The 72,089-nt window shown below is 39.0% G+C and overlaps 2 protein-coding genes across 5 annotated transcripts; one reads left to right on the top strand and one right to left on the bottom strand.

The window, feature by feature from the left end:
* Positions 1-11,024: 11,024 nt before the first annotated feature.
* Positions 11,025-45,544, bottom strand: LOC133818950 (ATP-dependent DNA helicase 2 subunit KU70). 4 transcript variants are annotated; one of them, XM_062252074.1, is made up of 20 exons: positions 45,359-45,544; positions 45,180-45,257; positions 44,044-44,160; positions 42,960-43,074; positions 41,439-41,544; positions 41,179-41,296; positions 40,987-41,070; positions 40,837-40,895; positions 35,624-35,757; positions 35,472-35,515; positions 34,666-34,742; positions 33,993-34,140; positions 27,451-27,512; positions 23,269-23,329; positions 22,627-22,686; positions 21,993-22,085; positions 21,800-21,920; positions 11,980-12,082; positions 11,657-11,843; positions 11,025-11,386 (listed from the first exon to the last, which is right to left on the bottom strand). In XM_062252074.1, exons 1-20 carry the CDS (start codon positions 45,428-45,430, stop codon positions 11,273-11,275), a joined length of 1,953 nt encoding a protein of 650 aa, XP_062108058.1. In that variant the 5' UTR covers positions 45,431-45,544; the 3' UTR covers positions 11,025-11,272. The 4 variants fall into 4 exon arrangements, with proteins under 4 accessions (XP_062108058.1, XP_062108060.1, XP_062108059.1 ...); XM_062252076.1 differs by lacking the exon at positions 44,044-44,160; XM_062252075.1 differs by lacking the exon at positions 22,627-22,686 and having other exon boundaries at positions 45,359-45,543.
* LOC133818951 (uncharacterized) lies at positions 16,871-18,838 on the top strand. The gene is made up of 2 exons (XM_062252079.1): positions 16,871-17,834; positions 18,032-18,838. The coding sequence occupies exons 1-2, from the start codon at positions 17,306-17,308 to the stop codon at positions 18,073-18,075; spliced, it is 573 nt and encodes a 190-aa protein (XP_062108063.1). The 5' UTR covers positions 16,871-17,305; the 3' UTR covers positions 18,076-18,838.
* Positions 45,545-72,089: the final 26,545 nt, after the last annotated feature.

Here is a 72,089-nt window from a genome sequence, read left to right on the forward strand (position 1 = left end):
GTGGTGGCAATTCTGGCAGGTCTACTGGAAATACATTAGGAAACTCACACACCAACCTAGTCTCACCTGGTCCAAATGAAACGACCCTAGAGGTATCCACTATGTTTGCTAGGAATCTTATGAAACCTTCTTGCAATAGGTTTCTAGCTTTCAATGCAGAGATCATAGGTACTCGTGGTCCACTCACTGTCCTTACAAACACAAATGGTTCCTCTCCTTCCACCTCAAAAGTTACCATCCTTCGCTTGCAATCTATCGTCACCCCATACTTTTCCAGCCAACCCATCCCCAAAGTCCTATCAAAATCATCCATCACTAGTTCAATCAGATCCACAGACAGCTCCCCACTGTCTATCTCTACTAGTAATGCTCTAACCCATCTCCTAGAGACTACCAGTTCCCCAATTGGCAACAAAGTTCTAAATCTTCTAGCATATAGATCACAAGGTCTACAGAGATGGTATATCACTCTAGCAAATACAAATGACTGAGTAGCTCTTGAATCAATCAATGCAGTAAATGAAGAACCAGCACTAGAAATCTTACCTGTCATGATCGAGGGACTAGCCTTAGCCTCGGTCTGGGTCAAGGTAGACACTCTGGCTGGAGTGAGGCTGTTGCTCCTCTTTGGTTCCTCTTTCTTGACTTGAGGACAGTCTTTCCAAAAGTAGCTGACACTCCCATAGATGAAACATGCTTTTACTCTGCACTCCTCTAGATGTCGTCGCCTACACCGTGGGCACTCTGGGATGCTTCTCTAGTTCTCCCCCCCGCCCTAACGACCACTAGAGGCACTATGTGCCCTTCTATCTGGACCAGGAGGAACAAAAGAATCTGGGGCCTTTCTCTTCTGCTTACTGGGGCCACTACCTCAACCAGACCTAGTGAAGGGAGGCACCACCCTCCGAGCATCACACCTTGCGGCACCTTCCTTCCATATCTGATCTTCAACACCCTCAGCAGTAAGGGCTTTTTCCACTACCTGGGCATAAGTGGTAGTCTTTGGATCTAGTGTTATCTTGACATCCCGGGCTATCATTACGTTCAACCCTTGTACAAAAGCGGTCTCTCCGTGCCATATTAGTAGGCACCAGATCCGGTGCGAACTTAGCCAACTAGTCGAACTTCAAAACATATTCGATTACAGTCATTCTGTTCTGAGTTAGGTTGGTGAATTCATCTACCTTTGCAGCTCAAACTGCAACACTGTAGTACTTCTCATTAAAAACATCCCTGAATTCGTCCCAACTCATAATAGTCACATCTCTCCTCTGAGACACAACTTCCCACCAAATCCGGGTGTCATCTCTCAGCATATAACTGGCAAAAGACACTCTCTCATTTCCTTCCACCCTCATGAAATCCAATATGGAAGCAGTTATGTTCATCCATTGCTCTGCCCGCAGTGGGTTTGGATCACCCTCAAAGGTGAGAGGGTGTTGCTTTCTGAACCTCTCATGCAGAGGCTCCCACCTATTCTCCATCATAGGCTGGGCTAGCACTAGTGCCACAACCTGTGGGGCCTGTAATCCAACATCCCGATAAGGAGCCTTTTGTCTCAACTCTTGTAGTTCATCTTTAGTTCTCTGAAGTATGGCTTGCATTTCTAAAAACATATGTTGTCAGTTCTATGGGATAGGGGGAGGGTCTTGACCCTGATTGTTATCTTCAACCATATTGTTGGGGAATATAGTTGATTGCCGAGGCATAACTTCAATATGCCTACAATTAATGACGTAGCACATCAGGCACGATAACAATATCCAAAGAAACCACCTTCCAATTCAACCATTCAAACGCAAATATCAAACCAACATAATGCACACATAGCATAATCATATAACAGTCAAAGGGGCCATGCCTTGGCATTATATATACTCATCATGCTCTACATATATCAATCAGGCAAACATGGCAATTCAGATAAGCAATTAAACAGACAGTTCACTTAATACCGACCAACCCTGAGTCGAGCTTATCTCTGGCAGCGAGTGTACATGTTCGGTCAATCTCTAGTAACCATAAACCTTGGCATGCTCTGATACCAAGTTGTAACGCCCTACTATCCTAGAGTCGTTACCATGTGATTTTAAAACGTGCAATTAACTCGCTAATTGAGGTATTAGACCGAAAAGTGTGATTTAGTTAAAGTACAAACTCATTTAAATGAGAATTCAATATAAAAGGTTGGACATTCATTTATATCATAAAAATGTTACATTAGGATCCCAAAATATTGTTTAAAACTTATTTACAACTCAAAAGTTATGTAACGACCCAAATTCACTAATAAGGCTTAAGGGCATTGATTAGTATGCCAGGAGGGCATAACTGGATTATATGTGATTTAATGATTAAAATCATGTTATATGATTATTTGAATATCTGTGATGCATGACTATGTGTATTAGTATGCATGTAGGTCCTGATTAGGTTAGAATGGCATATTCGTAATTTTAGCCCGTTAGGGCATAAATGTAAATAATTGTGATAAATTGTTGAGACCACATTATTATGTGGATATATTTGTAATATGTGACCCGAGGCGATCCTAGTGAGCGGTTTAGCGAAAAAGTCACGGCGGGGATTTATACCCAGCTCGGGGCGAGTCTGGGGTATTTATGGGAATTTAGGAAATATATTGGAGTCTATTTTGATATTGAGGATTATAATTGGTGATTAGTTAGGTGTCGGGAAGTAAGCGGTAAGTATTAGAGACATTCGAGGAATTAGCGGGAATTGGGTGTAATGACTAAAATGCCCTTAAGATGTGTAAAAGCTTAGTTATAAGTGGGAGGGCAATATGGTCTTTTGGTGTTTAGAATCAAATAAATGTTGTTTTGGCTTTATTGCCTTAGTGGATAGTGTAGAAAGTGTTGGAAGTCTGAAGAAAAGAAAAAGAAAGAAGGAAAAGGAAAGGAGGGAAAAAGCAGGGGTTTTCTCTCTTGCACGATTTGGGCTTCTCTTCACCAAATCTCTGGAAATTTGGAGCTAAAGTTTAGGGAAGGCTTAGGCTAGGACTCAACACTAGGATCCTTGATTTTTCTTAGGGAATTGGCAGAGATTACTCATCATTTGAGGTAAGGTCTTGAGGTTGTAACTCAGTTTCTGGTTCTTAGTATTAATATGGATTTTGAGCTAAGTTTTGGTAGGAATTCTAGAGAATTGAGGCTGAAGCTTTGAGGAGTGAAAGCTAAGGAAGAGTGGAGGATAGCCTAGGGTTGAACCTCTCTACTGAAGGTAAGAAGTTCTAAATTTGGACACTTGAATTATGTGGTTTCAGTTGTTTTTCTTGTTGAGTTTCTGAGCTCTAAGTTCAGCCATGGTGAATTTTGTGTTTTGGGGTGCATGTGATTGAATTGCTTGTGGTTAGGTTGTTTGGGATGAGTTGATGATTTTGGGAGGCTTGTTTTGAAGTTTGGTTGAGGTTTGGTTGAGTTTTAGAAAGGTTTGGCTCGAGGAAATTCGAAGAGGAGAAAATTGGGTAGTGCCTGGCTGTGACTAGCGCTGTAGCGCTAGCCTTAGGGCGCTACAGCGCTAGGCTTGGGCGTCTGGGAGCCCACTTTAGGGCGTTGTAGCGCTACCCTGTTCCCAGAAAGGGGTTTTTGGGTTATTGCTTAGGGTTTTTGCCCGGGGGCTCGGGGTTTGATTCCACCACCCCGTTTGGTGGAATTAGGGCTTCCCGAGGGCTCGGGGTTGGTCCCGAGGCTAGGTTTTTGAATTGAGGTTTGGAGTTGGTTCTAACTTGTGACCGTGACTAGGTGTACGCTAGGGCTCAGATGGGATCGTGCTTGAGGATCGAATTGAACAAAGTTATCGAAATCTAAAGGTAAGAAAACTGCACCCGGTTATGTGTTTGTTATGGGACTAAGAGCTCCTTATATCTGTATGATCTCATAGATGGTATTATGCCATGGGACATGTGATAAACGGCCTAAGGGTGCCGTAAGTAATACTTGCGCACAGGGCGCAGCTCAGCCACTGGTAGCTGAGGACAACTTAATATTCACTGAGCTCGGTTTAAGTAGGCCGGAGTTAGTGGGATAAATAGAGGGTGTGGCCTAAGGGTGTTAACCCTGGTTATCATATGTGAATTGATTGTTGATAGGAAATGACGTAATTGGTATGCTGAATACTTGAATAACATGAATGTTTGGACTGTTGAGTACATGTTTATACTGTATAAGTTATCTGGTTGCTTGCTTGGTGATTATGCTCTGTTATTGTGTTTTCTTGCTGGGTCTTGGCTCACGGGTGCTACGTGGTGCAGGTAAAGGCAAGGGCAAGTTGGATCAGTCCTGAGATAGAGGGCTTCGGAGCTGAATGTACATAATTAGCTGATCGGCCGCCACGGTCGAGGAGTGGAACAGGACAAGAAAAGCTTAATTGTCTATTTTGCCTTAGAGTGGCTAGTAACTGTATTTTAATCTCAAAATTTTGTAAACTGCCTTAAAACTTTACTACTTCTGGGATCCCATGTAAAAGAAAATGTTTGATTATAAGAAATGTAACTTTTGAGACCAAAATATTTTAACCCTAGTTCAACTGTAGTTTCAGTAACACACTTCTAATTAAATGACTTGACTAGCAAGTCTTGTACCTTTATAAACACACAGTGTAACGGTCCTGGCTATCCAGGGCATTACAAGTTATTATACAGTCGACTTAGGTGACAAAACCATATATTTATAACGTGTTCCTCAAAACTACCCTAACCATGGCAGCCAGGTAGGTCGAACATGAATGCGTCGCTCCATGTCCTCCAACTCATGCTTGGTCAGCCTTTCCCTTGCCCTTACCTGCAGCATAGAGAACCCGTGAGCAAAGGCCCAACAAGAAAACTCCACAAACATAGCACATAACAATTCATTTTAGTAAATGCATAACTAAATGCAAACATAATAGACAATTCACAACAATGGCCTTGGCCGATCAGGGTGCATTACCAGGCACCGAGTTCATGGTCCCAACCGAGCGGGTGAACACAACACCCTAGATGGTCATGCCATGGTGGCCTGCATTCAGCATGCTTAATGCCGATTCCAGCCTTTGCTAATCCCGGCCATTACCGATCCCGACCCTTGCCGTTCAGTCTCAACATACATACATGACATAATAATTACAGACATTCACATATAACACTAAGTACAGATAATTGGGCCATGCCCGGCTCTATGAGCACAAATAGTTTTCTTACCTGAGTCCCGAGCTGACATTGCAAGGCAATCCCGAGCACAATCACCAATCCCTTGCGTTAGTGGTAAAACCTAGTCACAATGTAATAATAAATAACCATCACAATCTAAACTGATAAAAAGCTTTCAGAATAATATACTAGCCTCCAGAACCTCGAATTCTGCTAAACTGGGAAGTAGGATCCTTCTCGAGCCCCTAAGTTTGAGTTCCCAAGCCCAAAAATCCTAGTTGACCAATATTTTCTATGACCCTCCTCAGAGGCTCTGCTACTCTCTACAAGTCAAAGAGCTCAAGGCTCTCACCTGGGGGACATGGACCGCAGTGCGCCCCAAACTGCGCCGCGGCGCCTGGGTGATTTTAGAGACCTTTCAGGGCCCTTTCACGTACAAGGGTCGCAACGCTTGAAGAACAGCGCTGCAGCTCGAGCTCGATGTTGGTTTTTATAGATCAAATCAGAGATTATACGCAGCGGAACAACAATAAAAATTGTTAATTTAACCCCACAAGATTTCTAGATTTACTTCTTCACATACATATATATATTGAATTAAAGATATGAACAGAAAATTACCTCAAGTCCTTCCTTGCTGCTATCTTTTTGTATGGCAAAAATCCTTGAGATCTAACACCAAGGTCTTCCAAAATGTTCTCACAAAGTCAAGAACTTTCTTTATGAGTTTCTTGGAGAAAACTAGAGAGAGAGAGAGGTTAGAGAGAGACTGGAGAAAGTGATCAAGTCTTCCAAAACTCTCTGATGACCCTTTGATAGTGTAGGCACCGTCATTAGGTCTAACCAATAGGATTAGAGATAATTAACAAGTCATTTGGAGCTTATTTATGTAACTTGTACAAACACGAAAGGTGGTGTATCGTCTGCCAGGCGGTACATCGCCTACTAGCAGGTGATGTATCGCCTACTGGGGCTTTTGAAGCCCTCGCATTTTGGTGATGCTACACCACTTAGGGGGCGATGCATCGCCACCCCCTCTGACTTTTGACACTTCCAGTGGTCCTAAAATTGCTCCAAATGCTATCAAATTTTTTACGGATCCTTAGCTACCTCTATGTATCACTTTGGACCCAAAAACACATTTTTAAAGAGCCTACAATTGAAACTCAAATTTCACATCTACACTATGTGAAATTTACTAAGTGTTTATACCTAGCTTGTATTTTAACACTTATCATTTGTATTTAACCAATCATAACATTTAGTTCATGGATGCTTGTGATTGACTAAAAGCCACATTTTCTTGAATGAATGTGAGAATGGTATAGAAACACCAGCTTGTGAATGACTAAATGCATGATTTTGGTAATATTTTCCTTGTTGGTTTTTTTTTTTTTTGTATATTTAGTTTTACTTATGTATATTTGGGATTGTTGTTTAGTTGGTTCATAATTGAGTAGTGTTGACCCCAAACTTCTGTCAACTCAATAAAATTAGAAAAAAGAGTTGATAAAAGGAAATAAATCACACAACAGATTTTTACGTGGTTCGGCTGTTAATGAGGTCTAGTCCACAAGTCACTTGTATTATAGAAAGCTTACCGAAATCACAAGCTCTTTAGGGTTTATAGCTTGGGCAGATGATGGTCTTGCTCCAAGGCAATTAGGACTCTAAAAACTAGGGTTTCAGATCCTTACAAATGACCCCCTCATGATCTATTTATAGGCAATATGAGGGGAGCTAGATGGGTTGTCAACCTTTATTACATTTCATTATATTCCCACATTCTTTGGGGAATATTCATTACATGATAGCCATATTACACGTGTTGCCTGGCCATAGACCTAATAGTGCGGTTTCCTAGCCTATAAAGTAGGTGGTTCTGAAATCCTAACTGAAATGGCGCTCGAGACCACTCCGTGGAAAAGTGGTCCCACGAATCTCTGAGAATCTCACGAGGCCGTTATGGAGACTTCTCAGCCCTCCAAGGAGTTGCCATAGAAGGGTCTGACCTCGATACTCCCCCGAGGAGTCATGCGTTAAGAACTCAGGGAGGGTCCTGAGGCCTCTCCTTGGGAACTTGGAAAATAGTATATTGTTCATATGTCACCAAATAGTCTCCCTTTGAGAACTTCTCGAAAAGCATATCTCGCACATTGCCATGTGTCGTTAGGTGTTGATGTGGACAATAGGCCCAAAAAGGCCTGGAACAAGTATATATATTTTTTATTTTAGGTATATGTTGAGTATATTTGTAGTATTTTAAGTATATGTTTTATTATTTTGAGATAATCTTGGGTTCGCTTGTTATCTTGTCAATAAGACCTTCATAGTTGCAGTCATTTATAATCAATATTCCACTAACTTGAAAACCAACATAATTCAATGTTTCATCCCAGTGATTGTTGCTTTCAATGAGAATTGCTATTAATTCCATAACCGTAATAAAAAAAGAAATGTATATCACAAAATATTCAGTTTAAACGGTGTCATGTACATTGATGTTATCTTCATTTTCAACAGTCAATATTTGTGTATGCAATTAAACAACAACCTTATGGTAACGCAAAATAAATTGTTTATAAACAAACAAGTTTAAACATAATTTCCTAAACTTTGATGCCATTTTTTAATCTAAATCTCTTGTTGAACACAAGACCTATCAGATAATACCCCAAAGCATTCAATTATATTTAGAAAGAAACTAGACTAAATTAATTGAGCATCAACTTGCAGTATGTGGTTTGTTTTTTACAATAATCATATAGAAAAATAAACTCCAGATCAACGGTTATTAAAAAAATCAACCTAAAGATATACTCTTTTTCAGGGTTAGTACTTTTTCTGGTTTTTTTGCCCAATTTAATTTGTTGTGTTTACTTTTTTTTTTTATATTGGAATTTATATGCTAGCTTTTTCTCAATTTCTGCTGATCATGATATCTGAATTTTTCATGTTGAACTTTAATTATTTTTACAAAGCCTGATGGGCATTGGTGATGGAGGTAGGAGATTGCTTTTTGGCCGCTGATTGCCGAGGTTTCATCCATGGAAGATATCGGTTCCGAAGAGGAAAGAGTGAAAAAGAAAGAATTTCCGTATTACCGTTTTTTTTTTTTTAAATGTATAAATGTTGATTTTTGGCTTTTTTTTTATCTATTTACGAATACTTCCCTATAAATTATCTAATCTTTACATGTACTAATATAGACATTAAAATGGGCTAGACTGATAGTTCAGCGACTACATAGTGACATGTAGTCACTATTGATATAGTTATAGAACCTTATCACACTATTCCGACCACAAAATACATCTCAAATTCTTTTTATATTAAAAAGAAAAAAACCTCTAACTCCTAAAAGAATTCATTGACCCCAAAAAGAATTTCCCCTTAGGATGCACAATATGCTATGCGAGTAAGCAAGAGTAAATAGACTTGTTGGTGCCTAAGAAAAAAAATCTGAAATTCCACACAAGGAGATTAATTTGAATATTTCAATAAAGTCATAATTAGAAGGATAAGTAAAAGTACTTCAATTAGGCCTTGAAGCCAAGTTTAGATCAACAATTGGCAACCGGTAAAAAAAAATCTAGCAAGCTATCGTTTAGTCAATTTCATGTTGGTTATTAAAGAAAATATCCTTTAGCTACGAACCACATTAAACAGTCTATATCATCATATAGGTTTTATAACATCTTTGGTTTATATGATGTCCGAAAACCACAATAGTATTAGTATAGAGTATTACATAGTTGAAAAGTCTAAAAACTTCAACGGCATTAAAAAAATAATTAAAAAATAAATAAAAATCATAGTCTAGACATGGATCTTGGCCCTTGAAACTACACGATATCATTTATATAATTTAAATGTTGTACTGACTGATTGGGTTGCTATTAACATTAGTTTCAATTTCATAAAAAATAACTAAATAAATAAACTTTAAAGCAAAGAAAAGATTTTTGCCAGCTATTCAGGATTACAGCTGCTAGGAGTGAGACTATGAGAGTAGGCGGCTGACTAACAAAATGCCCTTACAGCAATGTAAGCGAAAAGAAATATAATAAATGCATACACAATGGAAAATGAATTTATGATAATATTAAATCGAAACATTTTATGATTCTAAAGATTCTGTGCCATACCCATTTATGTCATATCAATATTATCCAATTACATGCCTAAATTTTATGTAGTTGGATGCTCAACTAGCCTTTATAAATACTATAAATAAGAACATTTTTAATAGTGTCAAATTAGTGATGCATTGCTAAAATATAATTCACTTTATAAAAAATTTGTTCTAATGGCGTGCCAAATTTAGCACATACTAGAAGTTTGGCCAAATTTAGCACACAATATAGCATGGTGCATATTTTACATCACCATAAATATTACATTTTTTTATTTACTTTTATATCATTTATATTATTTTAGTATTATTTTTATCTATTTGCATTAAATGTTATATTTTTTACCTTATTATTTTATTATTATTTTATACTATCAACAATAAAATATAAAGAAAAATAATTAATTTTTTATATATTTTCAATAAATATCAAATTAGCATTAATTAAATATTAAATTTTACAACAGTTTTTATAATTGCATATTGAAGCATAATACTAAAAAGTGTGCTAAATATATAGTATATTAATTTTTGGTGCCAAATATAGCACACTATTTACACCTCTCATTGTAGATGATCTGAAAATTCAAATTAGAATGCAAAGTAGACCACAGTTTGAGTTTTATGGTTGGGCTTGTCCCTTGTACGGAATAAATGTAGTGGAATTTGGGATATACGTAAAACACTCTTTTTGGCAAGTACCGTGCATGATTTCATTTTGCAAGTCAACATTATTGGTTATCTATTTAGTAAGTAAACAAAACATTCCCAATTGAAACTAATTGATCTCGTCACAAAAATGAAGGCCTGCGAAGAAGAACAATAATGGGATAAAAACAATAAACAAATTTTAGTTTGGCTTGATAGAAGGTTTGCTTGTCACTACACTTACCTCTAATGTGTGTAGTTTAATAATAACCAATGATAATTTAAAGCTTCTCTAAAGTGAATTTATAGAAACTTGAAAAGGGTTGTTCAATCTTTTACTCTTGCCAATTAAAATTTAGATAGTACATTTTGAATCACTGAGCTACACTTCATATACCAACAGTAGTCTTCTAAAGACCAGATCCACTGCACTTGAAACAACCAATAATTTCATTTTCAAGGCTGAATTGCTAAAAATTTCCGCAAAAATCCATGTAGAACCCAAAAATAAAGATGCTTTGATTCACATATAGACCTTTTGAAGGTAGAGCTGAGCATAAAATCCAAAATGCTGAAAAAATCATATACACCAACCTTCCGAATACCGAAAAACCAAAACCAACTAAAACGAACACTGAAAAAACCGCCAACGGCGCAAACCACCACTGTTCGGTCGGTTTGAAAATTGTGTGGACCAACCGGCGAAACCGAAACCGACCGAACAATATAATATATAATAATATAATATTATATAATTATTAATTATTAAACTTATTAAATAAAAATAAAAAAAATATGAAATTACATTCTATATATTTATGTTTTAAAAATGCACAAAAATGGATTCCAACAATCCAAAATTTTTAATTTTTTAACTAAATTTTTAAAAAAAAAAATTAATAAATTCGATTTGGTCGGTTTAACCGATCAAACCGCGATCCAAAACGGTCGGTTTTTTCTTTTAACTGGTTTGGTCGGTCGGTTTTTGGATTGCACCAATCCGGACCGAAAACCGAATTCTGAATTTTATGTTATGAAAAAACCGCCAAAACCGACCAATGCTCACCCCTATTTGAAAGAAAGCAAGAAAGTGAATGAAAACTGAAAAGATAAGTTTGTCCAATTATCTTTCAGTTCATCTCACAAATATAGAGGAATTTATATTTGCATCTAGTTCGCTATATTGTTCTATTAAAGGGGAAGATCATAAACAAGTCTATACATGAACACTTCTCCAATGCAAGTGTCAACAAACAGTCAAATACACATACAAAGAGACCCCTGGTAAACAGCTTGTGTCACAGATCATTACTGGTATATATGAGAAAACATATTAACTTTGCCTATTTCCCCATATGAGTCAATATCCTACTGATCAGAGCCTCCTTCTTTCCAGCAACAGGAATGTTGTTTGCTGTCAGATAGTACTTTAACTCTGCTGCAGTCAAATCCTTCAACTGCAAAACGAAAAATTATGAATATTTACACTCTGAAATCTGTAATGTGAATTAAAATGAACTGTTAACTTTTATACATTTTCTACGTACTTAACAATTTTAATATAAGTCATCATCATTGTATATTCTACGCAAACTTTAAATATGATCCAAGTTCTTTCTTTTCTTATATTCTTAGAAAATAAAATATTTGCCAGACAACTGATCACATTCTCTTTGCAAGATAGAAGCATAGAGTACTGAAGCAAAACAACAAAGCAAGTCTCTAACCTTTCCATTGTCTGCTAGATCCCCCCAATCATATTTTGCATACTCTTGAACTGCAATTTCGGAAGTAGCTTTTCTCTTTTTGGAGGCTTCACTCTCCTTTTTGTCTCCAGCATTTTCGGTTTCCTCATCATAAGTGTCCCCATATATGGAAAGCTTAAATTCTTCCAAAGCATTAACCACGCCTGGTCTGTGAGGCAATGTACAAAAAATATTGAGTTGATTACAAACCACTACCCAGATACAGAGAGAAGACCAAACCATTTATTATCTTGGTGTGCTCATTTTATCTTGCAATAAATTGTAGTAGTAGCCAAACGTATTACCTAGACATGCCTTCCTCATCTGGCACTGTTTCATCCTTGATGTCTGGCATCTCATCTTCGTCCAAAGCTAGAGTCTGCAAAACCGCATAATGTCTCTGCAAAGCTGCAACAAAAACAGTACGTGGATACTGAAGCATCTTATGATTGTTTTTCAAAAAAAAAAATAGAAAACTAAGAACAACACACTGTAAGCAACATGGTGATCTACTTTCTCATAAGAAGTCAGAGGCAACCATAGTACACTCAGCCATTCCATAAGGGTAATTGTAGAAATAGTGATAGCATATGTGTAAATACCTAGGTGTGTTGTACAGTTAAATATAGGTCGTAATATTTATTTCTTTCCTTTTTTTAGCTATCTTGTACATTGTAATCTACCTGTATATTGGCATTTTTATTCTTCAATAAAATTATATTAGAAGAATTAATCCCAAAAACCTACATGGTATCAGAGCATTTGTAGTTCAAACTTGGGAAATCTTCCCAATTTTTTTTTGTCATTTCTTAAACAAAAAAGAAAATTAGGGTTTAGTTCTTTGAGGCTCAAACTTAGAAATCATTTTTAGAGTTGTCTTCTAATCTCACCTCCTACCCAGAAAGCTTGACCCACCTTCGATTGGCAAAACCCCAAAGTTCGGGGTCTAGAAGAGTGGCGTGAGTCACACGCACCGCGACACTCCTTGGCGTCTTCTCCCACGCACGTGCGCGCGTAGGCACGTGACAGCGCCACTGGCTACCTTTCTGCGGCGTCTTCCTCCTCGACACTTCCTGCTTCGGTTGTGACTCTTCATCTCGGGTTCTCCCACCACTCATCAAAGAGTTTCATTTTTGTGCTAAGTTTTTTTCCATCTATCTTGAGTTCATCAACATCTTTTTCTTTTTCCACTGCCCATTCATACACCCTTCTCTGCTGCCCATTCATCATGAAAATTCAATCTCCAAATTTCATGGCTCTCACTCTCAGCCAACCAATCTCATAAATTTGTTTCAACTTCATGGGAGCCCTCTACCAACCAACTATCACAATGTCAGCCACATCTCAAAAGAACAACATTTGCCACCTCTCAAAACACCTCCGAACCCTCTTCAACATTTTATGCAGCAACCACGACCACATACAATTGAGGCAAATATCAGTATAATGTGTCATCAAGGTTCTTCGTCTTACACATTCACTGCATCCGCCAACAAAGGTCTTTGGATAGTGGATTCAGGGGCTTCTGACCACATGACGGGTGATTTACAAGTCTTCATTACCTTCAAACAATGTGCTCATTGCCCCACAGCCAAAATTGTTGATGGATCCCTCTCAAAAGTGATAGGGATTGGTTCTGTAAAATTATCAGATGATCTTCTCCTTTCATCTGTTTTGTTTGTCCCTAAACTAAGTTGCAATCTTCTTTCAATAAGGAAACTCACAAAAGACTTGAATTGTGCGACTAAATTCTATTCAAATCTTTGTAAATTTCAAGTTGTGGACTCGGCGAAGGTGATTGGTAGTGCTGAAATACATGATGGACTCTATATTCTCAAGTATTCTCCTAAAAGTAAACAAGTTCACGAATCAAGTTGTGGTAACCATTTCAATTCTGTTTCTCATTCTGTTTCTCATTCTGTGTCTGTTTTGAATGACAATCTTATCATGTTGTGGCATTTTCGCCTTGAACATCCAAATTTTGTTTATCTTGAAAAACTCTTTCCTCAATTATTTATCCACAAACGACCAAAATTCTTTCATTGTGAAGCCTGTCAACTTGCTAAACACACTCGAAACTCTTATCCCAATTTTTCTTACAAACCTTCAAAACATTTTACAATGATACACATTGATATTTGGGGACCCTCACAGGTAACAAATATCAACGGATCTAGATGGTCTGTATCCTTTATCGATGATCACACTAGGACAACATGGACTTTTCTCATGAAAGAAAAATCAAAAACTGCTTCTATCTTTAAAAATTTCCATTCCATGATTCAAAATCAATTCAACCAAAAAAATCCAAATTCTGAAAACTGACAATATTTTAACTCCATTCTTGGTCCATATTTGTTAGAGCAAGGGATTATTCATATTAGTTCATGTGTTAATACTCCACAACAAAATGGGGCAGCTAAGAGAAAAAACAGACATATTCTTGAAGTTTCTAGATCCATCATGTTTTCAAATTATGTTCCTAAATAGTTTTGGGGGAAGTCGTACTCACAACCACCTATCTCATAAATCGTATGCCTAGCCGAATATTACAATTTAAAACCCCAAGAAATTTGTCACTCGCAACATTCCCTCATATCTCAACTTTCTCCTCAAATCTTCCACTCAAAATCTTCGACTGTACTGCTTTTGTTCATATTTATGATCACAAAAGAATTAAGCTTGATCCAAAGTCTCACAAATGTCTCTTCATCGACTATTCCAGCACTCAAGGGATTTTGAACACCAATCTTTCTTTCCCAAACCTGGTATTCAGGGGGAGCATTCAAAGGAATATCAGTTTTGGGAAACTCTTCAAGATCATCAGGCTGCATTTCTTCAACCCAACGTCTTGACACATGAACATCATCAAACTACTCAACCCTTACCTGTGTTGTCACAGTCAACTGGTTCTCCCTTGCCTTTTGCTCAACCCTTACATGTGTTGTCACAGTCAATTGGTTCTCTCTTGCCTTCTTTTTAGCCTATCCAACCAAATCTCACCCCAAAAAACACATCTAGCCCGTCCTCCTCACTTCCTATAGTCAGTCCGACCTCATTTTCCTCCGATGAAAATCCAAACACTCTCTCAAACATACTGCCACTTCAAACTCAAGCACAATTTGATATAGGTGACAAAGAACTTCGTGTTTATAGCAGGAGAAAAGCTAGGAATATAGAAGTCAACATACAAGACAAAGACTGTTCAAACACTCATCCAAGCTCTTGCGACTTTGAAAATCATTAAGGTAAGGATTCTATAACTCGTGAGTTAGTTTCTCCTACTATTGATGACATTGACCTGCCTATTGCTCTTCGAAAAGGTGTTAGAACTTGTACTAATCACCCAATAGAGAAATATGTTGCTGATGGGAAACTAACACCTATGTACCGAGCCTTTGTCTCTTCCCTTGATCTTATTCAAATTCCTACAAACATTTATGAGGCCTTGAAAGATCCTAAATGGAAGATTGCAGTCAATAAAGAAATCAATGCTCTTGAGAAAAATGGTACTTGGGCTCTCACTGAGTTACCTCAAGGAAAGCGGACAACTGTTTGTAAATGGATTTTCACCGTCAAGTATAACTTAAATGGGAGTATCAACAGATTCAAGGCTCGATTGGTCGTGAAAGGGTTCACTCAATCATATGGTGTTGACTATCAGGAGACCTTTGCTCCCGTCGCCAAGCTTAATACAATAAGAGTTTTGTTATCACTTGCGATAAATTGTGATTAGACCTTATATCAGTTACATGTAAAAAATGTCTTCTTGAATGGGGAATTATTCTACCAGGGATGAAAAAATACTCCAGTGGTCGAGTAGTGTGCAAACTTCTCAAATCACTTTATGGCTTGAAACAGTCACCTTAGGCATGGTTTGATAGATTTGCAAAGTCAGTTATTAAACATAGATATACTCAAAGCCAGGCTGATCATACCTTGCTTGTTAAGTTCTCTTCAAGAGGGAAGCTGGAAATTCTCATTGTCTATGTGGATGACATAATCCTAACTAGAGACGATTCATGCAAAATTTCAAATCTCAAAAGACTTTTTGCCTCAAAGTTTGAAATCAAAGATTTAGGACCCCTCAAATACTTTCTTGGAATGGAAGTAGCGCAATCCAAAGATGGAATTATTAAATCTCAATGAAAGTATATCCTGCACCTTTTAAAAGAAACTAGAATGATTAGGAGTAAGCTTCTTGACACTCCAATGGATCCAAACTTGAAAGCAATTCGAAGTGAGGATACAACTCTAGTATAGGAGGGGGAGTTATCAAAGATTAGTGGGGAAACGAATCTATCTCTCTCATACTAGACTTGATATCGTTTTCTCTGTCAGCGTGGTAAGCCAACATATGCACAATCCTTTCAAGGAGCACTTGGAAGCAATTCATCGTATTCTACGATATTTGAAAATGACACCAGGTCTCAGTTTGCACTTCATGAAACACAACAATCGAGACTTAGAAGTCTACACAGATTCTAGCCAGCCAAAGGGCTGACTGACATCTGATCAATCAGTGGTTGGTTATTGCACCTATGTATGGGGTAATTTAGTCACTTGAGGCAGCAAAAAGCAGTCTGTGGTCTCAAGTAGTAGTGCAGAGTTAGAATATCGTGCTTTGGCCTTAAGTACATGTGAAGGAATGTGGCTCAAAAGGTTGATGAATTGTAGAAAATATTGTTTTTTATTTTCTGTTATTATTTTAATTAATTCGGTATCCCTCAAGAATGGGAAACCAATTTGTACACAATATATTTTTTCCTTTTTTTGGAGGATTTTAGGTTGATTTAGTACCATTGTAATTGCCCTAGAATATTTGGTATTTAATACCAAATTAGTCTATAGTTTGTAAGTGCTTATTTAAATGGCAGTGCTCTCAAAGAAATAAAATATCAGAATATATTTTCCACATGGTATCAAAGCCAATACCCTCACCCTAAGGAATCACAATTTTTTTGTCTCCCTCAGAATCGTAGCCTACCCTCAGAAATTGCAGCCTTTTTTTTCGCTTCAATATCGCTACCTTCTCTTCTTCCTCATGGCCACCTTACCTGATCCCACCATCTCTGATGATACCACAGCCAACTCCACCATCAACAAGGGCTCTTCTAATGCCTTTCCTTCTTCATTTGATCACCAAAACTCTCTCCAAATTACCATCCACAAATTGAATGGTCAGAATTTCTTGCAATGGTCCCAATCCGTGAAGATGTACCTGCGTGGTCGCGGACGCTTGGGGTATTTGACTGGTTCTACTGCTGCTCCTGAACCTGCTGATCCATCTTATGACGAATGGGAGTTCGAGAATTCTCTTATCATGGCGTGGCTGATCAACTCAATAGAGGTGGATATTGGTAAGACTTATTTGTTTCTTTCCACTGCTCAAGAAATATGGGAAACTATCCAGGAAGCTTTCTCATATTTGGAGAATTCTGCTCAAGTTTTTGAACTCAAATCTCGGCTTCGGGACCAGTGACAAAACTCTCTTACGGTAACTCAATATTATGGTGTTCTTTATAATCTTTGGCAAGAAATTGATATATTTTATGTTCCTGAATGGAAATGTTTAGCTGATGCCTCATTTTATCAAAAAATGCTTGATCGAGAGAAACTTTTTGATTCTCCATGGACTTAACCGAGACCTCGATGAGGTACATGGTCGTCTCTTTGGAAAAAAATCCTCTTCCCACCAGCAAAAGAGTCATGATGGGTTTCCCTCTTGCTGCTGAAACTGAGCAATCTGCTCTCGCTGCCCGACGTCCTAATAATGGTGATGATTCTCGAGGGACTCGTCGTGATCGTCCCTGGTGTACTCACTGCAGTAAGGTTGGTCATACCAAGGAGACATGTTGGAAGATTCATGGGAAACCTGCTGATTGGAAACCTCGATCCTCTATTCGTAACAATTCTGACAGCCAGGCCTTGACAGCAGCACCAACCAAGGCTTTCCCATTTTCTCCAGCCCAAATCACTCAACTCCATCAGCTATTGAGCACGACAACCAATGCTTCCGCATCTGATCCTTCGTCTACTTCCACTCAAGGTACCTCTGCTGCCTTCAATGCTCAAAAATCTGCCTGGATAGTAGACTCTGGGGCTTCGGACCACATGACTGGTCAGTCCAGTCACTTTACCACTTATACTCCTTGCCCAGGTACTCAAAAAATTAAAATAGCTGATGGTTCTCTTTCTTCTGTGGCTGGTAAAGGATCTATTACATTATCATCTTCCATTATACTCCATGATGTTCTTCATGTTCCCAATCTTTCTTGTAATCTTCTTTCTGTTAGTAAAATAACCCATGATCAGCAATGTTTTGCTTCGTTCTCACCACTTGGTTGTAATTTTCAGGATATGTCCTCGGGGAAGATGATTGGGAATGCAAAGGCATGTAGCGGGCTATATTACTTTGATCCGTTTCCTCCTGCTCAAGTTGATAACGCTTTTATTTCTGGTTGTATTTCTACCAATAATAATGATATAATTCGGTGGCATTATAGGCAAGGTCACCCTAGTTTTTCATATTTAAAATATTTATTTCCTAAGTTATTTCAAAATAAAGACTTGAGCTTACTTAAATGTGAAATTTGTCAATTCGCCAAACATACACGTGCTGTTTTTCGCTCTATCCCCTACAATTCAACTCAGCCTTTTAATCTTATTCATAGTAATATATGGGGACCATCTAAAATAACCAATACTACAAATACAAAATGGTTTATCACTTCTATTGATGATCACACACGTGTTAGTTGGGTGTTTTTGCTTAAATCCAAATCTGATGCTGCCATGATTTTTAAAAATTTCCACTCTATGGTCAAAAATCAATTCAATGCAAATCTCCAAGTCTTACACGCTGACAATGGAACTGAATATTTCAACTCAATCTTAGGTGATTATCTTCTTTCTCATGGCATTGTGCATAAAAGTTCATGTGCAGGCACACCCCAACAAAATGGGATTGCTGAACGAAAAAATACACCTATTGGAAATTGCTAGAGCAATTATGTTCACAACCTCAGTTCCAAAACATTTTTGGGATGAGGCTATCCTCACTTCTGCCTATCTTATCAATAGAATGCCCTCTTGAGTGTTGAACTTTCGCACTCCTCTATCTATGCTTCTCAAGGTATATCCAAATACACTGCTGGTTTCTAATCTTCCCTTGAAAACATTTGGGTGTGTTACTTATGTTCATGTTCTCGGTCCAAACCGATCTAAGTTTGATCCTAGAGCCCTTAAATGCGTCTTTTTGGGTTATTCTTCTACAAAAAAGGGATACAAGTGCTATCATCCCCCAACTCATCGTCTCTATGTCTCCATAGATTTACATTTCATGAAGAAAAACCCTTTTATCCCAACCTTTCACTTCAGGGAGGGACAGTGAGTGATGTTTCTAGTTGGGATACCTGTCTTCCCAAGGCTTTTCATGAAATTTCAGAGTTTCCAAACTCATCTGAGCAACAACAATCTCAGCCACCTAAGACTAAGGAGCTCTTAGTCTACTCTCGGCGACCAAAACATCATCAAGTAATACAGTCCACTAATGCTCCAACATCTCATGAATCTGATCCACAGACTACTCCTGATGTAAGTAATCCTTCTCTTGAACCTATTTTACTTGATAATATTCCTAATGTTGAGTCTTCCAGTGTGATTGAACCTGAGTCTGAGTTACCTATTGCCAAAAGAAAGGGAGTTCGGAGTTGTACTCAACACCCAATGTCCAGATATGTTTGCTATAGTAAACTCACTCCTCACTATAGAGCCTTCCTATCAAAAGTTGAGCAAGTGGTAGTTCCCAAGGATATTGCTGAGGCACTTGCACAAAAAGAATGGAAGCAAGGAGTGTATGACGAAATTGGGGAGTTAGAAGCCAACAACACATGGACAATTGTCAATCGGCCTAGAGATAAACATGTGGTAGGGTGTAAATGGGTGTTTACAGTTAAGCACAAGGCTAATGGAACAATTGACCAGTACAAGGCAAGACTAGTTGCAAAGGGGTTCACTCAAACACATGGTGTAGATTACAACAAGACATTTGCTCCTGTTGCAAAGCTAAATACTGTGAGGGTCCTTTTATCTATTGCTGCCAATCTAGATTGGCCCTTACAGCAGCTAGACATCAAAAATGTCTTTCTCAATGGATATTTGGAGGAAGAAGTTTATATGAGAATTCCTCCAGGCTTCAAAGACAGATATGGAAAAGAGAATGTATGTCATCTGAAAAAATCTCTCTATGGTCTAAAACAGTCTCCAAGGGCGTGGTTCGAAAGATTTAATCAGGTGATAAAAAGGCATGGTTACAAACAAGCTCAATCTGATCACACACTGTTTTTCAAACACTCACAAGAGGGTAAGGTGACTATCCTCATTGTTTATGTCGATGATATGATAATAACAGGTGATGATTATGAAGAGCAAGACAAGCTTAAAGGTGTACTAGCCCAGGAGTTTGAAGTGAAAGACCTTGGACCTATGAAATACTTTCTAGGTATGGAGGTGGCAAGGACTAAACAAGGAATTTCAGTATCACAGAGAAAATACATTCTGGATCTTCTCAAAGAAACTGGAATGAGTGGTTGTAAACCTGTAGCAACTCCAGTTGAACCAAAAGGCAAGTACAAAAAGAATACGAAAGAGAAGACGGTAGACAAGGGAATGTATCAATGATTAGTGGGTAAACTAATCTACTTGTCTCATACCCGACCCGACATTGCTTTCGCCGTGAGCCTGGTTAGTCAATACATGCACAATCTTCTTGAAGAACATTTAGAAGCTGTGTACAGAATCTTACGTTACCTAAAGAAAACACCTGGGACCGGCTTATTGTTCAAGAAAAATGAAAAATGAGGTGTTGAGGCATTCACCGATGCTGATAGGGCAGGATCAGTTGAGGATAGAAGATCAACCACTGGTTATTGTACCAAAGTTTGGGGGAACTTAGTTACTTGGAGAAGTAAAAAACAGTCAGTAGTAGCTCGAAGTAGTGCAGAAGCGGAACTTAGAGCTCTTGCTCAAGGAGTATGCGAGCTAATCTGGATTAAAAGTATATTTGAAGAGCTGAAAATTCAAAGAACGAAGCCTTTAAAGTTATATAGTGACAGCAAATCAGCAATCAGCATTGCACATAACCCAGTTCATCATGATAGGACGAAGCATGTGGAAGTGGATAGACACTTCATTAAAGAAAAAATTGAAGAAAAAGAGTTATGTGTTGTGTATGTTCCCAGCAAACAATAGCAGGCTAATATTCTGACTAAAGGCTTATCGAAAGACAGTTTTAATGAGATTGTTTTCAAGCTAGGCATGTGGAATCTCTATGCACCAGCTTGAGGGAGGGTGTAGAAAATATTGTTTTTTATTTTCTGTTATTATTTTAATTAATTCGGCATCCCTCAAGAATGGGAAACTAATCTGTACACAATATATTTTTTCTTTTTTGGAGGATTTTAGGTTGATTTAGTGCCAATGTAATTACCCTAGAATATTTTGTATTTAATACCAAATTAGTCTATAGCTTGTAAAGTGCCTATTTAAATGGCAGTGCTCTCAAAGAAATAAAATATCATAATATATTTTCCACATGAATGAGTTGAGAATTGACTCTCTGGAGTCATTTAAGATGTACAGTGATAGTCAAGCTGCAATCAACATTGCTAAGAATCTGGTTCACCATGATAGAACTAAACATGTTGAAATAGATCGACACTTCATTTTTGAGAAAGTAAATTTAAAGGTCACTGAGCTCAACTACATTCCCACAAAGAATCAGATTGTCGACATCCTAACAAAGGCCCTACCAAGAACGAGTTTTGAAGAATTTAACTCCAAGTTGGGTTTGTATAACATATACAACTCAGCTTGAGGGGGAGTGTATAAATACTGATAGCATGTGTAAATACCTAGGGTGTGTTGTACAGCTAAGCATAGATTGTAATATTTATTTCTTTCCTTTTTTAGCTATCTTGTACATTGTAATCTGCCTATAAATTGACCTTTCTATTCTTCAATAAAATTAGATTAGAAAAATTAATCCCAAAAACCTACAGTAATAATGCAGTCACAGAAAGTGTTCCGTATTAGAAAAGAGGAGTTATGAAAAAGGAAATATACCAGGGTTAGCAAATTGGCATACTGAAAAATCTTTCAAATCTATACGTTTCATTAAAGAAGCAGCCTTTCTGACTTGCTCGTCAGTTGCACATGGTGCAGCAACACCTGAAGTTGAATGAAGCTGCAGAGCCATAGTGTCTGTCAGAAATGAAATTAACAGTAAATTTCAAATAAAAACAAACATCTTCCTTGCCTCTTCATTGTCTCTGATATCATCAGAATATGGGAGATATATCATGTGCATGCCTGGGGGCTCAACTTGACCGCCAGCCTTAGTTATTTCTTCCTGAATGTTGTAAGGAATAATGTAATGTACAAAACGGTTGACAAAAAAAATTAAGGTATGAGTGAATTACGGCTAAAATACTCAATGTTTTCAAAATGTTGCACTTTTATACCTAATTTTTATTTTTTGTGGTAAATATACTTAATGTCTTCAAAATGTTGCACTTTTATACCTAAATATTTTTTTTTTGCGGTAAATATACCCAATGTTTTCAAAATGTGGCACTTTTATACTTATTTTTTATTATTATTTTGAGAAATAATAAGAAAGTGAAAGAAAAATATAGGTTTTAATTATTTTTTAAATTTGACATTAGTTTTCCTTTCTTATTTTTTCTCAAAATAACTATTTTAAATTAAAAACTAATAGATATTTTATTAAAATTAATTTAAAATAATTGAAAACTGATCTGTTACATGCTAGTGTTTAAAATTAGTACTCTGCCTACATGTTGAGCACATTCATGTGGTTTTCACAACCAACTTAAAATTGGTTTTCAGAGCAAAAAAAAAATATGTGGAAATAATATTTAATAACTTACATAGCTGAATTTAATACTTGGAACATTAAGAAGCGAAATATATTGAAGCAACTTACACACCTATGGGGAGGGGCGGGGGGGAGAGACAAAAACCAGAGAAGTTAGAGAACAAAGTTTTTATAGAAGGTAAAAGCAACTAGACAGACTCGGAAGACAAAGTTATATTAATGAACCTACTTTTCTGAACTACGTGCTTCTACTATCGTCACATGACTTAGAAGGTGGAAAAGAACCAGTCAATTACAATGTTAAATGATAAGTGTACTTTTAACAAGTCCTTCAACTTTAAAGGTACAGCAAGACCAATTAAGGCAATTAAACCAAAGGTTCCGCCATTTTGGATTTCTATCAGAAGGCAAACAAGATGGAAAAAAGCAAAGACCGAAGACTAAAAAAAATATTTAATTACATAGTATAAATACAATTCTCATCAGGACAACATGGGTCTCATAAATTAATCTCACTATTTATGCACTGTTACATAACCGATTGGAACATGTATCTTACCGAAGCAGCCAACAGAGGCTAGATGCAATTAGTTGGGATTCAAAAGGTGTGTGAGTGTGTGGGAGGAGAGGGGTTCAAATCCTAAGATGTGTGAGTGTGTGTTTCTCTTTTTCTTTTTGTAAAAAAATATCATACCTGAGCAACAAGAGCAACTAATTGAGGACGAGTTGGAAGGCCATAAAATGCAACAGCAAAACTGAAAGAAAAAGAACGAAAACTTTAGTTAAAAAAGTGTTGAGATTTAGGATGTCTAAGGTTGACTATTAACCAAGATATGGGTGATAAAATCTGGTACACCTGTGCAGATTAGAAAGAATTTGGCTTCAGTTTCCATTTCTTTATCTTTGTCTGTTTTTTTTTTTTTTTTTTGGAGTATCCTTTTCTGTTTTTTATGTCCTCTTATGTTCTAAGCCTTTGATCATGGTCAATAAGACTCATTGAAGTGTTTTATATTTTTCTTCTCCGAGTTTATGTCCATGGTATCAGCGCAGGAATACTTTTGAGGGGAAAACTCCATAAGCAACTACAACCAGGCCCTAACTGGGAGAGCAATGGCAATGACACAGAGGCTTCTACAGAAGCCACAGTGCCTAGCCTTAAAATCACTCCATCCCACTGCACATTATTCAACTGAATCCTCCACTCTCCATATCACTTCTCACAAACTGAATGGAAAGAAAAAAAAATTCCCAATGATCTTGATCTATTCAAATAATTATTAGAGAAAGAGGGATGTTCAACTACCTAGGTGAGTTCATAAAACAGAATGATCTAAATGATCCTTTATTTTTGGAACAAACAAAATGCTATGGTCATGTCATGATTGATTAGCGGTCAACTCCGTGGAAGGTCACATAGGGAGTTCATATCAAATTCATATATCTGCCAAAACCCATTGAAACACAGTAAAGATAAAAAACTTTGATCTGGAAAACTCAGCACAACAGTATGAGTTACAGCACTAGGCTCAAAATTTAAAGCAAGAAAATTTGGATGTCACCACTTACTTTTCAAAACTTATAAATTTGGCAGAATTTAGATTTGTTTGACATTTGTGATTGGTGTGAAAACTGTGATGGTATTGGTATATTTGATAAAGTTATTGAAAAACAGGGAACTTATGAAATCTTGGCTGGATTAAATAAATATTTTGATGAAGTTAGAAGATATTTTAGATGAAGACAAGAGCATAGTAGAAAGAGAGTCATGCTTGGCCAAAACCAAGAGTATACTCCATCTATCCCTCAGCCATCCACGCCTCAACCAGAAAAATCAGCCCTTATTGCTTGTAAACAAGATAATTTTCATGAAGCAGAAAAACAAAAAGAGTTCAGGGATCAAGAGAGAGAAAACATGGGGTGTGATCATTGTAAAAGAACAAACCACACCGCGATGGTAACAGCCAAGGGGGAATCATTACAGCAACCAGACTTCATGTTTACTCATGTCGGAGTTCAACTCAAAAAGTAGATGCTCCCATCCTAATTCAACAAAGTCATGAATTATTCGTTTGAAAATAATGATCTTGATTGGCTAATAGCCTTGTGCAAGTGTGTCAGATCTTGTACTAATACCCGATTTGCAAATTTGTATGTTATGATCATTTGCCTTCTTCTTTGCAAGCTCTTGTCACTAATCTCACAAATAATGAGATTCCAAAAACAATGATGATGCTATGCAAATTCCCAATGGAAAACAATTGTTGAGGAAGAAATCAGAGCATTGGAGAAAACTAAGGCCTAAGAATTTATTAAGAAACCAAAAAGGCATATTCCACTCACTTGGATGTAAATGGGTGCTCACTGCAAAATACACATCCGATGGGACAATTGAAGATTACAAAGCAAGATTAATATCAACAGGGTTTACTTGGACATGGGATAGACTACCCGAAGACAATTGCACCAGTTGCCAAGCTGAACACTATCCATATCCTCCTTTCCTTAGCAGCAAACTTAGATTGGCAACTACAACAACTAGATGTCAAGAATACATTCCTTAATAGCAAACATGCTAAAGAATTGTATATGGAACTTCCACATAGGTTTGATGAGAAATTTGATCAAATATGCAAGTTGAAGTAATCCTTTTATAGGCTAAAACAGTCTCCTAGAGCTTAGTCTAACATATTTACAAAGACGATTGTGAACCATGGATACTTACAAGCTCATTTAGATCATATGTTATTCTAAAAACACACAAATGGTAAGATGACTATTCTAATTGCGTGTGATATTATTTTTGTAGGAAATGACAAGGTTAAAAGGGAAACTCACCGCCGACTTTGAAATCAAAGACTTGGGTCCTTTTTGAGACTTTCTTGGTATGGAAGTGGCTAGAAAGAAAACAGGGATAATTATTTCATAGAAAAAGTATACCTTGGATCTCTTAAATGAAACAAGATTGTTGAAGTGTAGACCAGGTAACACACTAATGGATCCAAATATGAAGCTAGGCAATAAAGACAGTGATACTACTACAATTAAGGAAGATATCATCGTGTTGTTAATATGCTGATTTATCTTTCTCATGCCAAACTAGTCATTGTCATTAGTTAATGTAATAAGTCAATTCATGCATGCACCATATAAAGAACATATGGAAGTAGCTTCTCAAATTTTGAAGTACCTTAAAGGGGAAGTCCTATACCCTTAACAATGGGTTATATTGTCATCCCTAGTCTTGGCTAAGGACTATATTTCAAAAAGAAGAATCTAGAAGTGTGAGGAATAAATTGATGCAAATTGAGCAAAATCAATTGATGACAAGTTAACTTTTAGATATTGTACTTTTGTTTGGGGTAATTTGGTAACTTGGAGAAGTAAGAAGCAAATTATTGTTGTTAGGAGCAATGATGAGGTCGAACTCTGATCATTAGCAGATGGAGTTAGTGAGTTAATCTGGTTAAAGTTACTTCTCTAGAAGAACTTTAAATTCCAAGAGAGTCTGATGAACCTCTATCGTGACAAGGCAACTATTAGTAAATTTCATAACCCTGGGCATCACGACCGAACCAAACATATCGAAGTTGAACAACACTTTATCAAAGAAAAAATTAATGAAGATCCAAATATTTTTGACATCTTATGTGACATCTTTTAAGCAAAATGCAAATATTTTACCCTATGTTTGGTAGGAGAGAATTTTGGAAGGATGGAAAGGGGTGAGTGGAGAGCCAAAATCATTTATTTGGCAAGGGAAAAAGTGGGAGGGAGAGGAGAGATGGAGGGAAGAAGTCTCCCTCCAAATCCTTCAAAATCAATCCTTCCAAAAATGAAGGATCTAGAATAAGACAAACACTTTTTGAAAAAATTACAAACTTGCCCTTCAATTAAATTAAATATATATTCTATAATAGATATTTCGGTAATTTTACATTTAAATTTTAAATACATCCTTATCCCTCCCCTCAATACAGAACAATATTGGGGAAAGTAATTATCCTCTCCATCCTTTTTAAACTTTCTATCTTTCCAACACTCCTTCCTTGTCAAACAGTGTTAATGAAGAACTTAGTAAGACCTTTGTTTAAAAAGAATAATAAGAAAATTGAGAATGTTTGACTTTAGTCACTCAACTTGAGAGAGTCGTAAGATTTAGTATATCTATAATTAATTATTAACCGAGATATTTGGTACAACAGTGTTTACCAGCTGTCAAGAATTGAAAGAATCCGATTTTAGCTTTTTTTTTTTTTTTTCAGGATCCCACTTCTTAATATGTTATCATAAAATAACTAGGGATATGATAGTTTTTGGTATAAATAAACTTTCTTCCACTTTCCTCTCCTACCAAACAAATGGTGAAAATCTTAACACTATCTCTCTATCTTCATTCCCTAAGAAATATGCCTCTTAATATTATCTCTATCTAACCAAACATAGACTAACGGATTAGGGACTGCTTATTAAAGGGTGTTTTCAACTCTTTTTTTTCCATTACAGATGTCATTGTGCGGCTAATTTGATGAAAAAGTTAAATTTTAAAAATTTGTTTAAATAAAAAATATATATAATTTTAGAGATTTTTTATATTTTTACATGTACAAGGATCAGTTTTGAAAAATACCAACATTTCTACGAAATTTACAAAAGATAATGCATTTTCATTTCTTATTTAACTATGAAAAAAAAACAGTTATACCAAGTAAAGAAAGAAGTGTTAAGAGTACAAAAAGTAAATTGCTTTATATGATCAAAAAGCCTGTATCATGATTTCAATGTTAATAAATAAAACCATTTAAGAATATCCTAACCATAAAACACATTATTGCAAATATTAGTCAAGCTTTCTAAAAGCTATGTTACCAGCACTAACCGCTTAAGCCGCAACATGGATCTGTGCAATGCAATAAAAATGCACGTGCTACCAATTACGTCCTGCAAAGAAGGCACAAGTTAAGTACTTCAAATAGAAGTTACAAGTTGAAATGTATGGCTTTTTTCTTCTCATCAAATTCAACACTTTCACAAATGACATTTAAATTGCCAAACCCTCAAGTATAGGCATCTACTCTCAACCCAAGGAATCTACATCTTCAGTAGTCAATTTCTTACTGTTCCACACTCATAATTGCTAAAGTCGTGATCAAGCTTTGCTTCACTCACTCAAAATCCTTAATTTAGAGTTTTATTTGCCTAATACTAGTCCTACGCTTGATACATAACTTTTTTCTCTCTTCTTTATTGTTATGTATACAGGTCAAATACAAGGAATATTTCATCTATATCCGATTGATACTTCTTGTTAATGAAACATTTATTTCTTTCTTAGTTAACCTGCTCACTCTAAGAGCATGTTAGCCAACAAACCACATGAGAGGCTACAGAAAATTCTAGCCGCAGAAAACTGAATGAAAAATAATAAATAAATAAACAAATAATAATTCAAGTAGTCTCAAATGGTTGGCAGTGGCACCTTACTAAGAAATTGAGCCATCTCAATACTGAACCATAAAGGGGAGATCATAGTAGGGTTTTGGAGTTCAAAAGTTTAATGTAAATGTTTCCAAAATACTTCTCAAACTATACAACATCCAATGGATGGACCCATTTCCAACAAAAAAAGAATTGTTGTGTTTTGTTTTCTAATGTCCGTGCTTAAGAAAGGAAAACATGATCCAAGAGCTATAAAGTGCATTTTTTGTGGGGTATTTGTTATGAATTCCCTGCTAAATAAAACAATCCAGAACCAATACTAACAAACAGAGAACAACACAGAGCAGAAATGGGAAATGTGCATTAATGGGGACCTGGGTTGTTCGAGAGCCCAGCCTCTCCAATTACAATGTACACTTCTTGTCTACATAAACCAGAAAACAATTTGATACTTATACTAATCCCTACTGCCTTACTGTGTACTCACTCACATTTAATTCCAGCTAACATAACTAACTCTGTAACACCCATAACAGCCCCAATTCTGTACTGCTTCCCCACACTAAGTCCCCTTAGACCCCTTAGATAGTCTAGAGTAAACATACATCAAAGGAGGCCTATCAATACCGCCCCCTAAAAGCTTCACCTTGTCCTCAAGGTGAAAGTGAGGAAATTGTTCTTGAATCACTTGAAACTCTTCCCAAGTAGCGTCACAATCTGGTAAATTCTGCCACTTAATGAGGGCGTGGGGGCGTTCTTTCTGCATTCCTGAGCGAATTTCCAGCACTTCCTGAGGCTCCAAAAGCCATTCTAACTCCGCTGTCAATGCTGGAGACAATGTTGAGGCTTGCTGTCCTTGTCCCAATGCTGGCCGAAGGAGTGATACATGGAACACTGGGTGTATGGTGGCTTCCGGAGGGAGCTGGAGGCGGTAAGCCGCAGGTCCCACGCACGCTGTCACTGGAAAGGGACCAAAAAACCGCGGAGATAGCTTCTCATTCACCCTCTTTGCTAATGTCCGCTGTCTATACGGTCTGAGTTTGACGTAAACTAAGTCCCCCACCTTGTAATGTACGTCACGGCGCCTACGATCAGCCTGAAACTTCATCTTTTGTTGCGCTCTATGAAGATTCTGTTTCAGCAGCACTAAAATATCGTCCCGCTGCTGAAGGTGTTGCTCTACTGCAGAGACTTTTGTGCCAAACTGTTCAAAACGCAGCAGCGGAGGAGGGTCCCTGTGATAAACAGCTCTAAACGGTGTCATTCCAGCTGCCGTATGGAACGAAGTATTGTACCAATACTCTGCCCAAGATAGCCACTTCATCCATTGGGTCGGTTTTGCGCTCACAAAACAGCGAAGGTATGTTTCCAAACAGCGATTAACCACTTCCGTTTGCCCATCCGATTCGGGGTGATAAGCAGTACTTTGTTTCAATGATGTCCCTTGCAGCCGAAACAACTCCTTCCAAAACAAACTCAAGAATATTTTGTCACGATCTGAGACAATAGAACGTGGAATGCCATGTAATTTCACTACCTCCCTTACAAAAACTGTCGCCACTGTGACCGCTGAAAAAGGATGTTTCAAAGGAATAAAATGGCCATATTTGCTTAGTCTGTCCACCACGACCAAAATACTGTCAAACCCATTAGAAACCGGTAGTCCCTCAATGAAATCCATGGAAATGTCTTCCCAAATCTGGTCTGGAATGGGTAATGGCTGCAATAAACCAGCGGGTGATTGTGCTAGATACTTATGTTGCTGGCAAACCGTGCACTCAGCCACAAAACGCTGAACATCCTTGCGCATTCCACGCCAATATAGGTCGGCTGCTACCCGCTGAAATGTCTTGAACACCCCCGAATGACCCCCCACCTTACTACTATGGTACTCTTGTAACAAAATAGGAATAAAGGGTGACGAAGATGGAATAACCAGCCTACCCCGAAACTTCAAACACCCTTGAACTAGTGAATACCCACCTCCATGTTGTCCCAAAGACAGCTCTTTCATGATCTTGGCCAAAAATGGGTCCGCCGCCACGTGGGCTTGAAGGTCTGGAATTGAAACGACGTTAGGGACCGAAATAGCTGCGAGGTACTCTTCGCAATGGATTCTGGACAGAGCATCCGCTGCCTTGTTCTCCAATCCCGGCTTGTAAATAATATCAAAATCATAACCCAACAATTTTGTAAGCCACTTTTGATGCTCCAATGCGACCAGCCGTTGTTCCAAGAGGTATTTTAAACTTTGTTGATCCGTTCGCACCAAAAACTTATGTCCCAACAAATAGGGGCGCCATTTTTGAACCGCTAAAACAATTGCCATAAGCTCCCTCTCATACACCGATTTCATGCGCGCCCTAGGAGCCAAAACCTTGCTGAAAAATGCAATGGGCCGGCTGGTTTGCATGAGGACAGCCCCCAATCCCATCCCGGAAGCATCCGCTTCAACCACAAAAGGTGCTGAAAAATTGGGTAGCGCTAACACGGGGACGGAGCACATAGAGTGCTTAAGTTGCTCAAAAGCGGACTGTGCTTCCATAGACCATTTAAACGCATCCTTGCGGAGTTGATCGGTAAGTGGCTTTGCTATGCTTCCATACCCACGAACAAACTTTCGGTAGTAGCCCGTTAGCCCCAAAAAACCCCGTAGGCCCTTTATAGTTTTCGGCACTGGCCAAGTTCGCATCGCCTCTAATTTGCTAGGATCGGCCGACACACCTTGGGCTGAAATGATATGCCCTAGGTACTCCACCTCCGCTTGGCCAAAAGAACACTTTTTGTGATTCGCATAGAGCTGGTGTTGCTGTAGACGCTCTAAAACCAGCGCTAAATGATGGGTATGTTCTTCCAAAGAGGCACTGTAAATAAGAATATCATCAAAAAAAACCAGCACAAATTTTCTCAAAAAATCCCGAAAAACTTCATTCATTAGAGCTTGAAACGTCGCTGGGGCGTTAGTAAGGCCAAAAGGCATGACAAGAAATTCGTAGTGCCCCTCATGTGTTCTAAAAGCTGTTTTTGCCACGTCCTCCGCCTTGACACGGATTTGATGATACCCCGATTTCAAATCCAACTTCGAAAAGATGCTAGCACCATGAAGCTCATCCAACAGCTCATCAATTACTGGAATGGGAAATTTATCAGCCACCGTTTCGCGGTTTAAGGCGCGGTAGTCCACACAAAAACGCCAGCTGCCATCCTTCTTCTTAACCAAGAGTACCGGGCTAGAAAAGGGGCTGGTGCTAGGCCTAATGATCCCTGCCCGCAACATTTCAGACACTAGACGCTCAATCTCGGCCTTCTGCACTTGAGCGTACCGGTATGGACGCACAGAAATGGGTCCCGACCCCGTTCGGAGTGTGATTTGATGTTCTCGGCTGCGTGTAGGCGGTAATCCTTCGGGCATCACAAAAACTGGCTGGAACTTGCTAATAACGTCAGTAATTTCGGCTGGAATTCCTTGCTGTCCCTGTGTATTCTCCGCTGCCAAGTTACCAAAATGAACCCAAAACCCCTGCGCCTCTCGTTCTACGGACAAGATCATCGCCTTGAGCGATATGGGAGACTTGCACAGACTTGGGTCGCCCTGTAAAGTGATCCAAACTCCCGCCATTTCAAACTTCATCACCATAGTGCGCCAGTTAACTTGCATATTACCAAGAGTTTCCAGCCATTTTATTCCCAAGATGACATCTGCACCGCCCAATTCTAGTGGCAAAAAATCTGTCACAACCCGCAAAGCTCCTAAATCCAGCTCCACTTGAGCACAAATTCCTTCCGTTCGAACTTTGCCGCCCGTCCCCAGCAGTACCCCGTAACAAGTGGTTGCTGTAATCGGAATGCCGGAAGCTTGAACAACATCCATGGAGATAAAATTATGCGTGGCCCCACTGTCTATTAACACAGTCACTGACTGGTTTCCAATTCGACCCGCGAGCTTCATTGTGTGGGCAGAGGTGATACCCACTAAAGAATTCAGCGACAATGTTGCAAGTGTTTCCTCTGTAGCGGCCGTTTCTCCAGACTCCGGCGACGGGGGTGGCGACTCATCGGCTTCTTGAGGATCGTCGTCATCCAGAACCAATAAAACTTGAATAGCTTTCTGCTCACACTCATGCCCCTTGAAGAACTTCTTATCGCAGCGAAAACAAACACCCCGTGCCTTGCGATCTTGATACTCTGCCTCTGTAAGTCGACGAAATGAAGGGGGTTTTGATGAAGAAGACCCATTCGGCCGATTGCTGCTGGACTGGGGAGAGAACCCCGACGGTGCGACGTGCAATGGTGGAGGAGTCGTGCGATGCGTGAAGCTGCTTCCTGGGCTGCGTTGGGTCGAGCTAGGGCTCATGAAACCCTTAGAGAAGATGGGCTTCAGAGTTGGGCCTGAGTGGAGTAGCTGGTGCCCCTCTTCCACGCGTTGGGCCGTGTCCATTAACGGGCCCAGTCCGATTGGCTGGAGAATGTGTAGAGCCGCCTTGATATCGTCCTTCAAGCCACGAACGAAGCTTGCCTCCAACAAGTGCTCCGGCACGTCTGCGATTCGCGAAGCTAAGCTCTCCCACCGGACCCGATAATCCCTCACCGTGGTGGTCTGATTGATCGTGAGCAACTCCTCAGATAGCGAACCCACGGGAGAAGCTCGAAAACGAAGAAGAATCAGCTTCTTCAATGTTGCCCAGGAAGTGATTGGGCGCCGCTGGTTTTCCCATTGAAACCAGGTAAGTGCGTCCCCATCGAGCCCGACAATGGCGGTTTCCAGCATCGCCGTTTCCGTCAAGCGGGAGAGGAGGAAATAACGTTCCGCCCTATGAATCCACCCATCGGGATTTTCACCAGAAAAAAGGGGAAGCTCCAGTCGAGGGGGACGGAAATCGTGACCATAGTTTTGAGCTGAGTATTCTGGATCGAAGGGAGCTGCGGTCGGTGGCGCGGGGTAAGTTGGAGGTGGTGGCTGAGGTGGGGAAACCGTCGAGAATCCGGGTGCTGGGCGCGGTGAACTGTCCCCGTCGACGGCTCGGCGTTGACGATCAGCACTCACGGCCGCGCCCTCAGTAGCAACTCTTCCCGAAGCTTGGAGCAATTGAGCTAAATGAGTAATAACGAAATCCATCTTCTTCTCGATGTCGGGTAGCCGCTGAACTTCCGATTTCAAGGACTCAATCTCCCTCGGCAGCTGATTGAAGTCCGATCGAACCTCCTGCAAACTCCGATTGAAATCTGATTGTATCGCTTCTAATTTCTCATCAAACATTTCTACTTGCAACTGCGGTTTCGGGCCCATGAGGATCGATGCTCTGATACCACTTTGTTATGAATTCCCTGCTAAATAAAACAATCCAGAACCAATACTAACAAACAGAGAACAACACAGAGCAGAAATGGGAAATGTGCATTAATGGGGACCTGGGTTGTTCGAGAGCCCAGCCTCTCCAATTACAATGTACACTTCTTGTCTACATAAACCAGAAAACAATTTGATACTTATACTAATCCCTACTGCCTTACTGTGTACTCACTCACATTTAATTCCAGCTAACATAACTAACTCTGTAACACCCATAACAGCCCCAATTCTGTACTGCTTCCCCACACTAAGTCCCCTTAGACCCCTTAGATAGTCTAGAGTAAACATACATCAAAGGAGGCCTATCAGTATTCCATTGTTTAAAAAAGACTACAAATGCTATCATCCACCAACTTGAAAATTCCATCTCTTCATTCATGCAACCTTTGTTGAACATGCAAGCTATTTCTAACATCCTTATCCTCAAGGTGAGGCATCACTTTAATTTGTGCTTTAATTCCTTTATTATGCTTCATGTTCCATACAAAAGTAAATGCCAATGAGATGAGAGAGGTATTGCAGAAAGCCATTTAACATAGACTACAGTTAAATAATAAATACACAATAGAAAAGAAAATAACATTTGGAATTCTACAAAAAAGAACAGAGGAAAAAAAACGAAAGAAAGAAACCTCTTCACTCGGGAAAAGAAATGTTGATGGCCTTAAGTTGTGGTAATCCTTCAAGCAACTTAATGACTTGAATCCAAGCAAACGAAGATTTCTAATCGATGTCCTTTTTATCTCTGATAGCTCTTCCACAGAAAGCTTGATACTTTCACTAAAAAGAAGAATAGATCTAGTAAATAAAAATTCCCTCAAAAACATTACCATGAAATCCTTGAAATTTATATGGAGAGTGGACCAAGTCATACAACCAACAAGATAAATAATCAAAAATTGTTTTAAAAATCATCAACTAAACACCAATTGTAATTTGAAAACAACAAAAAATGATTTCTACTCTCAATTCTTAGAGCACAACTTGTGCAACCAAAAAAAAAAAGGCAAACAGGCCTTAGATTTGAGTTTAAATATTTTATCTATTCAACTACTATTTGCTAAGAATAAATCTCAAATAAATCTTAGATAATTAGATGTTTTATTTTAAATCAAGTCAGTATGCTATCTTTTTATGTTCCAGTTTAATGCTTAGAAGTTTAGCATCAATAAATTCAGGTTGTAATCTGCCTTTGATGATCAATTGATTGAATCGTATTACATGCCAATGGAACTCAATCAATTAAAGAAGTGTACAGGAGAACAAAAATAAAGATCTTTAAAAGAAGCACTATAGCATGCTTACTTTTTGTAAGGATAAAAGAGTTTAGTAGAGTTCTGAAGCAATGCCCCAGTGTCCGCACAGATGAAAGATCTTTCAGTCTGCACAGAATCAACTCAGACAACTCAAGCGCCGCCCAGAGCTTATAACATGATTATTCAATTGAAAATTATAACACTATTATGGTAATACAGATTTTAATCAATCCAGTTCCACCAAGGCCTGAGCAGGGAAACCCTTTCTAGAGTGAATATCCAGAAACAAGCAATAAAGGTTTTCTTGGCGAAAAAAGAAGCAACATAGGATTTTGAAGCACACCAAACTATAAATATTTTGCATAATGTATGTTCTTTGGCAAGATAAAGCAAAGAGAAAATGTAGAAGGTTTTTTCATTAAGAACAATATATGTTTATATAAATGATATAGCATAATAAAATCCCTTTCTTTTTTATGGGAAAAGAATTAAAATCTACAATGTAACAAGAGCACAAAATGAGGATGATATGTGTGCTAAATAACAAACTAATCACACAAAGCTACAGTAAAGCACCCAAGTCAAAAGAAGACAGAAATATACAAAATATTTAATCTTATCGTAACAATAAAAAATAAAAATTGAAAGGAGAGAGACGGTACTTCAAAATAAATAATAAAGATGTCTGCTTTAAGGACAATATCTCAACATAGATGGTTTAATCTTTCACATAACATAGGATAGTTTAAACTTTCATATGCAAAGATAAATTGTTGGGAATGCTAAAAACAAATGCAGAGTAGTAAACGTATAACAAAATTTGATCAAGTAAATAAAATGTAGTATTCCTGTCACCTTCAAAGGATGGTTGGTGACAGAATCCAACCATGTAATTGCCCCTGTATATTAGAAGTAATGACCAGTAGTTATTCAATGTATATAGAACATGCCAAAGCTAGTTCTTCATTTATAACTAATTTAATCAAAATATATTGATACGTGCATACCAGGAGTAGTGGGACGAATCAAAGCATATGTGTTTAGTTCAATGGACAAACCGTTGGCAATCGCAAAATTAATTTTTCTAACTATGCGCTTTTTAAATAAACGCTTTCTAAGCTGATCTTTCATATCCTCCAATCTGAAATTAAAACAAAAGGATTTAACATAAGAAAATAAACATGGAAACCAGGAAAAATAATAATAAACCACATAGCACCAAGATTGACTGTTTTCTCCTCATAAAAGTTAGGATTCCACATCAACTAAGCATGAGCTATTGCAGAGTGAATCCTACACACGTTATTGCAGAAATAGTATTAGAGTCAGCACCATCTAGCAAGACCAACATCACAAACGGAGCACCCTGAGTGAAGTCACATTTAGGGTCACGGACAGCATGGAAGTAGTGGAATAGCAAGTAGTGGAAGTATACAAATATCCTACTCCCATTGGAATAGCAAGTAGCGGAAGTATACAAATAAAATATACTCAAACCATGATGGAAAAAGTTGAGAAAAATTCTACATATTAAGTGATTTTAACTCAAATCTAAAATAATGTTATTTAGAATACCAGTCCCACTTGAATTGCAGATTAACACTAGACTCGTTACCAAGTTAACTTCGTTCCATACCAATGTGTATTCATTAGACATCCCACATGGACCAAATAGAGAGAAGTCGGCAAACAAAGCACTAAGACTATAATTGGAATAAAAAAAATGGTGTATTAACCCTATCTATCTTCGCAGCCACTTTTAAAAGGAGCTACAGAACCACCAAAATAAAGAAAACTGAAGAAAATAGTATGAGAGAAATTATTTTTTTTTCTTTATTCTCCATCTTTTACAACATAGAACTAGGCTATATATACAGCAAACAACCAAGACCCCTCATATTCAAAAATAAATACAATAAATAGGAATTCCTATAGACTAGGAAGCTGAAACAACAATTAGAAACATAAATCCCTTGCTGTCAACATCTGACAACCAATAACTAGCTTGATTTCCTACACTCCTCCTCAAGCTAGATGATATGCTAAACATTCATAGTTTGGAGCTGAGTTCACTGAAATTAGGGCGATGGAGAGCTTTGGTTAAGATGCCAGCTGCCTGTTGTCTTGAGGAAACATGCTTCAAAGTGATGATCTTGCCTTCAATCTTCTCATTGATGAAATGACGATCAATTTCGACATGTCTGGTTCTATCATGATAGACTGGATTCTTTGCAATTGTTATAGCTGATTGATTATCACAGAAAACATTTATAGGGCCTTCAAGGCGGATTCTGAGTTCATCAAGTAAGCGTTTCAGCCACATTCCTTCACAAATTCCATGTGCTAAGGCACGAAATTCTGCTTCGGCACTGCTGTGAGCTACTACCTGCTGCTTCTTGCTACGCTAAGATACGAGATTTCCCTAAATATAGGAGCAGTATCCAGAAGTGGATCTTCGTTCAGTGAAAGAACCTGCCCAATCTGCATCTGTAGATTTTAAGACCCCTGTGAAAAGCTTTTCTGAACATTAGCCATTTTCCTGGTGATCCTTTGAGGTACCTAAGAATCCTATAGACAGCATCCATGTGTTCCTCTGTGGGATTGTTGAGAAATTGGCTAACAACACTTACAACAAAGCTTATATCAGGCTGAGTGTGAGTTAGGTAGATTAATTTTCCCGCTAGACGTTGATACCTTCCTCGAACAACTTTTATTTTGTTTGTCTGTGCTCCAAGTTTGGTATTAGGATCTATCCAATCTTTCATGTTTCCTGTAAGAGGTCAAGGACATAATTTCGTTGAGTGACTGAGATGCCTAGGTTGGATCTTGCTACTTCCATCCCTAGGAAGTATCTTAATTGTCCTAGATCCTTTATCTCAAATTCACTGGAGAGAAGCTGCTTGAGATGAGTAATTTCCTCCATAAAATTTCGTGTAACCACAATATCATCGACATAAACTATTAACACCATTAGTTTTCCTCCTATTGAATGTTTTACAAATAGAGTGTGATCTGACTGGCACTGAGTGCAGTCATCTCCCTTTATAACTTTCGTAAACCTGTCAAACCAAGCTCGAGGGGATTGCTTGAGGCCATAAAGGGATTTCTTGAGTTTGCACACATTTCCCCTAGTGAATCTGCCCTCAAATCCTGGAGGGATATCCATGTATACTTCTTCCACTAGATCTCCGTTAAGAAATGCATTCTTTACATCAAGTTAGAATAAAGGCCATTCTTTGTTTACTGCAATCGACAAGAGAACTCGAATGGTGTTCAACTTAGCAACAGGAGCAAACATCTCTTGGTAATCAATGTCATAGGATTGAGTGAACCCCTTGGCCACTAAGCGGGCCTTGAATCTTTCAATGCTTCCATTCGCCTTATGCTTGACTGAGAAGATCCATTTGCAACCAACTGTGCGTTTTCCAAGAGGTAGATTTGTGAGGATCCATGTTTTATTCTTTTCAAGTGCTCTAAGTTATTCCATTGTGGCAGCCTTCCAATCAGGAATTTGTAGGGCTTCCTGGACCGATGTGGGAACCTGAACTTGGTCCAAGGAGGTGATAAAGGCTATATATGTAGGAGATAGGCTTGAGTAACTCAGATAATTGTGAATGGGATGTTAAGTGCAAGAGCGTACCCCCTTTCTGTGAGCAATGGGGATGTTCAGAGCATCTGACACATTTTCTTCCATAATAGGTTCAAGTCTAGCATCTTCTTGTGTGTTTTTCAAGGATGAATGGTATTGAATCATATTCTTGACCTTGCAGAGTTTGTGTAGTGGCTTGTTTTGATGCTTGCTAGTTGTTTCTTTCTCCTTGAGTAAACTTGGATCTCTTTACTTGGGATGGGGACAGGACTTGGAGAGATTGGATGAGGAATTCTTGGCTCATTTGATTTGGCTGAATGATGAGGTTGGACCTCTTTTCTTGGAATATGGATAGGACTTGAAGAGATTGGACGAGAATTTCTTGGCTCATGTGATTCAACTGAATAGTTTGGAGTATGGGCAACGAAAGGAGTTGGAGATGCTCTTGGAAGAATTGTGTTGTGAGGAGAAGTATTCAGGGGAGAATCAACTGTATTGTCAATTAGAGAAACAAAGTCCCAATTTTGCAATTCCTGCCTATGGTTCTCCTCCGGAATTGTAGAATTGGTGTAATAAGGCTGGTCTTCAAATAAAGTGACAACCATGGAGTGGGAACAACTTTTTGGAAATTGGACAGTAGCATTTGTAGCTTTTTTATTGGATGAGTATCCAAGAAGGATACATTTGGTGGCGTGGGCATCAAGTTTGCTTCGTTGTAAGGAGTGAACATGGACAAATGCAACACAGCCAAAGACACGAAGAGGAATTTGAGACGCAAGATGTGAGTGAGGATATGATTCAAGAAGGATTTGCAGCAAAGTTTTGAACTTTAGGACTCGTGATGGAATTCTATTATGAGATAGGTGGCTGTGAGGACAGCTTCACCCCAGAATCTTTTTGGAACATGAGATGAAAAAAGTAAGGATCGAGCTACCTCAAGTAAATAGTGATTTTTGCATTCAGCCACACCATTTTGTTGTGGTGTGTTGACGCAGGAACTTTGATGAACAATCCCATGCGATTGCAAATATGGTCCAAGGACAGAATTGAAGAAGTCACGAGCATTGTCGGATTTTTAATACCTGAATGTTTGTTTGAAATTGGGTTTGAATCATTTTGTGGAAGTTTTGAAAAATCTTATTTGTTTTTTAGGAATGTCCAACTTAAGCGGCTATGATCGTCAACTAGTAACAAAAATCAACGTGTCCCACTGATATTCTGAATTTTGGATGGTCCCCAAATATCCCCGTGAATGAGTGAGAAGGGATGAGAAGGTTGATGAGGTCTTGGGGCGAAAGAGTGACGAGAGTGCTTGGAAAATTGACAAATATCACCAGAGAGACTAAGGGTTTATATTGACAAATAGGGATGGGAATAAGTGTTTGAGGTACACGAAATTTGGATGACCTAGACGGTAATGACATAATGTGATTGTACTGATTTTATTGGACTGGTTTACTGATGTAAGAGATTGACACTAAGAAGGACAACAATGATTTCCATGGTTAGACTCTAGAGTTTTGATTTTTAGCTGATACAAGCCCTTACTGAACTCAGCCTAGCCAATCATCATCCCCGATTCCACTTCTTGAAAAACACAAAAATTAGCAATAAACTTTGCTTCACAATTAAGATCTCTATTCAGTTTGCTCACTGAGATTAAATTATAATCAAGTTTGGGAACGTAAAGAACAGAATTTAAAACAAGACTTGGTGTGATTGTTATGGTCCCAATTCCGTCTATTCTCGAACACGAGCCATCTGCTATGCGAATAGCGCTATCATTGGAGCATCTGCTAAAAAATGAAAATAGTGATCTACCACCTGTCATGTGGTCTGAAGCACCGGAATCCACAATCCAATGGGTATGAGGAGTTTGAATAATCTGGAGTGTATGAGTGTTGCTTTGTTGTGCAACTAAAGAGAAATATTGTGAAGAGTTTTGTGCTGCCATAGAGAAATACCAGCAGAGATGAGGCAAAGGAGCATGGATGAGTGGTCCGCCGGAAATGAGGAAGATGCCGAGGAGGAAGACGCCTGAAAAAGAGGTTGTCGGAGGCAGTCACGCTCCTACACGCGCCAGCGCTTGGCGTAGCTAGCAGAGGATGACGAAGGTGCGTGGGGCTCACACGCAACTTTGCTATGAGCCAGAGTTCAGGGGTCCACTAATCGGAAGCTGGGCAATCTCCCTGGGTCGGTGGTGAGAATAGAATATCACTCGAAAATGGTTTTTTAGGATTGAACCTCAAGAATACCAAACCCTAAATTTTTAAGAGAGGACTGAAGAAAAATTGAAAAATAAATCCCAATTTTGAGCTTCTATTTCTCTGATACCATGAAGAAAATGGTATGAGAGAAATTCTTTTTATTTTTGTATTCTCTATCTTTTACAACTTAGAACTAGGCAATTATACAGCAAACAACTAAGACCCTTCATATTCAAAAATAAATACAATAAATAGGAATTCCTATAATAGACTAGGAAGCTGAAACAACAATTGGGAACATAAATTCCTTACTGTCAACATCTAACAACCAATAACTAGCTTGATTTCCTACAAAAACAATTAATTATATATAATCCACCACATGAAAATGAATCAAACACACATCTGGAAACTTAAGGCATACCTTTCTCCTGCCGAAGGCATAAATTGAGCTAGCTCATCACCTTCCAGTCCAATTAAGTCCTGAGACATATAGAGTAAAAATGTCAAGTATCTTTATCTAACCACCTATAAGAGAACCAAGATAAATATGATAGTTAAAGTATAACCATACAGCATAGAACAAAGAAATGTTGAATTCCTCCTCAGGCCGTCCCAGGGGTAGAACTTCAATTGAGATGCCAAGATCTTGCGCATCCTTTAAGAATTAAATGTTAAAAAATAATAATAATAAATAAAATAGACACCATATGAAAAACAAATTTGTATGTACAAAATCTATCAAGTAATTTCTTGCAAAACATACTTTAGCCCGCTGCAATGTCGTATTGACCATATCTATCTTCACAGCCCCCTTTAAACCTCCAAAAGGATCATCTTCATTGGTGAACAAAAGTATCCGCTTATCAGCTGTCTTCGCAGACCTGATAAAGTATTGGTAGTATTTATGGTTGTAAGCCATGATTATGAAGTATAAGCAAGATTCTTTTGTTCCAATTTTCCTCTCAATATTAGAAGGTTATAGAACTATAAGGGGGAGGGGGAAAATAAAAAGCACAGTCTAACCCTTTGCGCAACAATGCCTGCGCTACCCATATTGCATTGTAAAGAGAATTGTCTCGAGACCCAGAGACAATACCATACCGACTCCCAATGTCTTTCATAAATGACTCTGCACGAAAAATTATTTCAATAACAAGCAAGATTTAATTCAAACGGCCTGATGAAAATCTTGTTGAAAACGAAAAATTATAATGATGATGTAAATGGCATCGATCCCCACACCTTAGAAGTTATTACCATACCACAAAAATTGAAATATAAAACTACATACATAAACATAATCTTGATTGGTTTACAGTAGATACGCAACCTCTTTGTGATAAAAGAGATCCTTCTTCATGAATTATGAAAATTGTTTCATATGTATCATATTAAAATAAATTAATAGGTTCTTGAATTGATCTTCATGTATTGGATAGCTATGTATAAGCTAACAACTACCTGTAGAAGCACTCTAGCATAAACAAGTATCAAATGAGTTTTCATACCAAAAGTCAATTTTGATAACAACAGTCTATAAAAGTTAAAAACTTAGGAATCTCAATAAAGAGTCTTTTCTTCCATTCTTAATATACAATGATGAAATATTACTCTCTTATATCCTTTGACCATTTTTTTCCAACCAAATCTTTCTGCATCATTTATATCCTTTACTCGTTTCAACAATTGCATATTTTGTTGCCTTGTACTTCTTACCCACTTCTCAGCAACACAGTTTTCAACACCATTACGTACTTAAGTCTTAGTAACATGAACTAAATTACCCACAAGCTCCCATTATGTTTTCACAAGTGTTGACCCACAGTTGACTATATATCTCCATTTCTGTATATATTTTCTAAAGTAATGTCATTCTCTCATCCGAATTCCAACACTCAAGTTCTCACAATAAGAAATAGTTTCCCAACGGTCCAATGAATCATCATCCAACCATAGTAGTCTTCTATGATTTTCCCTTAAACATCATAGAGATACATTGATTAGACAACACTCCACGCTCACTCTATTTCATCTTCAAAGATACGCACATCCATTTCAGGGAACTACTGATCCATGATACCCAAATTAATTACACATCCTTAAATTATACACCTTAATTTTATAATCCTAGTTGACTGCCCATTTTTCCATAATCTAAGTTTGATCATCAATGGTCTATCATCCTTTAACTTTATCATATACTCATTCAGTGCATGATTAGATTTGGAAAGGAACAGTTTCAACAAGAACAGTTCAAACAATAATAAATAAAAGAACGAAACAAAGAATCCAAGAGTAATAAATGCAAATCGACATTGTTATATACTCATTTAGCACTTGTTTCCGTTTCATCTTTAGAACAGATCAGAACTTATTGTTCTAAAACATCAAGGAAACAGAGATCGGGCCAATAAAACACAGAACTTATGAATATCCCTGCTCTTTTTATTTCAATCACAAAATAAGATTTCAACAGACATATTTATAAAGAAAAGATCCAATGGTTCCACAGGACATGCACCATACTATCCACTCCATGCTTACCCTCTATAAGATCAAACTCTTTTATTAGCCTTGCAGTTGGCCTGTCTAAATAATCTCGATCAGCAACATTAAAAACAAAGACACCATTTAAGTCCTGCAAATTCTTCTTTTCCCTCTGCAAGTGTATGGTTAAACTTATGAAATAAATATTTTAACCAGAAAATGGTAAAACAAAACCAAACAGATTTTTCCTGGAAGCTAATACTTGGGCTGCACAGGTGTACCCAAAAAAAAACATAATTCAAGCAAAGGAGAGGATGGGAACTAGAAAAACACCAGTGCCAAAAGTATGTTCACACACACCAACAAAAGAAATAAAGTGCTTCTTTTCCTCCAAATGACAGACATTACCATAAAACAAAAGCATGATGCCCTAACCACAAAAGCTCAACCACAAAAGAAAGGGAAACAATGCCTTTGAACCATATTTAAATTTCTAGCACGTCAACAACATCCAAATGATGACAAGATGAACTTCTCTGAAAACTTGCCTATCTTACAGCAGAAAAAGTCCTAATGCATTTTACAAAGTCAAGGCTTCTACTTTAGGTGTAAGTATACAAATCAATAGGAAAATTTCTAAAGGTCTTAATTTACATGTATGTACATATTGAAGTTTGATAGAGAACAAAATGTAGCTATCAAAATTCCTAATGAACATTAGAGCCAAATAACCCATACTCCAAGAGAAAGAAATAAGGCAAGTCAACAAATTTTCCCCCAACCCATGTACTGTTGCATGGACTTTATATTTCTACCTATCTACTTTATTCTTTATGATTTAAATTAATATAAATCTTCTGAATATGTATTTCCAACTTCTAGAACTAATAAAAAAGAAATGGAAAACAAAAACTTCAAAATTGCAATTGAACAGAAACAAACACATCATTAGGAAAACTTGTGGTGAACAAACTGATCGAAATCGAAAGAAACAAATCAATTCTAAATCACTTATGCAGGACCCAATAAACAAAACAATTTTCTACAGAAAACAATCAAACTTGATACTAGTCCAACATAAATCAGCTTCAGATGATGGTCCAAGAATTATATATTTTAAGCTTAAACAGAGTCATCTTACTGTATTAAAGAAGCATATAGCAACTTCATCATATGAACTATTGATGATTTGTGTTTTCAATGACTGTGAGATGCAACTGTGAGCAATATGGAAATGATTTTCATCCGTGTTATCCACCTGCCAATATGATAAATTATTTTTACAATACATGGAGAATTATTATGCTCGAGGCTAAAACAGTTAGATACGATTGAAAGTAAATCCAATATAGTAATTATTATTTACAACATATGAGAATAAAGGCACAAAGCACGACAGTGTATTCCTAGCAATTATCAAAAAAAAAAAGTAATCCATTATCCAATGAGAGATCTAAGTGAAACATCAAATGACATGCAGAAAGAATTTATTGATTTTGTTCCTTTTTGTAACATTTAGCCATTACCCGATGACAGACAAATTAAATCACCAATCATCAGAAGTTAACAAGTACACATTGATTTCTTTTTTTTTAATCATTTTTCTTTCTTGACATAAAGGTGAAATGAGCATGAGGGGCGTCAACAAAATAAAAATCACATTAAGCTAAGTACCATATATAATTTAATCAAGATAAGCTATTTATTGACCATCAATATGAAGATATTTAGTGTCATATTCAACTAACATAAACCACTACTTTTTTTATATATCCCCTTTACCCCTGCTTGCTGGGATTGAGTTCAATTGACATATACTAACTTGAAAACCAAGATGGCCATCAAATTTCCTAGTATAGTCTATAGAAGAGCTTGGTTCCTAGCTCCTAAAGCAATAATGAGATCCTCAAACTTATAAAAACACATTATTATTATCAGTAACATAATGCAAAGCAAAAGTAGTCAAAGCTTAACACTTGGTTAAAAACTTACTGAGCACGTTATAACTAGTACGAGTTCGACCATAGAAAAATTCTTAACTTTTATATTGTTAAAAAAAAAGGGTATGTTATAAATTCTATTTTTGACAAAATAAATAATTAAATAAACTTTTGGGTTACAGAAAAACATATCATATATGCATATATACAGCTAAACAATGCATTTGAAGAGAGAGAAAAAAAAACACCATCATAGAATCATAGAACTTATATGATAGAAGGACGAACATAGAGAAAATAACCCATTTAAAAAACATAAAATAAAATAATAACTCACGTCTGGAGAAGTAGTGTTGAACATTTTTGGGGAAGCATCAACCAGGTACACCACAAATTCTTTGGTTGCCTCTCTTTGCTGAGCCACGCCAAAGAAAAAAGGATCAAATTTTAATATCGTGAATATATATACACACACACAGAGAACACATTTGAAAAAATAAAATAAAATAAAAAGACCTTATAGAGATCATTGTCGAAGTCGTCTTCATCGTCTCTGAAAATATCATCAGGGTCCATATCCAAATCCATAACTGTGACTGTAAGCGAAGGTAGAGACCAGAAGAAATGTAACTGTAACTGTAAGTCGTCTTCACCGCTAATTGTACTTTCCTTCTCTTCTCCCTTTACCCGCCTTTGGTTTTTGGGTCTTTTAAATTGGGAAATTTCATTATTTATGTTTAATAATGCCTAATATTCTAAAAAAAAAAAAATCTCAAGGCTAATAATATTTTAAATTTAATGCTAAATATTCCTCTCATATCTAAAATACACCTCCTATTATATCAAAAAAATCACAAAACCTTCTCTTCCACTCTCCTCCCTCTCTCTCTCATTCTCACGAAATCATCCATAAAACCTACAGTTTTGTATAATTTTCTTGTCAAAATCATTATTAGCCATCTCCATTGTATCTGTGAAGTCGTTAATATCAAAGGCAACATCTATTTTGAGAATTTTTGGAGGAGAAAAACCATGGGTAATAAGATTTTACATTTTATGTGTTGGGTATTATTTGTTTACATTTTTTTGGCTATTTTGAACAGATCTGAGTCTATATTGGTGTATTTTTCGGGATTTTTTTAGAGATTCTGCGATCTGTGTTTTTCTGGGTTTTCTGCAACTTTTTTGCTCGATAACAGTTTGATATGAGCTCGATGGTATGTAGAAAAAGGTCTTGTAAGAGCTTGATGTAGCTCGATGTGAGCTCGATAGGTTTGGGTTTTAGTGCTTAATGGAAACTCGATAAGGGTTCGATTGGACCCTACAATATTTGAGCTCGATAGGTTTAGATTTTCTCGATATGTGCTCGATAGGAGCTCGATAGGGTTCGATGGAGGGTTTGGTTAGGTTTTATGTTCGGTTTTGAGAAATGGTAGCTCGATGCTAACTCGATAAGAGCTCGATGCTAACTCGATAAAGCTCGATAATGTTCTTTTTGTTGGGGTTTTATGCCCTAATTAAAACCCAAATTCTTTGTAATCTCATTTTATTATCAATAAAAGAATAGAAATCATTTTTTGACTTGGTCAATCACTTTGCTCATATGTTTTATTTTCATGATTATTTGTTTAATATAAACTTCTATTAAATCCCGAGCATATAGCTAATCTTATTTATAGTGACGTAATCACAGTGAAATATAAATATGATTATATGTTCAAAAATAAGTTAGTCCTAAGATTAGTCAGTGCACCGGATTTACACTGACTTGCCAATCTACGATATGATCTACTTACACATTACAGTGTTATGTTCTTTCCAGAACATTAGCAAAGTAGATAAGATCGGATGTATTTGTTACATCGGACAGGACCGATATTGACAGTTGATAAGATAAGTAAACATACCGTTATTATCTATTCTAGTCATATCATATAGTTTACCATAGGTCAATTCAATCTCAATTCTGAGTGGTTAGTATTCTAACTGATTGTATTATTTGAGTTCTTTGACTTGTTCGTTACCAGCTTACCCTACGGACTAGCCCATACTTACATCTTGGGAACTCGGTAGTATAATTGAGTGGGAGTGTTAATCATAGATATGAACATCTATAGCTTCTGATGAAGAAGTGAAACGATGGTTTCCTTTTAGTTTGGTTCAAGGTGTTAAATGATAGAGATCTCATTTCAGTAATTAAATTAGTTTACTGAAATATCATTTACAAGGAACTAAGTGTTTTAAGGATAAAATACAATGAGGGGTAAAACAGTATTTTAGTCCTATCTCATTGTAGACCGTCTATAGAGGATTGAGCGACAATTATGGTTGTAACAATGGATAATTAATAGCGTATCTATATTTGTTATAGAGCGTTCTATGAATTCAAGAGTACAATTCCAAGTCTATAGTGGAGTCACGGGGAATTAATAAGTTAGTAAATTTATTTTTTAGATTTATGATAACTTATTGGAGCTTGATTTCATAGGCCCATGGTCCCCATTGTACCTTGGATAAAATCATCTAGATAGTCTCAATTAATTGATTTAATCATCAATTCGAATTATCAAAGTTGACCAGGTCAATTTTGGATAGTTTCACAGAGTTGTGTAATTTTGAGAAGAAAAGATAAATTATGGCAGATTTATTAATTAAGATAAATTGGTATCTAAATTAATAAATAAGTTTAAATCAATGTTCAAATTATAAATAAATAATTTGATAAAGGATTTAAATAATTATTTAATTAATTAAATCAATAAAAAATAATACATGCCTTGATTTTAAGTCCAATGGGCTTATAATCAAATGGGAAATTTCACGGGCTTATAGCCCATGATAATTTCGACCTAGGGCTTCAAAATGGCTATTATTTTATTGATTTTTTCATTAAATTAAATGTCCTAATTGAGTCTATAAAATGAGTGCTTAGAGAGAAGATTTAAAAGACGACAGATAAGTCACAAGTCAGATTTTCTGATAGTTTTATATTCTCTCTAAACACAAGTCATTTTCTAAGCCACTTTGTTATTTTCTCTTCTTCTCTCTATATCTATCTCATGTGTTGAGAATTTCCCACACTAGTCTAGGTGGTTCTAAGGATACATTGGAAGATCGTGAAGAAAATAGAAGATCGGTTCAGTTTCTTGATAATGCTCTGCGACAGAGAGGATACAAGAGTTAGAGAAACTGAAGGAAGGACTCTTAATTCCGCTGCGTATACTGTAAGTATTATATTATTTGTTTATCTTTGAATTCAATTTTAGAAACATGTTTTAGGCTATATCGTATTAATTTGTTTAATATTAGATATACATGAAAATAAATAAAGATCATGTATAAGCTTTTTCTAACACTTTTTTAATGTATTTTTGAAAAAATGACAGTTTTCCTGACAATGTTAATGTTTTTTTTTCCAACATAGGCTCTATTGTCTACGTTTTTGTATCCTACAATGGTGTTTGGGAATTACAAGGGAATAAGTGGATTTTCAAGGACCCTTAATGCATGGTGATACCGATGGAGGATACTGTAACGTACTTGCAACTTCTTGACATATTGCACAAGGAACTTAAAGTTGATAAACAAATGTATGAGTTGAAATTGGAGGTTCCTTATACTTGTGGCGACCAACCGTTTACACCCGTTCATGTTGAAAGTGATCTTGGTGTCCATGCATTCTTAGGAGTAACATCTAAAGAAAGGTTGGCCTTGTGTGTCACTCCTGTTAAAAAGATTGTCATTGCAAAACCATATTCCACTCCCGGACCTGAGGGAGCAGCCAGTACTTTAGGATTTCCTATTGGTGACCTGAGGGACAACCAGTATGAGTACAACCCCTATGTGAATGACGATCCGGTAGCTGAACACAATGAGGACTTAGGAGACAATTCAGTGGATGATGATCTATTAGCTGAACATTTGCAAGTAGAAGAAGCACAAGAACAACCAATACGTCATATTGCACGGACGAACCCACCAAGTCAAGGACGTCGAACACCTGGCACCAGCTCTAGTCGTCCTGGTGGAACATAATATAACTATACAGGGAACATTTCAATATGTTCAACAGAAGATCACAGAAAATGGAGTGCTCCCATGTTTACAAAAGAAGATATCATAGCTTGTAGTCGTTCTGAATCACCCTCATTCGGTGTAGCGTTGGGGGAATTACATCTTGGAAAGACATTTGAGAACAAGATGGAATTGAAAACCAAAGCGACTCTCTTTGCAATGAAGAATAATTTTGAGTTTATGGTTAAGAAGTCTGGTACTGATGTGTTGTATATCACCTGCAAGGATCCTGATTGTGGTTGGAGAATAAGAGGGAAAAAAGTAGCGCGATCAGAGATGTTTGAGATCACTGCTTATAATAGTGTACATACTTGCTCACTAGAATTGCGACAAAAAGACCACCGTCAAGCAGCACCTTCTGTCATTGGGCACCTTATCAAGAACAAATATGCTACTGATGGCACTAGCTATCCACTAAACAGCATAAAGGAGGATATGAAGAATAATTTTGGGATCGATATGAGTTATATAAAGGCTTGGAGATGCAGAGAGAAGGCACTCGGTTATGTCAGGGGGACACCTGAAGAATCGTACTCCAAGTTACCTTCTTACCTGTACATGCTGCAGCAAAAGAATCCAGGTACAATTACTGATTTTGTCACAGATGACGGTCGCTTTCTTTACTGTTTCTTCTCACTCAGAGTTTGTAGAAGGGGATTTACATCATGTCGTCCTGTTATAAGTGTGGACGGCACTTTCTTGAAGTCAAGGTACGGTGGCCACATGTTGTGTGTTGTCGTATTGGATGCGAATAACCACATTTATCCAATTGCATTCGCGATTGTTGATAGTGAGAATCATGCTTCTTGGAAGTATTTCATGATGAAATTGAAGGAAGCCATTGGAGTTGTTGATAATCTGTCTTTTGTATCAAACAGACATGCTAGCATTATTCATGCTCTTGAGTTGGTCTTCCCTGATGCCTACCACAGCGCATGCTACCATCACATAAGTATGAATGTAATCGCTAAGTTCAAGATCGATCACTGTCACAAGGAGATGTGGAATGCGACATATGCATTTCGGAAGTCAAAATTTCACAGGTTCTTCAACAATATAAAGCAAATGGATCCTGCCATAGCTCAATATCTCGAGGGTATTGGCTTCGATAAGTGGACTCGTGCGTACTTTCCTGGGAATCGATATAATGTAATGACAAGCAACTACGCTGAAAGTTTCAACAACAAAACCAGAGACGCAAGAACCTTCCCAGTCACTACTTTTGTGGAATTTATTCGTTTCACAATTCAGTCATGGTTTGCCGCGCGTCGTGAGGAGGTAGAGAAGTGCACATCCAAATTAGCAACAATATATGAGAAAGATGTCTCAAGCATTGCGGATGATGCAAGGTACTTGAAAGTCCATCCTCTTTGACAATTTGAATTTCATGTGGTAGACCCAGAAGGTGATGGTGAGGTGAATTTGATGACCAAATCATACTCTTGTGGTCAGTTTCAAATAATGGGTTACCCATGTGTTCATGGTGTGGCTGCGGCCATGTTGCGCAGTGTCAACATTTACTCACTGTATTCACCATATTACACTACTGAGATGTGGAGGGAGTCTTACAAAGAAACAATTTACCCAACTGGCAACGAGGATGATTGGGAAGTTCCCGAGAACATAGAGAAAATGCAAGTTGGGGTTCCCGTTGAAAAACAACCAGTTGGTCGACCGAAGAAGAATAAGGTGGGAGGAAGGAAGACAAACCGCACTCCATCGAATGGAGAAATCATTCGCAAAGTGCGCAAGTGTGGTGGTCTTGGCCACAACAGGGCTACATGCAAAGCTAGGCTTTAAACTCTTTTTTCCCATTTGAACTTGTTGTATTAATAAACTCTTTTTATTTGATTTTTCTTAAAAGTTATGTTAATGGTTCGATATGAAAATGATATTGCTTGATAACAGCCCATGAAAGTTATAAAAAAAATGATAACAGTTCGAAATTGTACATGTAAAGACCCTGTATACAAGATTATCATGAAGGTAACAAATTTTGATAATTCAATAACAGTTCGATATAGCTTGATATTAGCTCGATAACAACCCATGAAAGTTATAAAAAAATGTGAACAAGAAACTGTACATGTAAAGACCATGTATATATACAATCATCAAGGTAACAAATTTTGATACCACAAGTCTGTGGTCCAGCCCATGAAAGTTATAAAAAAATGTGAACAACAAATTGTACATGTAAAGACCCTGTATATATACAATCATCAAGGTAACAAATTTTGATACCACAAGTCTGTGGTCCACTTGTTCCTGAACACCTCCATATTTTCATCGCAGATAGTTTCCAATGGAAGACCGACCATTAGATGCTCAATATACTTGACAGCATACACACCACTATCCCCACTGTAAAAAAAAAAGTAAATATTAAGTGCACATTACTATAAATTTAGTTAGAAACAAAATTAGTATGAAGATGATGTTTGTTACCTTCTCTTTGACTGAGGGAGCTCGTGTTTCTGTTTGCGACGCCATGTGAACTGATGTGGCCTCTTTCCTGTTGATGGAATCTTCAACATCAAGCTATCAGTAAATAGTTTACTCTGCATTAACAGAGAAGGAAGCATAAAGCACCATGGACTCATAATATCCTCAAGTTTTGCGTCACTAATCACCGAGTTGTCCGAATCGTAAACAGTCAGAGTCCAACTAGAAATGGAAGCCTCAATGGCAAACCAATGTTGTTGTCCATAGTTCTGGCACCAATATACATCCTTAACTCCTCCCCAAGATGCCAGAAACTACTGCTCGATGCCGGTCAACATGGACATAATGTCAGCATCCCAAGAATACTTTGTTTTGTCGGCTGTTTTGTTGTACTGATCATATCGGGCAGGTATCACTTGTGAGAAATAACTGTTCATCACAACTGCATTCTGTCAATATATATTGGGAAAATACTTGCGACGCATATGAAGCATGTGTTCAGACGCATCAATATGTTGCAAAGAGAGTACGATAAAAAAATTAGCAAAGACCATCATAAATTGCTACTGTCGAGCTCCATCGAGCTCATATCGAACTACTATCGAGCTCACATCGAGCTAATCTCAAACAGTAAAGAACAACCCTATTTTAACATCCCTATCGAACTACTATCGAGCTCCATCGAGCCAATCTGAAACAGTAAAGAACAACCTTATTTTAACATCCATATCGAACCCCTATCGAACTCATATCGAGCTCACATCGAGCCAATCTGAAACAATAAAGAACAACCCTATTTTAACATCCCTATCGAACTTCTATCGAACTCATATTGAGCTCACATCGAGCCAATCTGAAACAGTAAAGAACAACCCTATTTTAACATCCCTATCGAACCCCTATCGAACTCATATCGAGCTCACATCAAGCCAATCTGAAACAATAAAGAACAACCCTATTTTAACATCCCTATCGAACTTCTATCGAACTCATATCGAGCTCACATCGAGCCAATCTGAAACAGTAAAGAATAACCCTATTTTAACATCCCTATCGAACTCCTATCGAGCTCCATCGAGCTCACATCGATCCTGTAAACTCCTATCGAACTCATATCGAGCTATCATCGAGCTCATATCGAGTCAGTAAAAATAAAACATGTAAAATTGAAAACAGTCCATAATTAGGTATAAATGGCTTACCCCATCATTGAGCCACGACTGGGGTGTCTTCAACGTCAGAAACCACGCTGGACCGTGACTCCCAGTCTTTACATCCCGTGGGGTCTTGTTGGGCATGTCTCCAAGTAGCCACTTGCACATTGTCCTATATTGTTTGGGATCTGGCTTCTTGAGAGGGTCCATCACATGTGTAGCCTCCTCTGCTGGTGAAGCTGCATCAGTGCGAGGTCTTTTCCTCGTGGGATCGGTATAGTCCTCAAACCAATCTTGCTTGCGTCTTTGGCGTCTAGCCCTCTAAAACTGAACCCCAGCAACATCCTCAGGGTTGACAATAACGACTCCCGGAGTCTCAGCATCAGGTGTCACAATGATGGTAGGAGGCATCGTTGGATCATCAACATAGTCTAGCGGAATATCCAATGACTCTGAGTCTGAATCTTCATTGAAGCCCCTCGGTTTCTCCTTAATAAATGTCAGGATCTGACTGACTACGTCCAAGATCACTGACTGGTTCTTCAGGAGGGTCTCCTATCGACCCTCGACTCTGTCCAATCGCTCAATCAAGTCGGCGAGCTCAGGGGCTGAGGCTGAGGCTGGTGTTGGGGTTGGTGTTGGGGCTGACGCTGAGGCTGGGGCTGATGTTGGGGTAAAGGCTGAGGCTGGGGCAATAAGAGGGGTGGGACCTGCAACCTCCTCCCCCGGGGCAGCATCAACAAATATCTTGGCTGCCTCGGTTGCCTGAGAAACTATCTCTGCGATTTTCTCAAAAGTTGCATCCTCCTCCTCATCAGTCTCCGAGGGATCCTGGCCAAGCCCAGGATAAAGTGGAAGATCTCCCTCAGTCAAAGACAAGTAATAGTCTTTTTCTGCTGGCCGAGGCTTCAACATCGGAAGAACAATTAACTGCAAACAACATAAAACATTTGGTTAACTCAAATAATGATAAAAGATAAGCATATAGATAAAAAAAAAACATAACTTACATTCTTCTTCAATAATATCGGTGCGATGACAGACTTGGTGAAATCCTTGTTCCTCCGATGCGACCAACTAAGCATCCTCGGGAACATGTTTCCCGAGCTCACAACAAGCTCCACCACAAGCTGTTGGATAGCCTCATATGCCCAGTACTGTAAGGCCGGGGCATAACCATACATACTGTACTTGGACTCTTGCTGCACCTTGGCATCCTTCTTGGCATCATAGTTGGCCTTTTTCTTCACCATGTCCTTCTTACAAGAATGCAATAGCCTCCTATAAGAGTACTTCCCCCATGGATAGCTGAAGAAGTACTCTACATTCTCAACAATTTTTAGAATATCTCGCCAAATGTGCAACTTGCCCTTAATGGCATTCAGAACCCCCTCAACAAACAGACATAGACCAAGCTTGTACACATCTTCCACAACCGTACAAGTCTTGAAAGCATGGTCCACCTGTGAGAGCTTTACTTTCTCAGCATCGTTGAAATACTCCTTTATCAACCGATCGCTGAGATTACGCCCTTCCAACTCTTCTGGTGACTGGAAGGCACTGAAATCCAACCCTGTCACCAGGGCAAACTCTCCCATGCCGAATCTACAAGACTTCGACCCCAAGAAAAAATGCACCTCATCTTCGTTGTTGCTGGCGATTTTCCTCAGCAACAATTGATGCGCCAAGACTCCGGAGAAATTAAACTCTGAAGCCAAAAAGAACTGCTTGAAAGGGGATTCCTTAGCCCTTTGAAGCAGCCCGAGCTCCAAAAACCTGGTCTTAATGTGATTTAAAGTACTACTACCCCGATATGTCACTCGACCAGGAAAGTGATCACTGAACGGAACAAGCAACTTAGGCATCTGCAACAACACATGAAAAAAAATTTGGTAAGAAAACAGAATGTTAAACATAATCAGGAAAAAATTCAAAATAATTTCATCAAAAAACTAAAATAAGCTGTCATCGAGCTATAATCAAGCTAAAACATACACTATCGAGCCAATGTGGAGCTTATCAAGCTAAGCAAAATATGTCTACATAAATAATCATCGAGCCTATTATCGAACCATTATCGAACCTGTCGAGCCCTATTTATTAATACCATATATCCATCGAGCCTACTGTCGAACCCTTATCGAACTTATCAAGCCCTTTTAACCTAATACCACAGATCCATCGAGCTCTTATCGATCCACCATCGAACCATTCAAACTACCCTATCGAGCCCACTATCGAACCATAATCGAGCCTATCGAGCTAGTTTTCATATATTACCCATGGATAACATCGAGCTTCTATCGAACCTATCGAGCCCTTTTAACCTAATACCACATATCCATCGAGCTATTATCGATCCACCATCGAACCATTCATACTACCCTATCGAGCCTACTATCGAGCCTATCGAGCTAGTTTCATAAATTACGATGGATAACATCGAGCTTCTATCGAACCTTCATTGAACTTATCGAGCTACTGGTTCAAACCCAGAAAAAACCATCGAGCAACCCAGACCAAAGAACTACCATACCCATTACACACCACCAGATTCAAAAGAATCAAAACAACAAAAATATCACGAGGGTTCAAGAATATACCTTAATGAGAAATGGGTTCGATTGATGGGTTTGACGACGTGGGTTTCGAGCTTCTTTGTCGCCGTTGGCTCGATGGGTTCGACAGCCAATGCCGGAGAAGATAAAATGGAGCCTGGGATCGACGGTTTCCTTCGTTTTTGGGGGTTTTTGGGTTTCCTTCGGATTTTGTTTGGGAAAAAATGAGAGAATTTCTGCGGTTTGGGTTTGGGAAAAAATGAGAGAGGTTTTGGGATTGAGAGACTTAGAGAATGAGAGAGTTTGTGTGGGAAAAAATTTGAGTGGAAAAAAAATGAGAGTGGTATTTTTGGTACTTCTTGAAAGTTTAGCACTAATTTGAAAAGTTTATTAGTGCTGGTATTATTTAGTAATTATACCCACTATTATGCATAAATAGTGAAATTTCCCTTTAAATACTAGTGAGCGAATTCTTTTTTATTTTATTTTGAAAAGATAATTAATTAAAAAAAATATTTTGGTAAAACTTAAAAAAAATAGTTTTTTATTTAATAAATTAAAATTTTGAAAATTAAACATAAAATAGAATTTGGTAACTCTATTTTTATTTATTATTTTTAAAAAATTTAATTAAAATTCATTAAATTTTGAAAACAAAAATTTTTCACCTTCAAATTTTTTTTAAACCGTTTTTTACTTTTCATTTTTTTCTTCTCTTCTTCAAATCAACAACTTATGTTATATTGTTAAACAAAAAATAAAAATAAAAGTTATCAAACGTATTTATTATTTTTTTATTTTTAAAAACAAAAATAGTTATCAAACATGTTTTTATTTTTTAAAAATATAGAAACAAAAATAAAAATAATAATTCTATTTCTATGTTTAAAAAATTCAAAAATACAAATTTTACCAAACACAACCAATATTTTGATGTTTTATTTTTTTTGAGAAAGTTGTAACTTCTAATGATAATCAATTGAGTACAATGTTACACACAATAGGATGGCAAGGATTGGGGCCATTCCAAATTGATTCACTATCTAACTCTAATAAGAGGTTGTTTTGTATATAGGAATCTGGACATGGGAATGAGAATCTGAATACTTTCCCATGTTTGGTATTGGGTTTGAGTTTTTCTAACCTGGGAATCTGTACTCTAGGGATTTTAACTTTTCCTAATTCTAGGTTCAAGTGAAACTCATCTGATAGGTGGTTTTCAGATACCCAGGAATGTGAAACACTTCAAAATTATTATTATTATTATTATTATTTTAAAAAAATCTTAAACCAATAATGTTTTAGTTAATGACTTATTTTATTGTTGAAGCTTATAATATAAAAATAAATATACATATATCAAACTATAAAATGATAAATAATATTTGTTTATTTAAATAAATTGATTTGTAAAGCATTTATATCATTACTTTCGTTTAAAATAACAAATGAAATATTATTAAAAATAAAATAATGGTATTTTTGTAATTTAAAAAATTATACTTGATTCTAGTATTCAACAGATGTATTTTTTTAATTCTGTTAAAAAAATATTTCATGAGTAAAATTGTTTATAAATTATTTTGATGAAATATATTATTATATTAATTTTATGAAAATATGAAAACTTCACAGATTCTTATGCACAACCAAATACAGAAAGTGATATTCACAGGAATCATAGATAAGATTATAGTGCACAACCAAACACAATGTTGTAAGTTTCCAGACTATCAGATTACCCTTTTCAACTTTCCTAGTAATATGAAAAACTGTTAACTCCTCATACCAAACGACCCCTAAAGCTTTTTTGGATAATGGTTAGCCAAATCATTGGCTTGTCTCAATACATAGGTAAAGGTAGCTTTAGGAGAAGATAATGAAATTCTAATATCATGCACTAAATCATACAAATGAGATAAATCATCACATGATGAATTAATTCTATTGACCTCAAAAGCACTCAAAAAGAAATCTTTTACATCTAAGTTCATATGCTTAAAAAATAAATCATCATAGGGTGAGTTTTTCCAAACCTTTTGAGCTCTGGAACAATGGAGAAGGGCGTGTGAAATTATTTCATACTCTGAAGTGCAAGTTGGCGATGGAATGAATTTTGTTGACTGCCTTTTTCGCTATCAACCTTAAAATGAGAGATCAAATAAATAAGTAATACGAACACAATGATTTTTATGTGGTTTAGGTTATAAAAGAACCCTAGTCCACGAGTCTCTAATATTAAGAGAATTGGAAGCTTATTATGGCAAGTTCCAATGGTGTATTCTAAGGCAGCGTTTAGATTGCTCTGAGTACAAGGTATTTTATCTCTAAAAAATTGAACCCTTTACAATGACTCCCAACCCTATTTATAGAGGTTGGGGTCATTGATATCAATCATCGATAATTAATACACATTCTTCCCATTATTAGGGGATTAATACAAATCCAATGCATTGGGCTGTATTGAATAGAGACCACAGCCCAAGCGAGATCTGCGGGGCCCACCGCAGAAAGGTACCTATTTTATGGGGAACATGCCCTAGGTCAGAGCATGCCATAAGTACCTCCATGTCAGAAAGCGTAGTGAGAGTGCAAATTTTCGAGTCGTACACTCGACAACACTGTTGACAGATTGCCCAAAAAGGTTGTCAAACGATCCTCTGGCGCTACAAATCCGCACTGGCTAACACCTGACACCTTATCTTATGTTTGAGAACTAGAACCTCAAACCTAGGAGACGACTGGGGGAGGAGAGCCCTCGCCTTAATTGCCTGGGCTGGAGAACCTCCAGCTTCGAGGGCAAGCCTTGGAAAGTAATCTACCTTTAAGGTATCCACGGCCTACCAACTGATGAAGACAGGCGACCTCACCTAAAAGGATCTTTGCCCGAATAGAGCCCTCGGGGGGTAACATACTCTGAAGACATCTATGACCGTCCAAGCCAACCATTGTGAGCTTCCACGTGTCGAAGGCAAAAATACGGACAACATTTGCCCCCCCAAGTCTCTACTCGCCCTCGGGTAGTGGAGACTTAAATTAAGAGGAGTGATTTGATAAATTGGAGGGAAAAACGTTTGGGCTTTCCTCTGACGTCACTCTGAAGAGTGAATGTAATGCCCCAAATTTCCTAATAAGGTTTAAGACCTTGATTAGGAGGTTGGGAGGGCCATAATTGATTTATTATGTTATTAAATGATTATATGCATGCATATGGGTTCATTTTTAATTATAAGGGCATTTTGGTAATTTGGCCGTTGAGGGCGTGATTGTGTATTTGCATGCATGTGGGTGAATTATAAATAATACCACATTATATGTGGATTTGTTCGAGCCATTCGGCATGAGACAATCTTGAGTGCAAAGTAGCGGTTTAGTCATAACGGGATTAAGTTCGGGGCTCGGGGTAATTTGATGATTAGAACGTTGCCGAGAATTAAAGGATAAAGGAATATGAATTATTGGTGTTGGAGAATATCGAGAATAGCGGGAATTGAAGGGTGTTAATTATGATTAACGAAATAGGCAGGAAATGACAATTTTACCCTTGGCAGCCTTTAGAAACCTTTATTTGACCTAGGGGTATTTTAGTCTTTTCACCCCTAGGATTGATATAAGCCATTGAAGGCTGTAGAATGTTGAAGAAAACAGAGCACTGAAAACACCTCTCCCGTACACCATTTCTCTTCTTTATCTTCTTGAATTTTTGAAGCCCAACTTGAAGAATCAAGCTAGGAAATCAAAGGTTGGAGCTTAGAAACTTAGTTCATCCATTGAAGAGGACTCAAATCCAGCTGGAGGTAAGAATTTATCCATGAACTTTGGGCTATACTCTGTTTTTCTTATGGTTTTCAGTCAAGAGAATTTGAAGTGGTTAGTTGGGAATTAATGGAAGTTTTTGAGTAAGGTTGCTTGGGTTTTGATGAGGGTGTGATATAGATGAATTTTTGGGGTTGAATTTGATGTGTTTGATGATGTTTGGGATTGGTTTGGAGGTTTGGTTTTCAAGGGAAATCGCAAGGGAGAAGACCAGAAAAATTTATGGTCTGTTGATGGCGCCCCAGCCCTAGTCCTGGCGCCCCAACGCTAGGCAGGGGCAGAGAGTAGGACTCTCTCTGTTTTGGGGCAGCGCCACCTAGCAGGGCCCCAGCGCTGGTCCATTTTCCAGCAAGCCTATTTTAGGGCTCAGGATGACTTTTAAGGCTCAGAGATGGGTTCCTTTACCCTGGTTGGGTAGTTTGAGAGTTCCGAGAGGGCGGGATTGGTCCCGAGAGTGAGGTTTTAGATTATAAACCCTTTTTTATGATTTATTTTATTGATGGGATTCAATATTTGGTTATGACTAGGTGACCGCTAAAGGATCAAAGGATTGATCGTTCTCAATGGTCGTTCTTTTACTAATTCTTGCTCGAACCCGAGGTAAGAAAACTGCACCCCATATGTGACATGCATGGTTATTCTTGATGCATGTTGGATGTTTAAATGTGATTCATGTGATGCACAAGAAACATGTGATTAGGGCATGCAATGAATGTTGAATATGAGATTGATCAGAGCTTGAGTCTCTGTGTTTGTGCATGATCATAATTATGCTAGCAACTGTTAAGTAAGCATGCTGAATGCCCTACTTTTGGATATTTGACATATGTCTGGTAGCATTGCTTACTTGTGTGTGGCATTGACTAACTAGTCAGATTTGGCAATGGTGTAAGTATTAACTATGAAGTTGTGACCTACTTGTCAAAGTTCGCAGTAGTATTGAGCACTGGTCACCTGGTATTGACTAATTAGTCAAGGATGGCCTTAGCGTGTTTAACGTAAGCCGATAAATATTAGATCTAATCGATATCTACATTGAATGACTCAAATGAGCATTAATGCCAGACCGAACTCAAGTTCGATGAAAACTAAAAGCGCTTGTCTAGCCAAAGGTTAGTCACTTAGAGTCAGGGCCAGAGAGCCCCAGTGACTGTTTAGTCACATGGCTATGGGTGTTAAGCCCGAGTGACTTACCCAGCAGTCACTCATCTGATTACAGCCAATGCCGGAAAGCCTAGGTGACTGTTTCGTCACACGGCTGTGGGTGCCGAGCCCCGTAGTGATTTGCTTGTCAGTCACTCATTATGGTTTAACAGAACCTCAAAGTGATATTCACTCATCTGCTCAGGGTTATAAGCTCTATATGATAATAATGATCATCATTGACATGGCTGTGGGTGCTGAGCCCCGTGGTGACTTGTCTGTCAGTCACTCATTATGGTTTACCAGAACCTCCAGTGTTAAATCACTCATCTGATTAGGATTGACTTGATGATCATCCAATCAGGAGGGCAGGATTTCTTATCCTAGATTCCCCAACATTATGTGAATTTATTTGCATGCTTGAATAGAGCTATGTTTGCTAGGCATACCAGATATGATTTGATGTCATGATATGACTGTTCCTGAGCATATTGAATTTTCTTGCTGGGCTTCGGCTCACGGGTGCTATGTGGTGCAGGTAAAGGAAAAACAAAGCTGAACCATCCTTAAGTTGGAGAGCTTAGGTGACGATGTGTACATATGTGGCTGCTCGACCGCCACGGCCGAGGTTTGAAAGAGGAACTAGGGTTAAACCCTGTTTTGCCACTTAGATCGGCTGGTTGTAATTTTTTTGCTATAATAAACCTTTAAATTATATTTTTGGGATCCCAATGTATACAGTAAACGTTATACCTTAACCAAAAATTTTAATCCCTAAACCGCTAATCATACTTAGCTACACGATTATGGCCAAAAGACTCGGTTAGCGAGTTTAGCACTGTTTAAAATGTGCACCGTAATGATCCCTGGAGTTTATGGCGTTATAGTGAACCCACGTGTCGATGCCCCATTGTTGGGCTCGTCAATCCGTGCATTTAATTAGGGGTCAACTCCGGGATCTCAAAACGTCTACTCGGCACCCAAGGCGTCTTTTCCCAAAGAAACAATGATTTTGATTCGTGCCTTTTGAGTCCTGGCCGCTAGATCATCCTCGTGATCTTATTAGGGGAAACCATCTAACGGTCATGGGGAAGTTGCTTTCCCTTTAAGTTTTATTGGGTATAAAACCCAGAAAAAATCTCCTTAGTCTCACACTGTAACCATACGAAAACCAAAACCCTCACAGAAGCCTCTTTTCTTCCTTACCCTTATCTTCAACCATTTTTCCCGAAGCTCTGGACGCTTGGCGTGAATTGTCTTACTTCTGGGTAGGCGCCAAATGATATTTCAGGGTTAGGACTAGCCTCAGCACCTACCTTCATTTCATCTCAGGTAAGTGCCTCTGACCTGCCTTTCTGTTTTTGTTTATGCTTGAGGATTCTTGATATTTGTTTAGGAATGCCAGTGATATGGCATTTAGGAGTCTCTTTCTAGTTTTCACAAGTCATCTTACGCACATTTTGATATTAGGGACGTTCAAAAATGGCCCTCAAAAGTTTTTATGTCAATTTTGCGTTTCTGGGCCTGTGACCAGAATCTGGGAATCCCAGATTCTGGTAGGTTCATCCTCTCCGGCCTGTCCTTAGGCATCGGGGATACCCCGCTTTTCCAAAACCTTTCTCTTCTCCCCGCATCCGTGTTTTGGCCATCTTTCTTTCAGTAAAAATACTAATTGCTTGGTTTTTGTCTCAGATGTCTGAGGAACTCTGACAACTACACGAACACAAGTTCAATCTCTTTTACCAGGAGATTTCTGATATGGCCTGAGAACAAGGTTCCTCCAAAGGCAGTGCAAGGACGGGAGGCCAAGAACCTCCTGGAGAGTTAGTCATTCGTCTCGACGGGAGGCCAAGTGGCGGGGAGGCCCGAAATGCCTGAAGACAGGGGGTTAATTGTGGAGGAAGTTAACAGAGCCCCTCTTCCACACCCTACACAAATGTACGGGGGCGATGGGTTAAAAGTGGAGGATTAGCATACTCTGCTTCGACACCCCAATTTCATTGAGGCCATAATGAGGTACTATTTGGTCGGAGACAAGTGTCTCATCCACCTCTGTCGGGAGTCCGAAAGAGCGCACCGCAGCGTCAACGGCTTGGGCATCTGGAGCCAGGCCCACCTGATGGCAGGGGCTACCCTGCCCCTCAAACAATATTTTGTGAACTTCCTGAAGTTCGTGGGGATAGCCCCTTTCCAACTTTCCCCCAAAAACTACAGAATGCTTGTGGGGATGTACATTTTGTATTGGAAGCATAAATTGCCCGAGCCCTCGCTGGCAGAGATCCTCTACTTCTACAGCTTCCGCACCACTCCATGGAAGAAGAAAACCAATCGAGACGGGTACGATGCCCTAGCAAAGTACGCGGCCTCGACGCTCGACTATAAAGCTCCTCACCACAACAAGAATTATTCTCGAGATTATAAGGACGCCTTCTTCTTCACGAACGACTTCCTGACTCACAACAATCTGACCCTTATTCTTGACTTCGCTAGGGTTGGTGAGTATCTTCCCGACCATTTTATCTTTCACATTTTTAGTGTAACGCCCTTGATAACCAAGACAGTTACATTGTGTGTTTAAAATAGTGTGGGACTTGCTAATCAAGTCATTTAAATGAAAATGTGATCCTAAATTCATAAACAAGTTAGGTTTAAAATATTTTGGTCATAAACAGATAATTTTCATTAAAACAAATATTTAATACATGAGATCCCAAAAAACAGGGTTTAAAGGACATATTTACAAAATTTCCAAAAGTTATATACAGTCAAGGCCACTCTAATGGAAAAATACACATTTTAGGTTTCCGTCCCTGTACAATCCCTCGACCATGGTGAACGAGCAGCTGACAATGTACACCTCGCCCCGAGAGCTCTCTAACTCATGGTTGAGCCATCTTACCCTCGCCTTTACCTGCACCATGTAGCACCCGTGAGCCGAGGCCCAGCAAGAAAACCATAGCATCATAATATATTCAATAACGAGAATCAAATTATTCATAAGACATTAACCAGATATTCAACAGTCCATAACAGGCACAAAAATTAGTGACAACAATCAAGGAATCATCAGTCTATCATCCAGGTATTCAACAAGCCATAAGCATCAGATTAACAACAGTAAACACATTCATAATCAACAGTTTATCACTAACATCATACAATACTCAGGGTCGACGCTCTTAGGCCACACCCTCAGTTTAACCCACTGACTCCGGCTCGCTCAGGCCGAGCCAAGTGTTTAACCACTGACTCCGGCTCGCTTAGGCCGAGCTCAGTGACTATTTAGTTAGCCATAGCTCTCAGTGGCTGAGCCACGTCCTGTGCGCAAATATCAGTCCCGACACTCTTAGGCCGTTTATTTCATGCGCACATGGCATATCATAATCATACAACATTTGTATTCAAATATAAGGAACCCTAGTCCCAACACAACCACATAAAAGGGTGTAGTTTCCTTACCTCAGGTCCGAGTGCTTTGGTTAATAAGAACGACCCTCAAGCACGATTCCGTTCCGAGCCCCAGCGTACACCTAGTCACAATCCATAAATGGTACTTCAATGAGTTTAAATTTCAAAGAACAACACCGGGGCCAATCCCGCGCTCTCGGGACCTCTAATTCCACCAAACGGGGTGGTGAAATCGTCCCCCGAGCCCTTGAGCAAAAACCCTAAAAAGTACCCAAAAATCAAGTTTTGAAAGCTGAGTAGCGCTAGAGTTAGAGACTCTAGCCCCCAAAATCGTAGCCTAGCGCTACCGCGCTGATACCAGAGTTTTGAAATTGTGGGTTTTCTCCTCGAATTTCCCCGAGCCAAAGCTCCAAAAATCCATCCCTCAAAACCTCCAAACCCAAAATTAACCATAGAAATACACTCTACTCATCAAAAGCAACAAAACCTAACCAAGTTTTTCCCAAAAACTCCAACAAATCCCCAAAATCCATACCCAAGCTCTCAAGCCCCAAACACCATAAAAACAGAGTAAGAATTCCGAAAATTTAGAGGTTGAAGCTCAAAATAATTACCTTGATGGCTGCCCAATGGTTCCCAAGCTGAAGTTCCCCTAAGTCCCAGCTTGAACTTCCCTCTAGCTTCCCTTCCAAGACCCCAACTTCCTTCAACAATTCAAGCCTTCCCTTTCCTTCAATTTTCTTCAGCCCATGCTTAGCTTATGTTCCCTTTGGCCCTTAGCTTCAATTCATCCTAGTTCCAGCTTCAAGCCTAAGCCCCTCAGCCCTTCAATTCCTTCAGCGGCTCAATCAAATCTCCAAATGTAAGAGATAGAGGGGGAAGAGATCGTGAGAGAGGCAGAGAGACAGAGAGAGTTGATAGTTTCCCTTAACTTCTAGTTTCCTCTCTTTTGTTTTTCCTAAGTTTCTGAGTATATCACTTAGACAAAAGACCAAGCTGCCCTTCTAGTTTAACTAGTCCTTAAGTGACTCCTAGGGGAAAAAAGGTCATTTCAATCCCAATTCCAACTAATTCCTCAAATGTTTCTACTATATACCAATTAATCTCGTCATCCAATTAATTACCAATTATTTAATCAATATCTAATAATTCCCACATTATTCTCTAAATTCCCAGAAATACCCCCAGTCTCCCCTCGAGCCGGGTATAAATCCCCGCCGTGACTATTTCGCCAATCCGCTCACTAGGGCTGTCTCGAGCCATATACTGCAAATATATTCACATAATAATGTGGTCTGAACAATTTATCACATTTATGCCCTTAACGGGCCAAAATTACAAATATGCCATGATAAGCTAAACAGGGCCCACATGCATATTTAATACTCATAAACATGCATTTAATCATATCCATATAATCATATAATCATGCATGCCACATAATCATGCATTTAATCATTTATTCACATATATACCAATTATGCCTTTCCAGCACACTAATCAAGGCCCATAAGCCTTATTAGCAATTTTGGGTCATTACATTTAGTGTAATGCCCTGGTTACCCCAGAACAGTTACGGTGAACGGTGAACCGGAAATTTGTCTCATTGCCTGAGTCCTTTGGTTAAAAATGTGATCTAAGTGTCATTAACAGGTTAAGGTGAAAACCAGTAAAAAGGAAAGGATATGTGTTGACGGTAAGAACTCGTCAACGAAGTTAAGTTGGAAAAATTATCAAATTAAAATTGCTAATCGGAAAGCTATGAAAACTTGAACAATAACTCAAGAACAATGGTATAACAACAATGAAGAATTCAGTATCTCATTCACACTAATGCCTCTGCTACAGTAAAATTTCCAACCCCCTTTCAGGTGGCCTTGGAATCCATTTTATAGTAGGCTCTAATGGCCTTGGGTACATAGTGGTCCAGGGGACCAAATGGTACAAACGTACTGTATTAGGGGTGTGGTTTCAGTGGTAGTGGTTGTACATCCCGTACAGGAGCAGGTGTCAGGGGGATGTTTCCACTACTTGTCTGTACCCCTTCCTGAGGTGTGGTAGCAGGTGTATTGGTGCAGGAGGTAGTGGTGTCGGTTCTGACCCATGGCCGTAGACGTACGGACCATGATCCTTACCCCAGCAACCTCACTGGCACTGGTATCCGTACCTAGTACTTGGTCGTACAAATATGTCTCACTCGACTCGTACCGGATCTCCTAAACATGGGGATCCCGAGATGTAGAGAACGGGACCCTTGGTACAGGATGCCTGGGGCATTCTAAGGTTACCCACGGGCGTGGGCGATAAGTGCTTGGCCTCGCTCTACGTCTTAGCGTATGAGGCAAGACGCCTCTGGGCCATGCGTGTCAAGTTACGGGGCGTCGGCACCCCGAGAAGATGGTGGGTTGATAGACCTTCAGGAATGCGCGCGCGGGGCCTTGCGCGGCCTCGCATACGGGGCGCTGTTGATGGCCTCGCGCGGTTGGAGTGGCCTAAGGGCCCCGTGAGATAGGGGATCTCGCCCACGCGGCGGCCTCGTGAGACGGCCTCGCGAGGTGGAGAGATTTTGCCCATGCGACGGCCTCGCGAAATGGCCTCGCGGGATGGGCCTCGCGAGATGACCTCGCGAGACGACGGGGCTCCGCGAGACGGCTTCTCGAGATGTGGCTTCACGGGACGTGGCCTGACTTCGCCCATGCAACGGCCTCGCAAAATGGCCTTGCGGGATGGGCCTCGCGAGATGACCTCGCGAGACGACGGGGCTCCGCGGGACGGCTTCGCGAGATGTGGCTTCACGGGACGTGGCCTGACTTCGCCCACGCAACGGCCTCGCGAAATGGCCTCGCAGGATGGGCCTCGCGAGATGACCTCGCGAGACGACGGGGCTCCACGGGACGGCTTCGCGAGATGTGGCTTCACGGGACGTGGCCTGACTTCGCCCACGCAACGGCCTCGCGAAATGGCTTCGCGGGATGGGCCTCGCGAGATGACCTCGCGAGACGACGGGGCTCCGCGGGATGGCCTCGCGAGATGGCCTCGCGGGATGGCCTCGCGGAACAGGAGGCGTGGTCCACGTGAGGGCCTCGCGGGACGTTGGCCTCGCGGGTCAGTGGGGCATCGCCCACACGATGGCTTCGCGGAATGTTGGCCTTGCATTTCCTCTTGATGAGATTATGAGCATTAACAATATGTTTCATTGATCATAAAACTATTCATGGGCCCACAAGAACATTTATAAGTTATTTACAACTCAAAAAGGTCATTACTGTTCCAAAATTTCAAACCCCACCGACCTAAGCGGCAAAAATAGGGTAAACCCCCTAGTTCCTCTGAGAACTCCTTGGCCGTGGTGGTCAAGCGGCCGCATATGTACACATCACCACCTAAGCTCTCCACTCAAGGCTAGGTGAGCTTTTCTTTTCCTTTACCTGCACCACATAGCACCCATGAGCCAAAGCCCAGCAAGAAGACATAACATTATATGTAAACACCATCAAATGATTATCATTATAATCACACAGAGCTCATAGCTTTCAAACAGATGAGTGAATATCACTTGAGGTCCTGATAAACCATACTGAGTGATTGACAAGCAAGTCACTAACTCAATTGGAAGAGTGGCTGATGGGTAAGCCACTAGCCTTCAACAGGTTTTGGTAAACCATACTGAGTGACTGACAAGCAAGTCACTAATTCAAATGGAAGAGTGGCTGATGGGTAAGCCACTAGCCTTCAAGCGCTTATAATATTCCTCGAACTTGAGGTCAGTCTGGCATTAATGCTCTTTGAGTCATTCAATGCAGAAAGTCGATTAGATCTAATCTCTGTTGGCTTGTGTGATACACGCTAAGGCCGTTCTGACTAATGAGTCAGCGCAACGTGACCAATGCCCAGTACCACTGCCAAACCTGACTAATGAGTCACAGCTTCACAGTTGATACCAGCACCTTTGCCAAATCTGACTAATGAGTTAGTACCATGCACAAGTGAGCAACATTTGCTAAGTATTCCACAATAAATTCATATCCACATTTATACAACCAACATGCTTCATGAATAACCATGCATGTCACGTCTGGGGTGCAGTTTTCTTACCTCTGATTCGAGCTAGAATGAACAAAAGAATGACCCTTGAGAACGGTTTAGCTTTTAGTCCTTTAGCGGTTACCTAATCATAACACATCATAGGATACCATCAATAACATGATAATCAAGGGTTCAAAAACCAAGATTTAGCCTCCGAGACATCAATCCTCACTAATCCGGGTAGTAGGAGTGATCCTAAGGCCTAAAACCATGATCCCGGGGTCAAAACATGCAAATGGGCTCAACCTTGTACCTGAACCGCGTCCCTGGCACCTTGTCCCGCGGCCCCCAGAAATTCCAGAGGCAAGCACCGCGGCGCCCAACCCAAGGGTCGCGGCGCCCAGCGCAAACAGAACCTCTCCCCTACCTCGAGCTAGGGCCGCTGCGCCCAAGAACAGAGCCGCGGCCCCCAACCCTGGGCCATTCTCAAACGCATTTTCAAGCTCTCAAAACTTCCAAAATCATATCTAAACATTCCCCAATCATCAAAACAAGGTTCCCAAGCTTTCCAATGCATCAAAACCCTCAAAACCCAAGGTTCAAACGAATCGAAAACCCAACAATTCACAAAGTCCAATTCAAAGCTTAGAAACTCTAAAAACTCAAAACTTTAAACTTAGATTACCTTCGATTAGGTTGTTTTCTGTCAAATCCTTCGGTCAAGAAGCTTCTAATCTTTCCTAGGATCGCTAGGCCTCGATCCTCACTTGATTCTGACTCCTAGAACTCAAGATTTCTTCAAATATGCTCCGGGTGACAAAAATGAACTAACGAAGGGGAACGAGAGGTTTTCTTATCGTATGTTCTATCTGACAGCTACTTCAAGCTTAAGTAACCTCAAATAAAACCTAGTGCTCGGGGTCCCGAAAACACCCCCGGGGACATTATAGTCAAAACTTCCAGAATTTCACTCTGATCTCAAATATTCCCAATTTATCATCAAATAAACATTCCTATTACCCCAAAATTGACCCCGTTATGAAAAAACTGCTAATCCACTAAAAATGACCGTCTCATGCCGAATAGCTCGAATATATCTCCATAATAATGGAATCTCATTCACAAATCACATCATGCACCCAAATGCACAAATTACCCTCAATGGGCCAAATTATCAAGACATCATAATATATCAAATGTGGACCCACATGCATGCATATATCATTATATCATAATATAATTCACATAACACATGCATATATTCATTTAATGGTGCAATTAAACAATTACGGCCCTCCCGGCCAACTAAACCACCACTAAACCACATCGGAGAATTCGAGGCATTAAATTTAGGGCCTTTTTGTGTTCAATACTTAAGTCGATTCTTTTGAATAGGTCATTTCCACCGAACCCACTACGTCCAACTATTTGAGGACCATCTCCAGGCGCTGAAGGCTCTTCCCGATCGAGATTTGGACCTTAGCGTCCTGGTAACTGAAGTCAATCTCATTAGGTCGGGGCTTCTTAGCGTGGAATAAAGAATTTGCAACCTGGAGCTAACGAAGTATCACCAGTCGAAGAAGTCTCAGGAGTTGGCATCCCGTCATATCAACTATATAGACGGGTTGGTCTAGAGGGCTTTACAGAAGTGGCTGGCGGAGGAAAGGCTGGAGAATATGCGCACCACGGAAGAAGCCCAGGAGGATCGGGAGCTTGAGGAAGAGCTTCAAGCAGGGATGGAAGCCTCACACGCTGCTACAGGTAAATTACCTCTGACCCTATGCCATGCTCCTCAAGTAGGGGATAGGATAAGCCCTGGGCACATTTGGGCCTCCCCAGCTCTCCTTCGCTGTGGATAAATTTCACATCGGCGCTGGACTAGGAAAGAATTCCAAGATTACATAGATTTAATAGACGTGTATCTCCACCGCCCGAGGAGACAGTCAACTCCTTGTGGCTTTGTTCCCCTAGACCGAGTGGCATCTTTCAACTCGAACTGGTTTTGCCAATATGGCACCAACATGAGTTGTGAGGTTGGAAATAGGATAAGACACCCTCATTGTTTGCACCGAGGCTTAATTCACGGTGGGCCTCTGAGTAGCTCATGTTATGGCATTAATTTATTGTGGGGGCAGTACTAACTGTTTGATTTGTTCTTGTAGCTCACACGGGGTTAGCTAATATTGCTCGGTCCTCCTTGAGGCTCAGAGCATCCCCAAGCTCCTCGGCGGGATAGAGGTCGTCACACCCTCAAGAGCATCCAGAATCTCTTCCTCCAGGTAAGAGGCAGAGAGTTCTTACTCCCCCCGCAGTCATTCCTGAAGTCAACCCATCCTCGGTACTGGAGATCTCGTCCTCACCCGGGCCAGAAGAGGCAGTCCAAGATCCGGAGCAAGAGGCGGTCCCAGAGTGGGTCTGAGACTTGGAGCAAGAGGCGGTGCCACCCCAGATCCATCTTTTGGTGTATCTTGAGAAGTATGAAGGGGCTCTACTGGAGCAATATGAGAAAATGCTTAAACATTTTGAAGCAAGGCTGGAGGAAGGTAACAAGGCTCTACACGAGATAGTCGAGGCCCTTCGCCAACTTAAGCCACCCTGAGAGAGGCCAGTCGTTCCTCCAATAGGTCGGGCCGAGTTGGAGACTTTATTCTTCACCAAGCTAGCGTAGATCATTTCCCCTCTCGTCGCCGAGCTTCTTTAGGGGGTTAGCTCCACTATGTGCGAGTTGACCACTCGAAGCTTCTCCCAACTAGGCGACAGCAACGAGGCTTCTCTCGTGGCCACGTGTCGGTACGTTTCTGTCTGGGTAAGTTATTCATTTTCATGTTCTAATTAAATTCAATAATGCTTTAGGCTAACCTTTTCCTCTTTTTTATTTTTTTTCTTTTGCAGTCCGCCTTGGCCTGCCAATGCTTGGGAGACATCATGATGGAGAAGTCATATGAACTCCTGAGGTCCTGGGACAAAATAACCTCCCTCAAGGAGAAACTCCATGGTCCTCAAGAAGAGCTTGCTCGAGCCCGGGCTGCCTTTGAAACCGAGCAAAAACACCCTCGGAAGCTTGAAGAAGCTATCCAGAAGGGCACCGAGGACATGCAGCGGGCCAAGGAGGAAACGAAAATGGCCACAGAGAGTATGCAGCGAGCTCAAGAGGAGGCTAAGAAGGCCACAACTGAGGTCGCCCGAGTGGTCCTTGAAAACTCCCAACTTCAGGAGCAAGCTAAGGAGGCCATCGACTGAGCTGAGCTAGGGGAGAGAAAAGCTTTCCAAGCCATGGAGATGAACAATCCTCTCGGTGTCGGGTGGAGCAAGAAGTCGAGACAATCGTCGGGGATGCCTTCTACATGTCCTGGTATCACAGCCAAGACATGAGCTTGGATTTCACTGGAGAGCCTAAGAAGTATAGGCTCCTCTTCGAAAAGCGTCTTTGAGCGACCCAGGCTGCGGAAGCGGCTTCAGTTGCCGAGGAAATCCAAGTGGCTCAAACAGCCAAGGCAACCCTATCTACTAAGGCCATCCAGCCAACTGAGGCGACTTGGCTACTGAAATGACCCAGGCAGAGGGTCCCCCGAGTACAGACCTGATCATTGACCTGGTGGAGAAGGTCCCTGAGGACTGTTCATAATTTTTATACTTAGGCATGCGTGCCATAACTTATTGGGGTATAGACAAACAATGCTCAAGCCCCCGAACATAGTTGTAATTATTTTCCCGTTTAAGAATTATGCAGCTTGCCTTGCTTTTTTAATTTGGTTTGGTTCTATGAATTCAATGCAACCTAATTGCCCGAGAATAAGCACTCAGATCGCTTGAAAAACTTGGTTCCATAAATTCAACATAACACAACTGCCACAAGAATAAGATTCCAGCCTCTTTTAAGCATCTGGTTCTATAAATTCAACGTAACACGAATGCCACAAGAACAAGAACTCAAACCATTTTAAACACTTAGTTCTATAAATTTAACGTAACACGAATGCTTTGAGAATAAGAACTCAAACTATTTTAAACACTTAGTTCTATAAATTCAATGCAACACAATTGCCACGAGAACAAGAACTCAACCCGTTTTAAGCATTTGGTTCTATAAATTCAACATAACACAAATGCCACAAGAACAAGAACCCAAATCACTTTAAACACCTAGTTCTATAAATTCAACGTAACAAGACTGCCATGAGAACAAGAACTCAAACAGTTTTAAAAGTGATTCCAGCATTTAGTGTCTCTTGTAGGCTAATAGTCCTAGAAGTAACTTTAATGCAAAATTTACTATTGGTCCTAACTCTGCATTATGTTTCCCCACAATCCAAAGATTCAGCCTTTCAGGGGGCCTTGCACGTGAAACTGCCTGCCCCCCGAGTACGCACTACTCGAGAGGTTAGGCAAGGGTTTCAACACTACTCTCCGAGTGCATATCTCGTCACTTCTAGATCGTCTCACACCTCCTCGGGCTCGACGTCCTTAGGAGGTGATGTTAATGAGGTGCCCAAGCATAAATGGCTTAGGCATCCATCCATATCTCACAGATTAGGATTTGGTTATTACTCCTTGGGCGCACACTGTCCACGGGAGGTAACCTGAATCTCTAAGTTCACGCTATTGGACTCATGCGCTGGATTT

This window comes from Humulus lupulus, chromosome 2, assembly GCF_963169125.1.
Source record: "Humulus lupulus chromosome 2, drHumLupu1.1, whole genome shotgun sequence".
In the NCBI taxonomy this organism is placed as follows: domain Eukaryota; kingdom Viridiplantae; phylum Streptophyta; class Magnoliopsida; order Rosales; family Cannabaceae; genus Humulus; species Humulus lupulus.

Bases quoted from the DNA above. Each gene is read 5' to 3' on its own strand.
- LOC133818950 (XM_062252074.1), bottom strand. From the start codon at position 45,430: ATGGATTTGGATATGGACCCTGATGATATTTTCAGAGACGATGAAGAC. The intron at 41,545-42,959 runs GTAAGCATGGAG...TTTTTCGTGCAG, and splicing joins AGAGTTTGATCTTATAGAGG to AGTCATTTATGAAAGACATT. The intron at 22,086-22,626 runs GTAAGTTATTAA...TACAACATTCAG, and splicing joins CAAGTATTAAATTCAGCTAT to GAAGAAATAACTAAGGCTGG.
- LOC133818951 (XM_062252079.1), top strand. From the start codon at position 17,306: ATGGACTTAACCGAGACCTCGATGAGGTACATGGTCGTCTCTTTGGAA. The intron at 17,835-18,031 runs GTACTCAAAAAA...TGTAATTTTCAG, and splicing joins CACTTATACTCCTTGCCCAG to GATATGTCCTCGGGGAAGAT.